The following is a 72,089-nucleotide window of genomic DNA, read 5'->3' on the forward strand; positions in this document are numbered from 1 at the left end:
AGAAGGTTAAACTAGAGCCCCTTTAATCCGCTTTTAAGCCTTCTGCAAAATTGAGAAGGAAAGCTTAACTCTGCCAAGAGAGAACTAGCTCCACTTTAGTGGCTTTTGGAGATACGTGGGCGAAGAAATGTTTCTAAGTTTCCTCCAAGTTTTCAAACTCAGAGGATGGAATGCAGCTGGTAAAACAGTCTCTAGCGTGTAAGTTTAATGGTTGGGCTTTTTAAGAGCAATAAAGCGGAAAATCTGATTCTACTTCCAGATGAAGTAGGAAGAATGCTTGTGGTGTCTTGCTCTGACCACAAGACAGGAGCAACACAGGACGGCTGCTTGCCTCATTTCATCTAAGGCTCACTCCCAGTTTTCAAAATGGCGCCTCTCACTGTCGCCTGGCTCACAGTGGCTCTTTTCCTTCACAGCTCCTTACTATTGAGGAGAAAAGGGAGTCGCAGCAGGGCAAGGCTTCAACATCCCCTACTAGTTTCTCAGCCCTCACTGCCTCGATGCGGGGGGTGAGGGGGGGAGTGGAGGGCCTGCGTGTTTCTGCAATGCCAAGGTCAGCTCCTGGGGCTTAGCCAGATGGCTCTCCTTTCCCCTTCTGGTTACAACTGGACAGATGCATCCTGGATCTTTTAAAGAATTCATTATTTTGTTGAGAGTTTTTCTGGTGACTCCGTTTCACTCTGAAGTTTTGTTTTGGTTTGGTCTAAAGATGTATCTTTGTCCAGAGTTTAAAAAAAGGACTCTGGCAATTGATATTTGAAATATATTTATTTTTATCGTATCTCTAAAGTCAGCTTTTTTTTTTTCTTGCTACTATAGTTCTCTTTCTTTCTCAAGTTTGATTTTGTTATACTGATCATTTCTCTCCCCATCCCACCTACTTCCAGACTTTTCTGAGGCTTGAGCTACTTCATGGTTTCCCTCTTATGGAGTCTGTATTTTGGGTATTTGATAGAAGGTATTTGACTCACCTCCTTCCTCACACTGTGAGCCTCCATCTTTTGAACATATGACTTTTATTCCCAGAATGCCAGTCCTGTTTGTAAGTTTTCATCAGAGCTGCGTGTGAGCACAGGTCTGCTGGCATGGTGTGCCCCGAAAGGGTTCAAGGCACATGGTGACCACTGTGTGTTTTTAGATTTCCTGCCTCAAGTTCACATTTCTGAGACCAATTTTGCTCTTGTTGCCAGGCTAACCACAGGAGTTAGAAAGGGGAAATGTATTTTCATTGGAGAATGTTACGTGGAAGAAGAGAACATTCTTTCAGCAAAAACAAACTACAACCACAACTATTTTTCAAAGGACTGAGAGAAAATTCCAAGGGATGCTTTTGCAACATTTAAAGGCAAGAGCAAGCTCTACAAAATTGCCATTACAACCAGCCTGGGTGGAACATCAGTGGTGAGGTCTTTCCCTGTGGCTCCAGGCTAAAGGATAGACAGGAATGTGCTAGGGAGGGTTATTCTCTTCAAGGACACCTGCAGCCCATAATTTAGTGTCAAGATCCTTCCTGGTAAAAGAATGAAACCATAGGGGCGCCTGGGTGGCTCAGTAGGTTAAAGCCTCTGCCTTCGGCTCAGGTCATGGTCCCAGGGTCCTGGGATCGAGCCCCACATCAGGTTCTCTGCCCAGCAGGGAGCCTGCTTCCTTCTCTCTCTCTCTCCCTGCCTCTCTGCCTACTTGTGATCTCTGTCAAATAAATAAATAAAATCTTTAATATTTACAGACATTAAAAAAAAAAAGAATGAAACCATATATTTGTACAGGTTTCTATTCTTTCAGTGAGAAAGGCTCTAGAACAGGCTTTCCTTTAGACTTCTTAATGTATCAACCTTCCCATGTGATGTTGGCTCATTACCCTGTAAATGAGGTCAGGGCCATTAGTTCAGCATCCTGGGGACCCATTCTCTGCTCTGTTCCACATCCACAGACCACAGCTCTAACCTCAGTCAGCAATAGTATGCCATATTTAGGATGTGAGGAGTCACAAGAAAAACCATGTTTAAGGAAATATTTGTGTTTCAACTGGGAAAAAACATGTGCAATACTGAAGAGAATGTGATGCTTACCCCAGACCTCACTTTTTTTCTTCAGAAGCTCTTTTAAAATTTTAAGGCTATTTTTGCAATTATTTGTTAATACACTTTCATCTTTGGGGGCGCCTGACTGTCTCAGCAGGTTGAACATCAGACTCCTGATTTTGGCTTGGGTCATGATCTTGGGTTGTAGGATCAAGCTGAGCTTGGAGCCAGCTTGGGATTCTCTCTCTCCCTCTCCCTTCTTTTCCTGCCCCGCCGCCCCCATTTGCATGTACATGTGCACATATGCCCTCTCCCTCTCTAAAAAGAAAAATGCATTTCCCTCTTTTAAGAACAGTGAGTCAAATGTAGACAGGAGTAACGCCACCTCACTTGCCTTATATGCCCAGGGTCAACCCTCCCTGCAGGAATCTACAATTCTTGATTTCTTAAGAATATTCAGGAATCTTTGCAAAACTTCTTTACATGTATGTAAGAGATATGCATATAGATACTTATTGTCTCATTTTTTTACACCTGAAAAATTCTAGGTTCTAATCTTTTTTTTTTTCATTGAACAATGATTTGAGAAGAGACTTCTAAAAGAATACATAGTTTCATTCTTTTTCATGGCCTTATAGTATTTCATTTGTTTCACAATTTATTTAACAGCCTGTATTGGTAGACATTTGGGTTTTTTGAAATGCTTTGCAATGAAAAAAATGGTTAATGAATAACCAGAAACATCCTTAGCCTGTTTCTGTAGAAGTAGAATTGGGAGGGATTTACATTTGTAATAGCAGTAACCAAATTACCTCTCATAGGGATTGCTTACTTCTTTAATATGTAGCATGTAATTTTATTTTAGTTATTTATTTTTAAAGTTTTCATTTATTTATTGAAGAGAGAGAGAGAGAGCACATGTGCAAGTGGGGAGGAGGGGCTAAGGGAGAGGAAAAAGAGACTCTCAAGGAGACTCCATGCTGAGGGCAGAGCCCGAGTGGGCTCTATCTTACCACCCTGAAACCATGACCTAAGCCTAAATCAAGAGTTTATGCTTAACCAACTGAGCCACCCACGTGCCTAAACATATAACATGCAATTTTAAAAACAACGTACCTTGACGTCATAACACATAAAAATTAATTTGTGGGGCAGGTGTCTGGCTTAGTCCAGACAGCATGCAACTCTTGATCTTGGGGTCATGAATTCAAGCCTCATATTGGGTGTAGAGATTACATGCGCATGGATATATATCCATAGTCAGTCAATCAATTTGAGGAACCAAATAAACCCCAAACTTCTTTTAAAAGATTAACTGGGAATGGAACAAAGATTTAAATGTAGGATTGAAACTATGAAAACCTTAGAACGTATGGATAAATCCTCATGATTTCAATTTTGGCAGTAAATTTTTAGATATGATACCAAACACAAGCAAGCAATTTCCAGAATAAATACAGAACTGTTACAATTCAGCAACAAAGAGACAAATAGCCCAATTAAAACTTGAGTAAAGAGGGGCACCTGGGTGGCTCAGTGGGTTAAAGCCTCTGCCTTCAGCTCAGGTCATGATCCCAAGGTCCTGAGATTGAGCCCCACATCGGGCTCTCTGCTCAGCAGGGAGCCTGCTTCTTCCTCTCTCTCTGCCTGTCTCTCTGCCTACTTGTGATCTCTGTTTGTCAAATAAATAAATAAAATCTTTAAAACAAGCAAACAAACAAACACTTGAGTAAAGAACTTGTAAGGACATTTCTCCAGAAAAGATATACAAATGGCCAACAAGCAAAAAAAAAAAAGATGCTTAACATCATTAAGTCACCAGGGAAATGCAAATCAAAGCCACAGTAATGCACATTAATGTGAATATACTTAATGACAGTGAACTATCCACTTAGAATGGCTACAGTGATAAATTTTATGTTATGCATATTTTACTACAATAAAAAATACTAAAGCATAGACACCAAAAACAAAAACAAAAACAGAAAGCCACAATGAGATATAATTTCAACCTGCTCAGGTGGCTATAACAGAAAAAGAAAAAATTAAAAACAGAACAGAGCAAGTGTTGGTGAAAAACTGGAACACTTGTACATTTATGGTCAAAATGTAAAATGGTGTAGCCACTGTAGGAAACAGTTACGCAGGTCTCAAAATATTAAACATAGAGCTACCATTTGACGCAACACTCTTCTTAAATGAAAATATATGTCCACACCAAAACATATACACAAATATTCATAGCACCATCATTTATAAGGGACAAGAGATGGAAACAACACAAATGTCCATCAACTGGTTGATGGATAAACAAAATGTAGCATATCTATACATGAAATGTTATTTGACAAAGAAAGGAAAGAAGTACAGACACACACTATAATGTGGATGAAACTTGGAAACATATTAAGTGAAAGAAGCCAGTCATAACCTACCACATACAATATGGTTCCATTTCTGTGAAGTATCTTGAATAGGCAAATACAGAGACAGGAAGTAGATTAGCTGTTGCCTCGGGCTGTGTAGGTTGGGAGCATGGAGGCAACAGCGAAGGGATGAATGAAGAATGGGAGCGATGAGGGAGTCCTCAGACTGCTGAGAGGGCTGTTGCTCGACTCTGTGAATGCAAACCGGTGAAGTGGGTACCCTCATAGGTGTGTTGTGTGGTAAATGAATTCTATCTCAAGCTGTCACAAAGCAAAGGTAATCTAACGACTAAGGAATGAACACCCAGTAGGGGTGGGGATATCAGTGGTCAAGCTCATGATTACCCTCACTTGAGAACCAACTGACTCTTGACATTTAGCCCAGTCCAGCACGTCCAGGACATTCTCTAAAAATGCTCCCACTTGGGACGCCTGGAAGGCTCAGTGGGTTAAGCCTCTGCTTTCGGCTCAGGTCATGATCTCAAGGTCCTGGGACTGAGCCCCGCATCCGGCTCTCTGCTCAGCAGGGAGCCTGCTTCCGACCCCCGCCCCCCGCCCCGTCTCTCTGCCTACTTGTGATCTCTCTCTCTCTCTTTCTCTCTGTCAAATAAATAAATAAAATCTTAACCAAAAACAAACAAACAAACAAAACTCCCACTTGAAGCAACTGGGGATCTGAGAGCATTTCAAACCGCTGAAAATGTGCCAACCACCACATTCACCCGATTTGTCAACATGTAACCCTTGGCTTTTCTGCATATCGAAGTGAACTATAACATGAAAGAAATCTGGCATTCTTGAGGCAAACTATTCCACAGAGCAGGCTGCCCAAAGATGATTTGAAACAGTACTTTTAGACATGAGCCAACAAGTCATGGAATTAGTGGGTCAAGGGAGCAGGTGGGCAAGGGAATGCTTGGGAGGCTGCTTATCACTCATCTGTGGAAAAGCACACTTATTCATTCTATGGCTAACTCTTTTGATTGACCTCATAAAAAGAGCACCTACAAAAATCAGTAAGTAAAAGACCAGTCACCCATTAGGAAAAGAACATGACGATACAGTTCCCAGGGAAAAAAAATAAATAAAAAAGAATAAGATTTAAATGTGAGAAAGGGCCTGTCCTCTCCCAAGAGAAAAATGTAAACTAAAATAAGTATCCCCAAATTCCATATTTCTGTCGGAGTGGCAAATACTAAAACTTTTACTTATGTGGTGGGCTTTCAGAGGAGTTAAGAAATTAGGACCTGGTGTATCATTGGTGCGGAAGGAAACTGGCACAGTGTCTCTGGGAGACAATCGGACAGCATCTAACACAGCGTACACGACCCGTGTCCTGTGACCCGGCGGTTCCCCTTCTAGGACTCATGCTCCTTTCCATTTGTTCCTCAGTCTTTTCTGCTTTCCTAATCTCTTAGGCTCGCTTCCGCAATTGAAGTCAATAAATGGGTAATAATTCCCTTAAATTTTGGAATTAATTTCTTTCTGACTATAGGAATTGGCAGTTCAGAAAAAAACCGAGATGCCTTAATAATTGAAGAGAAACCTTAGAAGTTCCTTCTATGAAGGTTCACAGCTATAAATGTAATAAATGAAGCTTCCCCAATACTGCACTGTGGATCGGGTTGATAATCCCATTCAGGGAGAGCTGGCAGCGCCAATTATCAGCATGAGTGCTACCATAGCGCCCCCTGCTGACCTAACGCAAAAACAAATTTCTGTGGTCGGTTTTAGCCAACTTTTTTTTCTTTTTGTTTTTTCAAAAGCTGTTCTAAATGCACTGCATTTCCTGCCAGTTGGGCAGGTCTTCAAAAAAATTAAATATAGAGTTACCTGATTATTACCTCTTCTCTGCTCAAGCAAAGAGATTGGCTGCTTTCACTCTTCTCTCCTGGCTGCTTGTCCCTTCCTTTCTTTCTTCAGCAATTCTAGTTCTGCCTGTTTTCCTCTTTCAGTCTATCTGTTGGCTTCTTCACTGGCCACCTGTGTGCCCACAATGCACCTGAGCCCGGCACCCACAAACAGCCTGCCATTCCCTCACTGACTGTACTGGCTTTCTCCTCACTCATTCCTTCATCCGAGGTTTCTTTAAAATGAGGTCTGTGGGGGCGCCTGGGTTGCTCAGTAGGTTAAGCCTCTGCCTTCAGCTCAGGTCACGATTCCAGGGTCCTGGAATCGAGCCCCACATCGGGCTCTCTGCTCCGCGGGGAGCCTGCTTCCTCCTCTCTCTCTCTCTGCCTGCCTCTCTGCCTACTTTGATCTCTGTCAAATAAATAAATAAAATCTAAAAAGAAAATTGTTAAAATGAGGTCTGTGGACCATCTTTGCATTATTCACCAGGCTGCTTGCCTAAAATGTGGATTCCTGCCCACCCCCAAATCAGACTTCCTGGAATCCTGGAATCTACTTTAAAACAAGAGAATCTGCAATCTACTTTAAAACTGGAGAATTGGAATTCTTATGTGTACATGCACACACACACACACACACACACACACAAACTATAAAAACCTCCCTGATTGTTTTGCTCTGATCCAGAAACTTGCCATACCCCTTAACCTTCAAAGCCCATCTCAAATGCCACTTCTAGTGTAAAGCCTTTCCTCATTCCTACATGGGCTAGAAATAACCCTTCCTTTCAACTCTCCATAATGGTAACCATTGTAACCTGTTGATTTTCATTGTTTTTTTTTTTTCTTTTTACTTTTCTTATATCCCCCCAAAAGATCAAAAACTCCTTGAGATGAGAGACTATTTTATTCATCAATGTATTCACTGAAGGTTTGTAAACAGTAGCTATCCACACAAGTACTTGTTGAATTAAATTAGCATTCTCAATTAGAAAATGGCTGTTTAATATATCTGTGATGTTTTTAAAGGTAGACTTTAAAAAAAGCACACACCATACTCATTGATGAAGGAAAATGAACATGCAACTTGAATTATTTCTATTAGCAAAGGTTCCTGCTGGATGAAATACAGTTCACAGTTTAGTGGACCTCTGTGTGTGTGTGTGTATCATGTAATCACATCTGGAATATAACCAGGTCTTGACCTTCATCCCTTTCTATCCCTTGCTAAGCCCAACAGGTCTCGAAGCGACAATTCCAAAGAAAAACAACGGATCACAAAATTAAATTTCCCCTGTTGCATTCCATATACTAAGGACGATTTTTACAATTGTGGCCCAAGTTAGCTAATGTATATTCTTATATTAAGGAAAATGTACTTGCCTATGATTAAAATTCAACAAAATAGAATTCCAATTTCAGAACAAATGCGCTTACCAAATCCCAGTAACAAGGTGCTGCTGCTGCAAATCCTCAGAGTAAACAGGGTCCTTATTCTTGATAACGAGCACCAGCCTCCCTTCCCGCCTCTCTCTGGCTCCTGCTAACGTAACACCCTCTGAAACATTTTAGCAGTAATTGCAAATCTTCTTTAGGTTTTTCTGAACCTAAATTTATTTATTTATTTATTTTTAAAAAGATTATTTATTTATTTATTTGACATAGAGAGAGATCACAAGTAGACAGAGAGGCAGGCAGGGTGGGGGGGAGTAGGGAGCCTGACTCAGGGCTCCATCCCAGGACCCTGAGATCATGACCTGAGCCAAAGGCAGAGGCTTTAACCCACTGAGCCACAGAGGCACCATTGAACCTAATTTTAAAAGGATAGGAGACATTATTTTTTAACTGCTTATCAATCTCATTCTTTGTGGTGTTTTAATATAAACTGAAGGTAAAAATACTTTGTATTTATTAGGGACACAAAGTTGCTTGCCAGAGCACCTCAAATCGGCTATGTTGGGAAAAGATGTCATCCATTCAGCGTCCTCATTATCTCAGGAGGGGAAACATTTCTTTCACCAAAAACTCAAAGCCAGCAAAAAAACCAGAAGGATTCCTGACCTTTTGTCAGCCATTTGCTGTCTTCAACATTAGCACTTTCCAAACCATATTCTGTGGCATGGAAGGCTCTCCACATATATGGATAGAGATTTAATTTAAAAAGCAAGAGTTTATGGGAGGGTGGTGGGAATCAGGGATCAGCTAAGTTTGAAAAAAACCTGGAAGTTGAAACTCGTCCCCTCATACAGGATATTAAATAGTTCACATGGTCCTGCAGTGAAGCGGGAATGTGTACACATTTCCCTGCTTTATTCAAACACAGAATCAGCCTTTAAAAATTTGGTGGGGGGACATCTCTTAAGTTAAATCTTGTGGGGTGCTAATAATATTCAGCAGGACTTGAAGTGAGAAATAGTGTCATGCAGGTATGCTCAAAGAATCCATCTAAAATAAATGCCAAGAAAAAAATGGTCGGAGTTGAGAATTCAGTATCACACAAGTACATTCAAGACGAGTGGCTTCTCAACAAAAGTAGGCTTAACGATTCTGAATTAAGTGCACCTACAAGAAAAGGTGGCAGAGTTCTCACCTTATTTTGGTGGCTGAGGGGCTTCCAAGCACTCTCCCTTGAACTTCAGGGACTGCTTCCGACTGGGCTCAGTATGGAGGCCAACCTCTTCTTTTTCCCTCCCTCAGATTTATAGAATTTCATAATTGTTTATTAAAGCACCTGATCCCATTCTCCACACTGTTCACTGAGTACGTTCCATGTCAGGCTCTTTACCTGTGTCTAATTTGTCACTCTCTACATAGGCCTACCTATTTTCATTATTTGGGGGTACACACCAGACATGTTTTCTGGACCAGGAAGTGATTACTGCTCTTGCATTAAAATGATTTTCAAATGCATCTACCGAAGTCACTTTAAGGACTTGTCACTTTGATTACATCTCAGGTCATTCTGGAATAATGCAAGACACTTTTGAGATGGTGCTCTAGTGGGTCATTTGATGAAATCATGTGGTTCCCTGCTATTTTCTGTTCAAAGGTACAGTGTTAAGGTACCTGTTAGGACTTTCTCCTTTTCCTATATGAAAGCAGTATCCATTGTGTAATTTGGATTCTCTTAGCTCTTGGGGTGATTTGTGTCTATGTGGCTAGATTTGATTCTAGTTGTTTCTCCTCAATATAAATTTAACACCAAGCATTTGTGGTGTCCGGAAGATTCACATAGGCAGACTGCACCGCCCAAAAGAAGAGATATTTGCCACTTTAGAAGACATCGCCAAGGCGGCTAGAAAGGAGACTCCTCATTTTCCCTCCTCCCATCATGCACCAAATATACAGCTACACAAAGATCAATTCCCTCGGAAAGAGATCCATAAACTAATTAATTGAGTAGCCCCCACACACTTGGTGACTGAGAAAATCCCTACACTGAAATCAGTAGGAGGGGCACCTGGGTGGCTCAGTGGGTTAAGCCTCTGCCATCGGCTCAGGTCATGATCTCAAGGTCCTGGGTTGAGCCCCACATCATGTTCTCTGCTCAGCAGGGAGCCTGCTTCCCCCTCTCTCTGCCTGCTGCTCTGCCTACTTCTGATCTCTCTCTGTCAAACAAATAAGATCTTTAAAAAAAAGAAAATGAGCAGGAAAGGCTGATACACACTCTTGCCATAAACCCCTGGTACGCTGCTTACAATCAGACCTGTTAGAAAGGTTATTCTCAAAAAGACTAAACAAAAGCTGGTACGTGCTAAGCTGGTACAAGAGAACCCTTGTAACACTGTTGGTTGGAATGCAAACTCACACAGACACTACAGAAAACAGTAAGGAGGTTCCTCAAGAAATTAAAAATAGAACTACCATATGACCCAGTAATCCTGCTTCTGGGTGTACATGGTAAGGAAAAGAAATCTGCCTCAAAGAGGTATCTGTACTCCCATGTCCACTGGAGCTTTATTTATAATAGATAAGGTGTGGAAACATCATAAATGTCAACATATGAATCGATAAAGAAGTTGTGATATATGTGTGTATATATATACACACACATACATATGATGGAATATTATTCAGACATTTTACAAAAGAAAATCCTATCATTTGTGACAACCCGGATGAAGCTGCAGGACATTATGCTAAGTGCAATAAACCAGACAGAACATGAATACCGCATGGTATCACTTATATGTGGAACCTTTAAAAAAGAAAAAAAAAAAAAAGTCAAACTTACAGAAATAGAGAGTAGAGTGGTAATTTCCAAGGGCTGAGGGACCAGGTAAACAGGGAAGGGTAAAAGGGCATAAGCTTTCAGTTATAAGAATAAGCTTTAATGATCTAATGTATAGCATAGTGACTGTAGTTAATGTTTCATTATATAATTCAAATTTGGTGAGAGAATAAATCTTAAGCATTTGCATGAAAAAAAAAGTATGTGAAGTGTTTGGATGTGTTAATTCACTTGATGGTGGAAATCCTTTTACCACGTACATATATATCAAGTCATCATATTCTACACTTTACATATATTAACATTTATTTTGTCAATTATACTAGAAAAATAAAAAATAATTTGCCTGTTAACTTTGTTTCCTGAAAATAACAACTGGTGTATGGCCTTCTTTAGGAGGGAAAGCTCAGGCCAATACAGCAAGCTGGAAAATCTGGTTCTTCACTTACATCCATGAAGTACCCTCAAAACCCACTCCAGGAGAAAAATGGATTCAAGGTAGGACTCAACATCCTGAGCCAAGGACCCAAGATTGTTGGCCAATACAAATTCCATTATACAAGCACACAAATCTAATATAAAGAACACCAGATCAGGAGTCAGAAAATGTAAAATTTGTCAGCAGCCTGGTAGTTGGAAACGTAAGGTATATTAGGGTGGTCACATAATTATCTAAACTGTGACACTTGAGTGATAGGAGACACTGTTAATGACTATACCAGGGGACAGCAGCTGTAAACTGGGACTGTCCTTAGCAAATTGGGACACATGGTCATCCAAATTCTGCCCCTAGATACTCTCTAGAGACCCTTTCAGTTGTAAAACAATGATCCCATGTTAACAAACTAGTTTTAAATTTTTATCTCAAAAGGTTAGGGTTGGCAGATAATTAAGTGACATTTCAAAATTAGGTTGATTTAAAACAGAAGTTTTAAAAAACTAAGAACAAGGTTTAGAACACCATCTCCCTAAGATTCCATTTTTCAGTATTTCATGAATCTTCTGATAAATTATTGTTCTTCTTTCCCAACACTTTCATGAATACACTATTTTGAGAGCTTTAGCTTTTCTCCTCAAGCACCAAAAAAAAAAAAAAATGTATTCTATTTTTGTATTTGGTTTTTAAATATTTTTATTTATTTATTTTCTTGACAGAGAGAGAGGAATTACAAGTAGGCAGAGAGGCAGGCAGAGAGGGGGAAGCAGGCTCCCCGCCAAGCAGAGCCCCCCGACGTGGTGCTTGATCCCAGGACTCTGAGATCATGACCTGAGCTGAAGGCAGAGGCTTAACCGTTGAGCCACCCAGGCACCCCTGCATTTGATTTTTTAAAAACAATCCTATTGCTCACCTCTCCCTTTAGCCCAGTCTGAGGGGAGGAGGAAAAGGAAAGGGTGGGAGGTGGAAAGTGGAAGAAGAGGGACGGGAATGAGAAATGCAAGTCCAGGGCAGGTATCTTCCCTCAGTTTCTCTTTGCGGAGTGGGCTTGAGATGCACAAAACCAACAGTAGCTCCTGGGTATTTCCTGCACTACGCTGTCTTTACACATACACACACTATGATGCTATTGCTTGAAGACAGGCGTTTTACATAAAATCTGGCCTCCAAATGCAAGCTAGCCACTCAGTGCTTACACCAATCCTCTCCCAACTCTGAGGAGTTGATACCTGAAGGCTCTGTTTTCCAACTTCTTTGGTTGCTGGCTTCCAGTCAGGTCCTGCCAATGGCAGTGAATGGCAAAGAAAAACCAGAGAATTGTTTTCTTTTGTTTTTCCTTCTTTGCCTCCAGCTGCTCCCGTTCTTTGCAGTGATTCAGCTTCCTCTGGGTGATCCTGGCCTTGGGCTTTGCTCCATACTTCCTCCCTTTGCCCCATCAGCCTAGGGACAGCACTGGCATACTGCTCTTGCTGAGTTCTGAGTTGCCTCAGTCTTTCGCTCGTCCTCACAGCTCTTTTAATACCTGAGCTATCAATTCTGTTTTACGTTGTTTAAAATACTCCAGGGTAGTTTTTGCTTTATTGGTGGAACCCGGACTGCTATTACAGTCAATAAAATAGTAAGCTGTTCCAAGTCTGGAGGAAGAACTCACTCTGGAAGGGCTTTATGGATGGAATGTAGATCTCCTACATGGAACCTTCCCTAGGGTAATGTCATTATTCAAAAATTTCACCTTTGATGTTGGATTTAGACCTGACCATGCATAAGATGCAACTTACTCTACTTAATGTGTAGAGCTGAACCATGTTTTTCCACAGTAAGATCTACTTTATCAAACACCTGAGATACAGGTAGAGATTTAGGTATGAAAGAATCAGTAGAAACGTTCTAATAAAAGGAAGCTTTAGAAATCAAGTATTTGTTTGTATAAAGATAGATCCCAACGCTTTATGTATTTTTATTGAAATAGAAAATGCATACTGTAAGTGGAGTACACAAATGATTTTACACAAAAAATGCCTTGAAAGAAATCACATATATTTTCCACTAGGCTATTCGGAGTTTGTAATCTCTCCCAAATAATACAGTATAAAAATAAAAGCAATGTTGCAAATGGCCTTCAAAGGCAGGATAATTTGGGCCCCAAATTATATCAGAATTAGTAAGTAGTAATTTGAATTGATTTTATAATTATGCTTAAATTTCAAATACTCCAGGATCTTAAAATATTCATTTTATTAATGAATATATATATATTCATTATATATATAAATATTATATATATTATATATTAAATATTATATATAAATAAATATTATATATATAAATATATATATTATATATAAATATATATAATGGGATAAAATTATCAAGTTTATAATAACAAATCTCAGGTAAAAACTCTGCATTAAATTATCCACACCAAGAAAAATACATCTAAGAAAGTGTTTCCTTAGTTTATTATAAACATTTCATCTTTCTAAAGTTCTCTTTCATTATAACTGGCCTTCTGGGTCTGGTAAGTGAAGCTGACTTTTATAGAAAATTACTGCTATACCAACTACTATTTTCCCCTGGGAGTGTCCACACACAGCTCCTGATTGCTCAATACAGACCTATCATATAAAACTAAAATGCTGCAACTTGATCAGAATGATGCACTCTTCCCTTACATAAAAATACAAATCACAGTATGCTGACACTCAGTAACTTCAGCTTTAATTTACTAGCCTAAGGGGATTAAGAAGATACTATAAAATTTTAGTATGGGAAATATCGTAGATGTAAAACAAACCTGCTTAAGAACTTACCAGAATGACTATAAAAAAATGAAAACTAAATAAATATACATACCTAGCCCCACACAAGTATCTGGATATTAATACTAATCTGAATATTAAGACTCACTTTAGTGTCTACCAGTTGAACTTTACTCTGCACTATCTTGATGGACTTTTGCCATTATCACATACTTCAAGTTATACTAAGTAAAGGAATTAGCATATTTTCTTGTTTAAAAGACTTTTATTTATTTGAAAGAGAGAGCACAAGCTGGGGGCAGGTGGTAGAGGGAGAAGCAGACTCTCTGCTGAGCAGGGAGCCAGATGGGGGATTCCCAGGACCCTGAGATCATGACCTGAGCTGAAGACAGAGGCTTATCCAGACTGAGCCAAAGAGGCGGCCAGCATCTTCAATGTCCTTACTGCATTCTTCCTGGCCTCTTAAGCTCCATTTTCAAGAACAGGAATTTCACATGCAGTTGCAATATTCATTGTGTTGGGAAAGCCTTCCCAACCCTTGCCCCTGGGGCTCATCCTGCAGATACCCAGCAGTCCATAGTTTAAGACCATCCTGGATGGATGCAAATGCTGTATTCAAGTTCCACCTATCTCCAAACCCCAACCAATTACACAAGCTTTTTATTATATGGGCTCTTCTCCTGCTATTTATGGTATAGCAGATTAAGATGGTGGAGGAAAGGCAAAAGGCAAAAGGATCCTAGTTGTGATTATTTTCTTTAACAAGATGGAAATAAAAGATGAGAAAATCTAATAGTATTTTAGCCAGGTACTATTAAGCGTCCCAGTTTTTAAGATTATAGATTCACAATAGTGAATACACTAGTGACTACTTTTAAATAAAATACTGAATAATTATGTGCTATAAAAATCATATGCTCACAATTTCAGCTTGGATTTGTTTCGTAGCTTATTTAATGCTGTCTAAAAATCAAGCAGGGAATGAAAACTACGTATTTTGAACATGCATTATAGGAGGCAATGTAGTGAGACTCTAATAAGGCCAGTCACTTAGAAAAGTTAGCGCATTTATCTGGTATATTCAGGCTCCATAAAACGGTCACAGATGCAGGCTGTGCTGGAATTTAACTTCTGCAATGCTGCTTTATAAATCGGACTGAAAGCTTTTTGGAGTCCAGATGCTAAGCCCTAACAAAAGCAAAATGGAACTACGGTCTACGTAGAATCACTGTTATTATTATTCTATTAAGCACCACACATATACATGGTGTTTGGCATTCTCTCTTGAACTAGAAAACTTGTAGAATCACAGGATTTGAGAGCTGGGAGAAAATTAGAAGGCACTGATAGAACTCTTCACTTTCTGCTTGAGAATAGTGATGGGGCACTCATCAAGGAAGTCAGCATTTATAAAGCACCCAGGTACAAGGGGGCTGGGCACTTCTGATTTCACTATTTTATTTCAGATTAAATAATTCCCCTCAATCAGTTTTGTTAAAGGGTAAAAGGGGGAATCCAGCATCAAAGTTAGTCCTCTCTCCTCAGGATAAGTATTCACAAAGTGTGGCCATGGGACCACCATCAGGGGCATTCCTAAGAAACTTGTTAGAAATGCAAATTCCCAGGCCTCCCTCTAGACCTACTAACTGGGGGGTCAGAGGGACAGCAAGCCCTGCCAGACCTACTAACTGGGGGTTGGGGGTAGGACAGCAAGCCCTGCAGGTGATGCTGACACATGAGCTTCAGCTGACACTGCTCTTCAGCAGCGGCTAAAGTTAATTTGGAGAATATATATTAAAGTATAATCTTATACTAAGCTACTACAAATGGATTATTATACTTTATACCAGAATAATTAAGACAAAGATAGCCTTCAACAGAATTTTGTTTTGATGTTACATGGTTTAACGGACACTGAATTTTTTCCCAAGAAAAGCAAATACTGGTAATAAAGATTAAATATTGGTAATAAGATTCTAAAGAACGGTTTTCACCTTGTATCAAAAGATTCTTGAAACAGAAATCTGTCTGCCTTTCAAGGACCCACCAAAATTAATAAATACTTCTGCCTGCCTGACTGACTTTATTACTTGCTATAATTAAAACTAGGTATAGAAAAACCAAGTAGAGAAATACTGAAGGCTTAGTATGTAAGGATCTAAGTTATAGTTAATAAAAGAAGCTATGAAGAATGAAACCATATATAAAATTAAAAACTAAAAATTTCATGAAGTGCCTTGTTAAAGTTTCAATTTTAAAAAGTTTCACTTTAGAACTTCCAAGTTGGAAATTTTTCTTTTCTTTTCTTTTGAAGTATCATGAAGGAAATGTTGTCTTTATCTGAGTACTTCTCCACTGCAAATTCCCAACTCAAAAACAAATTCCCATTCATCTTACCAAAAACTCAAAATGTTCTTAATTAGGGGTGCCTGGGTGGCTCAGTGGGTTAAAGCCTCTGCCTTCGGCTCAGGTCATGATCTCAGGGTCCTGGGATCGAGCCCCACATCGGGCTCTCTGCTCAGCAGAGAGCCTGCTTCCTCCCTCTCTCTCTGCTTGCCTCTCTGCCTACTTGTGATCTCTGTCTGTCAAATAAATAAATAAAATCTTTAAAAAAAAAAAAGTTCTCAATTAGATATTTTTAGCATTTCAACATATACCCCTAACCAGAGAGTACTATTACTTTCTGTAAGTAATTTTTCCTTAACTCTACACCAATGATTTCGTTGTTTGACACTCACTCTAGTAGTTAATGTATACTGCACATGAGAAATTTTATAGGAAAGCATTGTTTTAAATGCAATGACATGGAGCGCCTGGGTGGCACAACTGGTTAAGAGACTGAGGGTGTGTGGTGATCTCAGATCTTCAGATTAAGCCCCACCTCAGGCTCTGCACTTGTCAAGGGAGTCTGCTTGAGACACTCCTTCTCCCTCTGCCCACACCCCCCTCCCCTGCATCCCCCTCGTCGGGCTCTCTCTCAAATGAATAGATCTTTAAAAATACATAAATAAAATACAATGACATTAATATGATGCTTAGTTCTTAAAATATATAAATCACAATTTTTCTAGATAACCAAAAATCAGGATGAAAATAAGGTGATCTACTTAAAGTTAATAAACATTTCCATCATCATGCAATCTTTATGCCTGGAGGCAAAACAGTAAAGCTTCATGTAAATGTAACAGTAAATTCCCAAGTCATTATTTGCTTCTAATTTGTAATGAACTCCTCGTCTATCCTGGTTATTAAAGGCTCTTAAGATTTAAAGGAAAATTTCCTGTGTACATACAGTACTTGAACTACAAAACAAAAGTTTTGTAGAGACAGATGAGGCTGGTACTATTTAAAAAAGGAAATGGGGGGCAGTCTAAAAATTGCAAGTCTATGACAAGATGTACCTCAATTTGTCTAAATGAAATTTTGGTACACAACGTACATACTAGAACAGAAACCTAACTTCAAATTCTGTATACTGAAAATCTTCTGTTAGCCATGTCACCATTTAAAAAAAAAAAAAAATCACACAAACTTAGCTACATAAATTAAATCTGCAGATATCTCAAATACTATTTATGTATTTCTGTGAATTCTTCCTAAAATATTATTTAGTAATAGAGAATACTTCAAAAGGAAAGGAGGGAGACATGAAGAGGATTATGACAGCTAGAACTGCTTAAAATAAAAATAATGTTTCATTTATTTGCAAATACTATTCTGGAAAAAATATCTTCTAATTAATTCCTACTTTATCCTTCTTTAAAGATATTTTGTTTCTTCAACCAGCACACTGAGGATTAGTGCTACATACCTTAGTATCCTGACTTACGAAAACCTTTGGCTTTCAGAGAAGTCATACCTTGCAACCCCAAACTGGCTCTGCATGACTGACTGTGATGGGGATATTAGCATTCTTCCTGAAACTTGGCTGAATACCTTTGAGAACATTCACATTTAACCTTGTGAGCTTCCTCCTACAAAAACAGTAAACTTTATTTATCAGCTACTCGGGAAAAATCAGTTTAATGTAAGGAATAAATTACACCAGGCAGATAGACCATATGTTAATTTCTTACAAACTTAAAATTTATTTAAAGGAGTAAGTACAGGTGCACTGCATACACCTAAGGGCTTTTCTGAACTCCAAAAAGCATTCATCTAAGTACCTATAAGGCGGCTTCATTTCTCAGTTTTGTTTCAGTAGAGTCTGATGTTCATCAAACATCAAGTCTGACAAAACAGCAAACTCCCTTCAATTAAGGTCATAATTTGAAGCATTATTCAACAGTGGGATTTAAATTACATATATAGAAAGAAAAGTAGAAGACTGCAAAAAGGTATCAGAAATCACTATTTGGTCTTTAGATTCGGAAAATATGACTGTAGGTCAACACTTGCTTGAACAGAGGAAGGCTATGAGCAGTCACCGGAATGTAACCCTCCCTCCCAACATTTCCAAAGGTCAGCAATGTGGTTGCTGTGATCTGAGGGCCCTGACACCTACATTTCTGGGAAATCACAGAATGGAAGTAATCCACAACTTCATTTCTTGACAAGATGAACCCTTAATTACAAAGGTGCAAAAAGGAAGTCCTCAACTGCTTACTCTCACTGCTGCAGTATTCAAATAAAAAAAAAAAAATCATTCAGACAAATAAAACCTGGGAGAAAAGATAATAGGTAGGCAAGCAAAGCAGCAATAATTCATATTTGCAGTTAACCGATTTAATGATGCTTTCTTCTACAGAGGTTGTTCTTAAACACACACATACACACAAACACAGAAACAAACCAACAAAAAGTCCCAGCAGCCTAGTGGAGGAAGCCCTCTGCATGATCCATCCAGCATGTTAACTAAGCTGAATGAGTCCTGAGTGACAACACCTGATCTGTAGGACACGTGAACACAGAGCACATGACCAACCAAAAGTCTCTAAGTTCAACCTCATCTCCTACCATTTTTACAGAATAATTTAAAAGTTGAATTCTGCCTTTACTGTTTCAGCTATCTTAGCTTGTAACTTGCTGAAGGTATTGGTGAGCTGTCGAACAGCACAAACAAGAAGTAAAGGTATCTAGATAATAAACCGCAAACTGAAATTAGCCTTTGAGCAATTGAAATGTTACTTAAGTTCTTTTTAAGAAAAAAATTCATTAGAATTGCACTTTTTACATGCCTTTTCCGAGTCAAGTTAACAAAATCAGTATTACTTTCAGCTTAATAAGAATTACTGCTGGCACCAAATAGGAGAAGAGCTGTTTGTTTTTTAAACAGAGTATCATAAACAATCTTTTAACACAAAAGTTCTCAGGACAAGCAAAAAGATGGCTAAATTTCATTTTCAACTCATGGTAACACCAAAGCAACTTTAAGATTGTGAATAAGATGAACTGAAGCTAAATACTGTAGGGGGAATTTTAAAAGTCAGAACTGTTAAGAAACTTTGAAGAGAAATGAATTATTCTCACATGACTTGAAAAGGAAATGGGTCTAGATGAATCCTGAGACATGTTCATCCACTGATGTTCTACAGTGAACAGGGGCAGTTGCACAAGAAGTACACCATAAAACCTAAGTTTAAGAGTTGTAATTAAGAGTATTTAAGCTTGGTAGAGGAAAAATTCAAATGAAATTTTTAAAGTAGAACCTCTTTTTGCCTTCTTTGGTATTTTAGTCATTAAATATTTATTTAGGAAAAGTAGAGGCATCCAGTTCTGGAGTAATTGGGCACATTTATATATGAAAAAAAATCAGAAACCAATTAATAGATCTGTCATACACAAATACATATATATAAACATTTTATTTTAATAATACTCTTTATCACTTCAATTTAAATCATTCCATTATGAAAATGTCTTAATTGAAGACAGAATATTTCTTCAAAACTCTAAATTAAGCAGAGCTTTAACCATTAAATTTACAGCAATAGAGCCTTTAGAAATACATAACTCTTCATTTTACAATAATATTTCCCCTTTAAAAATTTGTCATAGTTTGTCACAGATTTAAAATACAAGGCACCTAATGCTAGGAAAGGATAATACAGTTAATGTAGTGTGATCTTTAAAGTCCCACTAAATTTACATGGACACACTTGCATAAAATTAAGCATTTTTCCTGTGTTGTTAATTTTCAATATTCTACTAAACTCAAAAATATAATCCGTACCTATTATAGGCAGCTTACTTCATCACTTTATCTGTTAAGAAATACTGATCTATATACTTAAATGATTTCTTGAAAACATTTTCATAATATAGGCCAGCATTTAACAAATAATATGTGAAAATAAAGTGTCCAGAACATTAGAATTCTATTCCTTGATTAGTTCAAATCATTTCATCAGCTGAATTCCTTGAGATGTGTAAGGCAGGTTGGTCCTTTAGAGGGACTGTGGATTGGAACTTCCTATAACTGTAGTGATATGTACACAGCTACATAGCAAAGTACTTCATTATGAAATGAAGAAAACAGATATGAGGAAAATATATTTTAGAGTTCCAAACAACTGAAACTGTTATTTTTCAGACTAGGCACTGAAACATTTTCTAAAAAAACTTGCCAGAGATTGTCTCTTCGCTGCATAATGTTCCATTATCAAGCTAAAAATAAAAACAAACACAAAATCGTCATTAGTTTATAACCGTCATAGCTTTGATTTTCTACAGTTCATATTGCAAAAAGCAAATTATCTTAACATTGAAATATATATCAAACACAGTTTATGTACTTAATAACTGGATACTGGAACCAGAGGTGAGTACTAAGAACTCACAGAAGGAAGTTCCATACTACTGTCAAAGGCTGACAGCCAACACTGCTTAGTAAGACAGCATAGTAACAGTTTTGTTCATGGCATACCCCATCATTACCCCATGGAGACAAAGACTCCTACCACACCTGTCCTTTAAACACTACTGCAGTCCATCTTCACAATCTCCCCTTTATCCAGTTCTCACTTCCAAAAATACTGAATCCTTGCCTGGGTGGGGGTGGGCATGAGTGTGAACAAGGGAATAATGAACAGCATACTAGAGAGAGTGTGCATAAATTATAGTACTAAAAAGCTTTAAAGAATAACTGTATGGATTTTTTTTTAGCTTGAAGATGGCAAGTAAACATATTTAGTTCCACTCTGTCCCCAAAAGCTCAGGAGAAGAACAATAAATGGATTTTTTTTTTTAAAGGAATAAATCACATGAACAAAGAGAAGAGCAGAGACAAGAAAACAACAGCCAGCCAGATCTCTCTAAAAAGAGGGGTAAAGAAACACCAAAGAACAAGAAAATTAGCATGGTTTTTAGAAAAAGCAGTTACACATTCAGATACCCTGCCTTACTTTTCACAGCTTGTCAAGTGCCTCTTCTCTATCCCAGGAGAAGATGTGAGGTGTATTCTCTATAAGGAGTAAATAGAGGGTCTCTGGACTGGGGAAATGCCAGGCACAATCCAACATGACTCAGTTACCCGAGTAACACTTACATAATCCTAACATTGTAAACACTGCTTATAGATCTATCCAGAATTACACAATTACTACACTGAGATCAGGAGGTGAGAAGGCAGGTAAACTGGGTGGAGGCAAAGGAGGGGGAAACTTGAAAGTAATCTATCTTCATCTACCAAAGTGGGAAAATAGACTGATGATGCCTAAAATGGAGAAATCAAGAAATAAAAGTAAAAGCAGGGTACTTAGAGAGACTGTGTGTGGCATGGGTGGGGAAGCAGGAAGCAGGGAACAAAACAAGAGACTACGAGTTTAAAGTGATTCTTCAGAGTAGGACAAGAGCGAAAGCAGAACAGGCAGTGCAGGGTGGGTGGCAGCTGCTTTGTACAAGAAATCTTATAGAATTCTAACTCTATGAACTATGTGCATGTATAACCATCATAACAATAAAAGCTAGAATAAAAAATTGGTTGACCAAAGAAACCCAGAACCAAGACAATTAGCCCCAGGTTAGAGGTAAATTTACCATGAAGAGAGTAACAATTAAGCTTCAAAGTCCAATTTGAGTGCAGGGAGTTGACAGTAGCTGTTTAGTGTTCTAGGTGAGCCAGGGAAGCTCAGTGCAATCAGGAAACATTTCAATATAAAAGGGACCTGAAGCTCTCAAATTTCAATAATTTACTGTGATCTCTCACTCTAAGTGAATATATAACCACTTTTATACATGCCAAAAATATATGTTGGATGTATTTCAGGCATTCATTCAGTGAAAGATAAAATATCGTGTACTCATTTGTCATGTCATAAATGCAAGAAAAGATAGTATTTCTTAAAATTTTTTAGGAATGGGGAAATGTTCTTGAAACAGTAAGTGAAAAATCATAGTCAATCAGGATATACACTATGCTAGTTAGGGAAAACACACACACATGTATAGAGAAAAGACTGGATATACACCAAAATAATACTTTTTCTTTACTTTTATACTACAGGAAAAATATTTTTCTAAAGTGTACTATTACATAAAATAATGATTCTTAGTATGAATAAAAGTAATAGTTAAACGTGGGATCACTTCATTTGCACACAGTTTCAACTTACCAAATATTTAATACTTGCAATAATCTAACGAGAGAGGGACTACTGTAACCCCATTTCACAAATAAGAAAACTGAGGCACAGACAGGTTAATAACCTTGCATAAGATCACATAGCTAAGTACATGGAGAAGCTAGAATTGGAACCCAGGAAGTGTGACTCTAGAGCTCGTCTTTTATCTTCTAGACTATGCTGCCCTGAAAAAGCTAATTACGGAAAACCAATTGTGTATTTGAGCATTACAGGAATAAAGAAGCTTATACAAACCTGGACTACAGACAACAGCTAACTAGCTCCATCCTCCTGAGAAACACCGTGCATAGGAATGAGACTCTCACACTGTTCACTGTCTTCAGGAACCCTTAAAAAAATTATGATAATAGTTAAAGAAAGCTTTAAAACTGAAAAGAGCTCTTAAAAATGATCTATTCCATTGTCTGATGCTGTGAGGTCAGAACTAAAATTAGGGCAAGATTTCTCAACAACTTGCCCCAAGTTCTTAGTATAGTACGATTCAAAAATAAAAATCTTTTAAAAAAGAAAAAAACTGAAAAAATTTGAGGCAGTGTTATCATTTTTTATTATAAATCTTATTCACACCAGTGAACATTTTTTCTATGTTTAAATTCATCACACCAAAACAATAAGCACTTTGTTTTTACCTGTAAATCAAAACATTTTTTTAAAAGTAGTTCTGAAGAAACTATCTTACCACCCAAAGATCTCAACAACTTATTTTACCTGGCATAATACATATATAAACAATAATCTTTCAATAATTCTTCATACTAGGCCAGCATATGATTTCCAGTTTATTTAGCAAGGAATATATTTTTTTAAAAACTTATATTGGAACCAAACCTACCTCTGAATTCGATGTTTTCTGCATATAAAGGCAAAAATTCTTCTGATTCCCACCATCACAGGATCCCAATTATTATAATGGCATAAGAGAGTCACAATAAAAAATGAGAAAAATACAGGGATAGCGCCTGCAAAAAATAACCAAGAAAACTGCACCTAAAAATAAAAATAAGAAAACCCCATAATTATCATTAAGACAATTTTCTCCTTTAACATAAGTTTTCCATTTATGAAAATTTGCAGGAATAAGTTAAAACACCGAGAATACTAAGCACTGACAGTATGTTATTAAGTATGTTATTATCAAATATGAGGATTTAGAAATCAACATATGATTCCACTTGCTTAAATTACCAACAAAATTATGTCCTGCTTGGGAAAGGGTCTAAAGTAAAGCCAGAAGGCACACTTTTCATTTATTAGGTGTAATACATCCGGGAGCAGAATTACAAAACATTAAACTTTGTCTTCTACATCATGATGCCCTTTTTCTTTTTTTTTTTTTTTAACTGATTACTGCTGACTTTCAAGTAGATCCTCCCCTTCAGTGTCTAAAGTCACCTTCAAAAACTCACATTTTTAAAAACTATGTTACAGTATGCTGGGATATGTTGTGCTATGTGACAGTTTCTTAAAGATGGCACCAAAAACAAACACTTAAGTGCAACTTTTGCGAACCTTTTATTAACAATTTGCAAAAAATTCTAATCCTGACTCTTAAAACTAGTTTATTTCTGTAGTAACAAATGAAAAGTTTCAAAAGGAAATCACGGCTAAGTAAAATAAAGATGACAAATAGGCATACTTTTACTAAAATGTGAGCCAGAAAAGACAAGCAGCAAGCAGAGCCCCAGTGATGAAAAGTCCCTCGGATATCATCAAAGCTGAGCCCCCAGTACATCATCTTATCAGGGTTCTCAAGAAAATTAAAAATAATGAGATGCCATGAAGTGAAGAAACGCCATCTAGATACAACAAAGATCAAAAACAATTGTCAAAGAAGGCTGCACTGACTGAGACTTACTGCAACCCACTGGTGTGATCTCCTTCAAATAATGATGAAAATAGTAACTCCTATCTTTAGATCAGAATAACTATGTTTGCCCTCTTTAAGTGTTAAAAAAATAAGTGAGGTTTAGGATCACAGGCAAGACTCCCTCTTGTGAGTACTACTCCATTTCATAGCACCATTAGTTAGAGTAATGGGGTTTTATGAGAATATTTTTTATGAGGGACTCACAATGAATAACACAAGAATAATCACTGACAACTTTTAACATGCATGTCCTGCTTGTATGATACACACATGGGCTGTCAGTCCAAGACCCAGGAAAGAGCATTCAGTAAGAGAAACTAAAAAGCCTTCACACTGTTATCAAATTACCGTTATAACATATTCCAGGAATATTTGCAAGAATATATATAATCAAGAAAAACCATGATACACTTATATGACCCAAGACCAGAAAAAGTATGAAAACTGAAGACTAATGAGTTAAAAATGTAGACAGAATTGATAAGAGTGGCTTCATGAATATTCAACTTATTTTATAACTGAGTAAAAGCAAACTTTATAAGGTAGGTAAAACCCTAGTTTACTTTTAAAGACAAAGTTCCCTTGTAACAATGCAAGTTATTTATGTCACCACATAATAAAAAACTTCTAATTTGATTTCCAACAAGCTATGAAGACAATTTTTCAAATGAAGACATTTATTACAACAAAATATTGTCTACATTACAAAAAATATCTAAAAACCTGAATATATGTGAATACAAATCTGAATACAATCAGAGATGCTTCCTATTACACAAAATATCAATTATATTAAATAGGTAACAATTTACTTTAGGCATGATAAAAGATATTGATAACTGCTAATTTCAGAAACTATATATAAATACAGTTGGCTATTAGAATCAAAAACCCCATGAAAGTAGATTTTCCTGGTTTTTTTTTCCTCCTGGTTTACATAAGAGAGAGACAGAGAGCATGAGCAGGGGGAGGAGCAGAGGGAGAGGTAGCTAAGCAGGGTCCCTGAGACCAGGTTGGATCTCAGGACCTGGATCACGACCTGAACCTAAGGCAGCTAAAATGTAAACTGACTGAGCCATCCAGATGCCCCTCCTGTTTCTACAGCTCTGGGGCACACCCTGCCACTTTTTCTAGAAGGTATCTTCTTACCCTCAATTTCCACCCACCAAAAGGCCCACCCCCTACCATTTAACTGGCTAATTGTAGATGTGAAGACAATCAAGAAAGGACTGGTTATGTTTTTCTAATTATTCAATTATTTATTTATTTTCATTTTCCCTTTTCTTCTGTTGTGTCCTATCTTAAAGTATTTGATTAAACAAATTACATAATCATTTAATAAAATTAGGTCCCCTGTACAGTTCTTTTTTAATCCTAATATTAACCTTCAATTTTTATTTTTCAAATCTGCAAAAGCTGATGTTTTCAAAATATAGTACAGAAAAATTCATTTACACAGTAGTCTACCAAAATCCTCTAATAACAATACTTCCCCAGTTTCACTAGAGCAAGTTCGGTTGATATTCAAGATCCTGAGATGTGGAAGGACCTGGCTATTATTCAAATCTGTAAAGAATCTAATGATGTGTAACTTTAGTGTTATGTATATTTTATAATATTCACATTCTTTGAAAATGCATGGTCCATAAGATAATTCTCAATTAAGGAGAAGCTGTTTTTTAACCATGACAAATAAATAAGAATTCACTGAGCCATGAAACAAAGTAAATATCAGCACAGAATTGTTTAGAATATGTATCACTTGGAGTATTTTGTCTTTATCCTATGAACTGCACAAAGATCTAAAGAAAAATCACTTTGAAAATCTGATTCTAACTTCTATATATTATAAGCCTTTGGGCTTTTAAGTATTTCCTCTTCAAATTTTATTAAACCAAAGCGCGCGCACGCACACACACACACACACACACCATTTTGTTACTTAATACTTGGGAGTTCAGGGGAGCCTGGGTGGGTCAGTCAGTTAAGCATCCAACTCTTGATTTTGGCTCAGATCATGATCTCAGGGGTGTCACTGAGCCCTATGTTGAGATCAAGCCCTGTGTTGGGCTCCAGTTGGACGTGGAGCCTACTTAAGATTCTCTCTCTCTGCCTCTCCCTGCTCGTACTCTTTCTCTCTTAAAAAAACAAAACAATGGGCGCCTGAGTGGCTCAGTGGGTTAAAGCTAAAGCCTCTGCCTTTGGCTCAGGTCATGATCTCAGCGTCCTGGGATCGAGCCCCACATCAGGCTCTCTGCTCATTGGGGAGCCTGCTTCCCCTTCTCTGCAGGCCTCTCTGCCTACTTGTGATCTCTGTCAAATAAATAAAATCTTTAAAAAACAACAACAACAAAACAAAAAACAAAAAAAAACCTTCAAAAAAAAAAAGTTTGTAAACTTTGAACTGAGTGATAAATGACTACACTACATCTTTTAGTACTATATATATAGTATGCCTCTTTTCTCCTTGTTACTCCTAGAAGCAGTAAAGAAACTCCTTGCTTCATGCTGCCGGGAGAGATTCTCTTTTCTGTGATGTTATCATTGCCAATGTTTGCCATAAAAATTCCTGCATCCAGACCAGGACATCACAGAAGAGGGACAGAGCACCTGCCCTCCTGAGTCCTGACAGAAATGAGCATTTCCTGAGAAACATAATTCCTATGTTGCTCATATTTTTATATTACTGCAGTATTAAGGAATCTTTGGAATTTATCTTAGGAATCAAAACACCACTACTTATATAATAAAATATATCCCATCCCCTATTCTATACCACTGACTTACCAACGAAATGTGGAATAACCAGCTCCCAAACTGGAGAACTACATTTAATACTGTCCTTAACTTAGAAATTAAGAAAAAAAAAAAGTTAAAAATGTATGAAATTATCCATTTCTTTGGTACTTTTTATATCTCTATATAGTAAAGCACCTTAGAGAGGCAGAGCAGGCATCAACTATTAATCATGGTTGTACGGCTTATAATTTAATCATATGCCCTAACTTTCACTACTCCGTTTTAAAAATCCATCTAAAATAGTCACCCACCTGGGTGACTCAGTTGGTTAAGTGTCAGATTTTTTATTTCAGCTCAGGTCACGATGTCAGTGTCATGAGATCGAGTCCCACATGGGGCTCCACTCTCAGCAGGGAGTCTGCTTGAGATTCTCTCTCCTCTGCCTCTCCTCCCCACTCATGCTCTCTTGTGCACGTTCTCTCAAAAAAAATTCATCTAAAATATTTAATGAACAGTTTGCCTTACCTTTTGCATACACATGTCAGCTATTATGGACAGAGGTATTGTAAGGCTTAATGCAAGTGTGCCTATCAAAGATGAGGTAAGAAAGCAGCCCCTAAAAAGGAAAAAAAAGAAAATAAACATTTCCATACGAAAAAAGTAAAACCACCAAAGAAAATACAGGCATGAACTATCAGGAGTAAAGACAAAAGCTTAGGGCAGATTGAGAAGCAATAAAGCAACTAGGATGATTTTTTAAAGTTTACATTTAAATATTAAAAAATCCAAATATATAAGAATAAAATTTTCAAGTATTTCATACTATTTTCAAAATTTGCTTACACATATTATTCAACATTGGATGTACAGCTTCTATTTCACTAACATTTTTTATACAACTGTCAAAAGAGCTCTTATAGTTTTGTGATACCTAGCTAACAAAGAAAATAGCTTAATTAAACTTCAGGACAATACTTCACAACACAGACTTTTAAGAAAGTGATAAATAAGCCAACTTACGAGTCTGTCAGCAAAGCAAAAATATCTCACCCTCATGAAAACTTAAATAGTCTTCAGATCTGTGTTGCTCTTTTGGTTTGGGTTAGCAATGAAAAGAGCTGACAATTTTTTAAGGATACATCCTTCTTGTTTTCCTTTTTTGTGGTAATTGTTCTAACCAAAATATAAGTTCTTCATTTTCTTTTCACCTTGAAACTTTCAATGTTGGCATCAAATTTTGAATTACCACTCTGGAAATAGTTTTATTTAGTTGAAGGGAAAAAATGAAAGGAAGCATTATACCAAATAGGTAAGCCATTTATACAGACTAATAATGTGGGTGTATAAAAAGAAAATAGGGGTGCCTGGCTGGCTCAGTAGGTAAAGCAAGACACTCCTCCTGCTCTCAGGGTCATGAGTTTGAGCCCCACATTGCAGGCAGAGGTTACTTAAGGAAAGAAAGAAAGAAAGATAGATAGATTAATTAATTATAAGCCAAGATAAAACCATAATGTATATAATTAAGAGACTCACAGAAATTCTAAACTTCTAAATTCTAGCTCAGTATATGACAGAATTAATACTGTCCTGCAAAAAAAGAGCCTATCTCTTGAAAAAGTGTCTCTCAACATTTCAACAGAGGCTGTACCATCAGTTCTTATCACTGCAGTAAAGAGAACTCAAGCACTAGTAGTTCCTACCACACATGAGCTGCTCTGTGAAAAGACAGTCCAAGAGGTCAAAAAAATTTTTAATGTGGCATGTTTTTTAGAGATTTATAACACAAAGTACAATCATGAAGAATCTGAAACAAAGTATTAACAAGAAAACTGTTTGACTTACACCAGCTTTTCCCAATTAGCTGATGGGTGAATCCTTTTGTCATCTATTATCTCAGGGACTCACTTCAGGAAATGCTGAGACAAAGAACTAGGTACTATCATTCAACATCTATACAAATGGTACAGGATATGGGCTTAACAATGCACCTCAGTTTGTTTGTTTTTTTTAAATAAAAAAATCAGTGACAAGTCCGTATCTTTAATTTACAAAAAAACAGCTCACAACCACACTTTGAAATCTGTAGTTTACTACTCAGCACTTGGATTATGTAAGGGGAAGTTTACTGCTCTTTTTATAGTTAAACATACAATAACCCTGATCCCCCCAAAAAAGAAGGGAATCATCCTACATGCAGATTATGAGTTCTGATTTAAATGTGTATTTTCTTATGATTTAAAAAGATGTAAAACATATAGAGATATGCTTCTTAAACTTGTTTTGTTGCCAAGAACATCCAGAATTTAAGGGATGTGTTTGTTTCATTACTGATTGGTTTTGGTTTCCTGCTACTGAACCGTTACCATTAGTACTCATAATCACTCGAGTGTCAAAGTATATCTGAAAAATAAACCTTCTTGAGATCCTGAAAAATCCATTCTAGGTAAGGATAAACATAGCTTTTATCATAATATAAGATTATGAATGTCCAGTTTATCTATTCAACAATACATACTCATATACACATTTGGGAAAATAAATAGTGTTCCCTCCATGGGGACTGATACTGCAATTCTCTATCAAAATCTAAAATCCATATGATTGACTCAGTCTTTTCCACTTACAGGCATTTAATGTGCAGCTTAATTAAGTATACATGCAAAGATAAATAGGAGGATATTCAATGCTACTTTTTTACAAAGCAAAGCACTGGGAACTTAAAATGTCTACCAATAAGGAACAGGTAAAACACATTATATTCTACCTGGTATGTAACATAATGGATTGGAACATAATATACTAGAACACTACATAGGCTTTAAAAAATGAATTGAACCTAACTGCTGATATGTAAAGATTTACAAAACAATCAGGGGAAAAAAAGCAAGTACAAAACAATATCCATAAAAAGTCCCCATTTGCGTATTAAAAGTAAGACAAATTGGGGGTAGATAAGGAGAGTGATACACACTTCTAGATGGGTAGAAAATTTTGTAGAAGGTTTAGAAGTTAATAATGGTTGCCTCTGGGAAAAAGGAATGAAGATTTAAAGTAAAAGAGAGAAAACATTTCCTTTTCTTTGTATATCCTTTTGTAAACTTTTGTATGTACTATTCTTTTCATTCTAAAAAGTTAAATTAAAAAAATTCTAAAACATTTATTATTATTTTTAAGAGTTTATTTATTTATTTGACAGACAGAGATCACAAGTAGGCAGAGAGACAGGCAGAAAGAGAGAGGGGGGAAGCAGGCTCCTTGCTAAGCAGAGAGCCTGATATGGGGCTCGATCCCAGAACCCTAGGATCATGACCTGAGCCGAAGGCAGAGGCTCCAACCCACTGAGCCACCCAGGGGCCCCATAAAACATGTTATTTATTTAAATGTAAAGTTTTCTAAGGGAGCAAAAAAAAGCTCACATAGAGAGATTACATGTCACAACTCCTACTTGATCATCCCCTAAAGCCTATATTAAATTCTGCTAAACATAATAAAACTCTCTACTGTATGTTTAATTAAAACTGGAGCTCTCAATAAAGAATGAGCATTTTGATATTTGTAGTGACATAGTCTGTGTTTATTATGAGTCTTAATGTAATAATGTAATAAGCATCATACTAAACCCTTCTCTAGTCTAACATCCAAAGAAAAATTTAATAATTGCTTTCAAATATATTACTTTGCCTTGAAATTATCTAATTTAAACTAAAATTCCTAGAAAACATGAGCCTGTATTAAAATACAGTGAGTACATAATTAAACTGTAGTAAAAAATGGTTGAATATCAATAATCCCTCATGATTCAACGGAGTTCAATCAAAAAACTACCAGTAAGTAGTTCTCTGTTCAGAATCAAGATTAGAGAGAAGCAAGAGAAACCAGAGAACAAAAGAAATACCAGAATTGATAGAAAAGAAGCAATAGGATGAGAGAGTATACAATATATATTAATACAGAAAATAAAATATGTAAATCTCTTCGCTTAAAAAAACTTCGCACATAAAATACACATAATGAAAGATGAAAGATTGAATGAATAAATGGATTCTGATATCAAAATGTTTTAGATCAGTAAAGAAACTTCAGGACATAAATTAACTATAAAATAAAGTTTATCTTTAAGTGCTACATGAAAGGGAAAAGTGTGGAAGAATATCAAGAAAACCAAAATTTCCCTAATTGAGGAGAGGGAAAAGTACAGGTAGAGCATTAAGGAAGTCTTTATGGAAAAGGCTATTTTGTCTCAGTCTTTTGCAAGGGAAAACTAGTCAGTGGTCTTAATTGGTATATCGTAAAATCCATTTAGGAGCTTAAATACAATTTGTGGGGTTTTTTCAGTTCCTATTAGATGGTAACATGACTAACTTTAAAGCTCTGTATTTGAAAGGTTTCTTAAATTCCATACATGATATTGTCTTCAAACTACTTTAGGGTCATTATCACATATCATATATTTGATACAACATTTCAAAACATGTTAACATCTCAAATTAATCAGGGTTACATATCTAGCTCACTTATATGAAAAGTGCTAAGAATAAAACAAAAAAAGTCCCTGAACAACTATTCCAAAGTCTCTTAAGTTCCCTAGATTCTCACTCAGAACTCATGTTATTCATATTTAGAATATAAACCTCCATTAGATAATGACACCTTTCATTTATATTAACATTCTACTTTTAAAACACTTCTATAAATTTAGATCATTTATATGCATCCATTCATTCAAATATGTATTCAACAAATATATATTGAGCTCCTTCTACGTATAAGGTATTACTCTATACAGTCAGTGCACAGAAGTTAAAAAACAAAGTTCCTGCTCTAGTGGAGTTACTTTATTAAAGTGTGAAGTGTGTAGGGGGAGAAGGTGCACAGAAGAAGCCATCAGAAGACAAAAGAAATACAAATGCTTAAACTATCCAAAAGTCCATGAGCTGGTATCTAATAAATCATAGGGTAATAAATAGTACATACCACAACCACAGGAACTCTGAGAGAACTGTTCCAATAAGGCCGTTAATGATAATGCACATTAATACTACTTTATTGGGGAACTCAAAGTCCTCAAATCCAGTATAATGAAGTAAAAAGAAACCTGGCCATAAGAGCAGCAGATTAAACAGACCTACAAAACCTAAATATGTATAAAAGAGACAACAGTTAGTAACTGAGATTCATTTAAGTTTTTCAAACTTATAACTCTGTAATTAGAAGACATTAGATTTTGCACAAAGAGCTCCAACAGGTTTCCTTAACTGGAACTTCTCTTTCTTTCAGGCAGACATATGGGCAGCTCAACGTCGGAAAAAACTGTACTAGCAACTGGTGGTCACTGAGTCTTCAAGATTCCACTATTCACGCTGCACAGAGCAACTACTACAGAATAAACCACTAATTCAAAAAGAAAGGTTGTTAACCTTAGCTACTAATAAGTTAATGACTTCAAACTTAATGAAATAACTGGTATATCTATGTGTATGGATATGCAGCCCAAATTAATTATGGGGAAGTAGACAGTCTGCTCTCCGATTTAACACATATTTATGTTTAAAGCACCTGTGGTATTGCTGGGAATAATGGAGAAGTTTCCAAACCAGATATATTCTTGGTCCTTGCCTTCCAGGGAGCTCATAAGCTAACTGGTGAGATAACATATATATACAAACAGCTCCTCAACTTATGAACTACGTGCAGACTATCTGTAAAGGAAGGCTGTAACATTTAGTGGTCGAAAGTGTGTGCTCTGCAGTCTGTCTGCCCTGAGTTCCAATCCCAGTTCCACCATTCACCAGTACTGTAAACCTTATACAAGATGCAAACCCTCTCTTAAGCCTCAGTTTTCCAACCCATAACCATAAAATCACATTTAATTCGGTTACTGGGAAAATTAGATGAAACACTTATACAATATAACACAGTCCCTGGCATAAAAAGTTAGTAAAGGTAAACTGCTATTATTATTAAAGAAATGTAAGTTTAATGTTACTACATGTGAATACAAAGACTATAAAGGAAAAATTTACAATTCTGTAGTAATTTTTATTGCACTTCCTCTACAGTTGAACATCATAGATCCATTAGGTAACTATAGAGCTTACTTAAAAGAAAGTTAAATCACAGTAAATATGTATTTTATATTTGTTCCTAAATAATAAACTAGAATTTAGGATGGCTAGTTAAATCTAAACAGGACTGGAGCGTCCATTCTCTATCTGCTGCTAGGACTTACAGCCACCCACCATCTCTGAAGAACTGTCTTGGAGAGCAAACAGGCTTGCCTTTCCCATGAAGTTCCCGCCCTGATCAGCCCACCCCCTCCACAGCCCACAACTAACTCACGAAGGATGCACAAGGCCATGCTTCATGGCTGAAATCCTAATGGCTCAAGCCCAGAAGGTCTCTGAGGAGTATCTTCTTCACCCTCCTGAAGTGTTACCTGCTCCTTCACCCTCCCCTCTTCCTCTTGCTCCCGACATGCCACGAACTGGGCCAAACCTCAATTACACATGAGCCCACATGGCTCTTTCTCCTTCTCTATCCTGCTTTTCTTACTTCCTTGTCCATTTTCCCTGCAAAGTGCCCCTCAATAAATCACCCACAAGAAATTCCTGTGATTAACATAATAAATAAATAAATGTAAAAGGGGGGATCCCTGTCTCTTATCTTGCTTCTAAGATACCCAATTTAAGACATCTAGTGATAAAAATAAAAACAATTCAAATGACACATACAAAAGGGACCCATGACCTGAAAAGCTTACACAACATTAAAAAGCTGTAATTAAAACACCAAAATTTGGCATTACCAAAAACCAAATCTAGTTTGGGGTCCCTGAACTAAATTAAGTCCACAGAATCCCACATAAATTAACAACCTTTAGACCTAAAGACAAAGGTCCCAATTGCTTCTACGTATTCTCCAGATTCTTCAGAATCTGGTCTGCATATCCTCCTATTCTTCCCTAAAGTGAGCCTCTTGTCCAATCACATAGATCTACACATCGTTCCCTGTTATGCTCTGCTCTATCCCCATGCCTAAAGAACCCTCCACAACCCAATCCTAATGTCTTTTCTGTCCTGCCTATTGTAAGGTCCAGGTCAAAATAATACTGTGTTACATCATATATGAAGAAGACCAATCAAGTTACATGACTGTGTGTACTGCAGTACGAATAAATTGAACAATTTTTCCTGAAAACTGCCAGTCTTAAAAAAAAAAAAAAAACCTCAAAAAATATTAGCATTTTGTTCCATTCCAAGTGGAATTTTCTATGACTCTGAAATAAGACGTCACTAAAGTTACCTTCATATTTAAGGTATATTAATTGAATTCCATATTTAAACTTGAATGATCACTTGGTCTGGTAGCTTTCCAAATGTTTTGTTTCTGTTAATCATCAAGTGAAGATATTCAAACATTTTTTAGGAGAAAAATATTTTCTACAAATTAAATTATAATGCAAAAGCCCACCAAAACAGAACTGTTTCAGCTGAAGCAGCAAAAGACTCTAAGAACCAGAACCACGCATGCAACTCCACTTCCTCTCACCCTTCTCAGGATCCTCTGCAAATCGGTTTGAAAGCTACTTATCCAGTCCAATTTCCTCATTTTGCAGATGAGTATGAAATAAATGAAATTAGAACAGCCATATTCCTGGTCTCCTGATTCCCTATTAGCTGTACTTTGAAGTTTCATCACCAGGCTTTTTTATCTAGTGATACTCAGATATCTTTTGGAAGACATCCACAGATATCCAACAGAGAGCACAAGTTTTTTACTGAGCTGATACAAGGCAAGGAAGAGCTTATAAATCATATTAGGTATTTTATTTACCAAAATTAAGAATTGACACCAGAAACTACAATTGGGTAATTTGAAAATCTTTATCATAAAAGAATCTATATCTTAAAGTGCAATGGAAAGCCTTTAAATGGCCCTTGACTTTTAATGAACAGTACATAGACTAGAATGGTATTATATATATCACTGGGAGCAGTTTCTCCAATCTGAAGCTTCTAACAATTCAAAAATAGCAAAAGGTGTAATACAACAAGTATATTCTCACATGCCTAAAACAGTGTAATTCTATCATAGCAATGAAGAAAATATCTGATTCAAAGGCTAAAGACACGAAAGCAAAAAAGGCATCAGGAGGAATTTCTTTACCTCACACTGAGGAAACGAGCATTCCATCACAGGTGCAAAATCATGCAGGCCAAGGTATGAAAAAAACACTGAGACCGGACTTCATAATCTTTAACATCTAATGGTTTTAAAGAATCATATGGAGAAGAAGAGAAAGGCTTCTTCATTCCCTCCAAAAACAAAACCCTAAGTTAATCATTCAAAGAAAGTAGCCTCACAGGTAGACATATTCTTACCAAAGAACATTGGAATATCCAATTTATCTTCTCTGTCTACTTTTCTCTTAATCATAACAATATAGACAGCATAGAGCATAGCTCCAACAAGAGACCAAATGGAACCTGTAAAAATCAACATAATGAATTAATACATTTGTTCATTAACTCATTCAACACACACTTATTTAAAACCTATGTGTCAGATGTGATTTCAAGAAGTACACAAATATGAAAAAATAAAAGTAATCCCACCTCCCTCATGCCCTTCAAGAGTAGCGGAAGAAGTTTAAACAGTGAACAAACACATGCAAAAACATCCAATGATCTAGCCAAACAGTGCATGTTATAATATTAAAACTCATATAAGTAACACTTTGTTTTTAAATTCTGAAATGCAACTTCATATTTTCCCCTACATAAACAATTTCACCTGACACTGTCTGGCATAACAATGTTTCTTTCCATCTCTAAGCCACTGCTTATACAGTCCTCCCCACAGTCACCTATCATCTTTATTACATATCCCACTACCATCTTCAAGGCCCAGTTAAAATTCCCACTTCTGCCACAAAGCATCCCCTTCTTCTCCACTGAATTTCCATCCTCCTTGTCTTCTATTTTAGACCATTTAATACTTACATGGTTAAATATAGTATTATTTATTCTCTAGTGGTTTCATTTTCTAAATCTAATGATTAAAATCAAGAACTCCTTGAAAACTGCAAACACATTACTTATACTTTTTATTGTTCTAAAATATCTAACATAATAGAAGGTTTGTAGTATAGGCATAATAAATATTGGTTCTCTTAAGTATTAACTCATTCTCAAAAACATTCTGGTAAGCCCTTAAAAATAGCTAAATTAATGTGCTGTCTGGCAAGTGACCACATTTAATACTTTAATTATCCAAAAGTCCAATGTTTTATTAAATCTATTTTTAAAAATTATTCTAAAGCATTTTTAAAAAGCAAAAAGAAAGCCTATCAATAAAATCTCACACATACACAACAAATACGTGTATTGTTTTACATATACGAAGTCGCTCTGGCCGAGAAAGAGGTGATACAGTTCAAGGCATGGCTCACTGGGCAGTGACCAGGGATGGTTTAGAAAGCACCATTCCATTCAATGAACTTCAAATGTCTAACCAAAGTATCCAGAGGGAAACCATTAAGATGGATTCTGATTATCTTTGCTTTTGCTTAACCTAAACAATGGATCAAAACTGAGTGTTCACCATAGAAGTAAATGTTTTAGACAAGAAACATGAGTGAATCACAAAATTAGTGAGTGTAAGTGTAACAGAAACAGAGTATTTGCATAGTCCCAATGTATCTCCCCACAAGATGCTTATTACTTACAGAGAAAAAAATGTGTAACTTTACACTGGAGCAACCTAGCAGACACTACCTTAAAATTAACTAGTCACTAGTAACAGGACAACACCATGTGCCTTCTGATATGGTATGTGGATCAGGACAATTCTAATATTACCTCCATGGCATTCTTACAAAAAAAAAAAACAACATAAATTTAACCATAAAGAAGTATCACACAAACCAAAAGTGAGGAACATTCCACAAAACAACTAGACAGTATCCTTCAAAAGTGTTAAGGTTATAAAAGACCACCACCACCACCAACAAAAAAGACTGAGGGGCAGTTCCAGGTTAAAGGAAACTAAGGAGACAAGAAAACTAAATGCAACAAGTGATACTGTACCAGACATTAGTGGGAAAAATGCTGAGATTTAAAAAGGATATACATACAAATCAGATAATTTAATTATAATCAATTTTGGGGTGCCTGGATAGCTCAGTTGGTTAAACAGCAACTCTGGGCTCAGGTCAGGATCTTACGCTTGTGAAATTGAGCCCACATCAGACTCAGCATTGGGCATGGAGCCTGACTAAGATTCCCTTCCTTCCTCTCCCTCTGTCCCTCCCCAGGCCCCATCTCTCTCCAATCTTAAAAAAAAAAAAAAAAAAAAATATATATATATATATATATATATATATACACACACACACACACACACACACATATATATACACACACACACATATATATATGTATGATAATCAATGTTAACTCCTGACTTTTATAACTATACTGCAGTTATGTACATAGAGAATGTGAGTGAAGGCTATATGAAAATTCTGTAAACTATTTTTGAAATTTTTTACTTTATTTCCAAAGGAAAAGTTAAAAAAAGACCATGTTAGTGCCTGACCTCTGTGTGTGTGTCTGCACACACATGCACATAAAGACATAATGACATGCACAAAACTTTCTTGTATACTCTTAACAGAAAGAATGCAGAGTCACATACTTACCTATTGTATCTCTTCCAGCAGATTTTTCAGACCCTGACAAGTTTACCAGCACAACACCTCCAATGCTATGGGAATAATAGGATTACTGATGAGCAAAACAGTAAACTCCTTAAAAAGGGATAATAATAAAGATAAAAATTATTTACAAGTGATCTAGACTACTCTCAAAACTGGGCAAAACTACAAATGCCAAAGAATTTAGTGATTTAATTAATATTGAACAATATGAACAGGACAGAATAAGTGCTATACTTATATTCATTTAATTCTCACGAAATGTACAAATTACTTTATAATAAAGGTATTATTGCTACTACCATACCATTTTACACTTCAGAAAACTAATGCACAAATATACAAAGTAACCTGACCAAAATCACATAGCTGGGACTGAAACTCAGCCAGTCTGGTTCTAGGTAAGTATTTTTACATCCTATGCTACCTGCTCTTTTCAGTTAACCAACTTGTCTACCCTCTTCCAAACTTTTTTTTGAAGATGTACACATAGTATATCCATACACATCTTCCAATAGCACTAACTCTTGCCTATTGATAAAACCTAAATTAGCAATAAAACTCTCCTTAAATGTTTAAATGATTAATTAATTAATGGATGAAAAAAGGCTGAATTAAAGATGTAGAGAAATCAGAGATCATTCATTCACTCAGTTGTTATTTACTGAAAAAAATTTTTAAGTTATTATTTACTGAGCTAATCACTGTGTTATAGAAGCAAACAGAACAGATGTAGTTCCTGTTCTCAGGGAGCTTATAACTACTGTCTTTCTATGTCTATGGCTCTTGTAATTGTACATATTTTTACAGCAGATAAAATAGTGTTAACTTTTTAAAAAGCCATTCTAATTCTTTTACCTACTGATGCAAAAAACATTTTGCACAGGAAAGGAATATTAAAAACATTTTTTTTTTACCTTATGGAATTATATCATCCTAAGTCAAATCTAGTGCTTACATTAAGTATTCATGTCTCTCAATTAAATATTTTAATTTTCTGTTAAACAATCATTGTTTAAATTCAACTATTATTTATTGAGCACCCACAACATCCTAGAAACTAGAGGTTTCAATTCCATTTAGATAATAATAATCACAATGACTAACTATATTGAGCACCTACTATACATCAGACACTGTTCCTAGCACTTTTAAAGTTTTAACTCATTTAACACTCGTAAGAATCCTCTGAGACAACTCACTAGTATCCCAACTTACAGGTGAGGAAACTGTGCACAGTGAGGCAAGAAACTTGCCCCAAACCACAAAACTAGTAATGATGGAGACAGGATTGAATTCCAGAGAGCTTAGGTGGAGAATACCCGCTTTTTTGTCTCTTGACTGATAATGTGAGACTTTTTAGCTTATCAGATTTCCTTCAAAATTGCTGCTATGTCAAATTCTTTTTATAACCTCAGAAACTGAATCTCATTGCACAAGACTACTTCAAAACAAAGTATAATCAATGTTCAATATAGTATTAAGAAGATATAATAAATATATTAAATATTCTAAGTAATTATTTTTCTAGACCACAGGTCAAGCAAACTTCCTCAAAGGAACAAATAGTAAATATTTTAGGCTTGCAGACCATATAGTCTCTGTTGCAACGGAACTGTCATTATGGTGCTTAAGGAGCCATAAATAATATGCCAACAAATGAGAACGGCTATTCCAATAAAACTTAAAAAAAATAGGAATCAAGCTAGCCTTACTCTGCTGACCCCAGTTCTAGATCTACTTTAATGAACTCTGTCAAAATTTACAAGTTCAACATTTTAAAACTATTTCCTTCTTTTTCAAAACTTTATATTAATACAGTAAAAAGAAAAGTTAAAAATTAGCATGAATTTTGAATAAAGATGAATAAAACCTCATTTACTTCCCCAATATAAATCGATTACATTTCCCTAATACACAAATACGTTTGACTAAAACAATTAGTCAATCATGCAATATAATAAACTTCTATTGGTCATAAAATCTAAATAATAAATTAGTTATAGTAAATTAGTCAACCAGTCTAACCTTGGAAACTACCATGGTTATATCAATGAAGGAGAAACACATGAAAATAAGAGGACCTCAGTCCCCATTATAATAATTTTTTACATACATTCCCTCTGAACTTTAAAACAAGTCTGGAAAGTAGATACTATCATCATTTTCTCACCTAAGGAAACTTCTCGGAGAATTTAAGGGAACTGACAGAAACAAAGAACAAAGCTCTGATTCAAACCCTGCTCTGACAGCTAAGAAACATTACTTTCTCCATTAAATCATTCTACTACCTTCTCTGATTCCTGATTTTTTTCTCAGTAAAACAACAGCTTTACCAAACTGACACATCTTTTTTGAGTACTGCTGGTAAGCAAAGCCCTAGGCTAAACTGTTGGTGGCAAAAATAAGTATAAAACAAGGCAGTGGCCTTTAAAGGTTTATAATCCACAGAAAAGTAAGACAAACACAAAGTTACATAAAAATAAAAGACTTAAATACAGTTATTGATGGGATACTGATGATATACAGTAATGCAAAGTTGCCAAATGATTTATATAGAAAATAACTGAAAGATCACTTGAGGCTGAGCCAATCAGGAAAGACTGCATATTTGACTTCCAGAAGTAGAAGTAAAACCCAAAACAAAAACAAAAAGGTAACTTGTTTTAGGAAAAGGAAAAAGGAACTTGGAGGTAATTAGGATCAAGCTGCCACATTAAATTAAATGTAAGCACCAGTACAATACATAGTATTATACCATCTGTCCTCCCATGAATGGGAGCGCCTTGGGATCCCTCCCTCCAGTTACTCTCCCCAGGAACATCTAGAAAACTAGTCAAGGATGTGACACAGGCTGAGTAGCATGATCTCCATATAAAACCTTCTTTTATTCTTATCTTTCTCTGCCTATACAGTACACTATAATACAAACTATCTTATGTCACGATCAGAAATTTTTTTAAACAGAATTAACTAGCTATTATGCTATATTCTTACCTTAAAATTACAGCTAATAGTTTAGAAAGAGTAAATCTATCTCCACTGTTACTTGGAAACATTGCAGCAAGAATTAAGGTAAAAAGTCCTACAAGGAAAAAAGATACATCAGTTTAAATACTGTCAAAAACAGCCTTTAAACTAAACCATGCTTATTTTAACAATACAGATTAAGTATAGCCCCGTTTACTTTAAACTAGTAAGACAGTGAAATTGAGCACTCAGAGTAACATTACGACCTCATCATAGTCAAGCATATGTGCTCAGGTTAGTTTTATAGCTTCAAAAATACTTTTCCTCTCCCAGATTTGGAAGGTAATTCAATTTTTTAAAATAAAACATCTTTCATAAGGTAAATTATGGCTCTGAAATAAGCAATTACATTTAGTCAAAGGGTCTAGAAAAAGATCTTCAGAAAGAATGTGAAAGGAATGACTATAATATAAAGAACTAGCCTATAAAAACTTAATATGTTTTTATATTAAAAAAAACATAAAATAACCAAAGGAATATAAATAGCACAAAGCTGCAGCATAAAACCACCAATATTATATAGTTACAATACACTAATGTACATCAGAATGAATGTAATAATTTATAAAATAAAAATGTGTATATGCGTTTATGTGTATATATATATATTAAAAACAGAGCATATATATAATATATATAGTCGAATATATATATATATAGATAGATAGATAGATATAACAGAAATAGATTTCAATTTATAACGTAGATTTTAAAGACAAATTTCTTACCAGAAGTTGAGGACAAAATATTAACTATAGCAACTTGTGTGTCTGAAAGTGCTTCCTGATATGACAGATTTGCCAGAAACCACTAAAGAAAAAGAAAACAAAGTGAAACCTAATGAATGACATGCTTGTATCTGTCATAATTTATAGGTCCCTCTTTTACCCCCCTAAATATTTTATCATAAGAGCTTCTAGAAGTCGCCTTCTATTGAAAAGTCACTGACTTAAAAAGAGGGCATTTATAATTAGATTTAAGATCTTTGCTATTCAGTGTCCCTTAAGAAATTAACAAGTTTGTTAAAATTAGCATTCAGTTTTTTAAAAAATAAGGGTAAAACTGAATCAACTCAACTTTAAAATTTGCTTTATCCAAGCATTTCTAGCATTCTACTAAAGTTTATCTAAACAAAATTTAAATTTGGAGAAATTCTCAAATATTAAAATATGTACAGACACTTCAGCAAAGCAACAAAGAAATACGATCTTAGAGCACTACTAAAAGGTAGCAGATAGCTGAGTTTAATAGACTCTATTTAGTCTACACAGTACTCAAGGCAAAAGCCAGAGTAAAACTATAGCAAAGTGATTTTGATGGCGCCTGTAGTCCTCTGACTTCCTAGATAACTTCACTGGACTTTCTAAATAAGAAAATGAGGTAGCAATTGCTAAGATGAGCAATATCGAACACATATGAAGTGCTAGAAAAAAGAAGATTCTGCTTCTAATTATCTTTTGGAGATCTATCTACAAGAACAGACAATAGTTACAGGGTGATCATTAGCTTTCTTGACTCACTTTCCTTACCACTTTAACACATAAATACTGTGCTCATTTTCAAAACAATCTCACTGGTCTCAGCTAATGCACGATAAAGAAATAAAGACAGATCATTCAGGTAGCAGTCATTCAAAAATCATAAGAAAACATCATTATTTAGAAACTCTTCCTAGAAAGACCTTCCTATCCTACACTTCTCCCCATTCTCTGGTTCTCAAACCCAAGGCACTCTCATTACAAAATTAGACCCATCCCAATTACCTTCCAATAAAAATTAACCTTACAATGTTTCCCTTCACTATTCCACACTTGAGGACAACCACTTATTAATAAATAATATATCACAAATAATTTATATATTTCATTATTTCATGAGTGGTAAGTTATTTTAAAATTATCATAAAAAATATTCTAGGTAAACATTCTATGACCTAAATTATATTCTACAGAGAAAAATTAAAACATCATAAGCCCTCCTGAGACAAAAGATATTCAAGGAGTACTGGCAAATACAGGAAGTATTAACTCCTGCCCTGCACTGCACAATACACTAGCCATTAGCTACATGTAGCTACTAAAGAACTGAAATGTGGCTAGTCTGAATTGAAACGTTTAGCGACTAAAATTGAAATAAGAACTGAAACTGAAATGAAATGGAAACTAAAGTAGAAAATGAAATGCTTAGAATATTTAGTACTAAAAAAATAAAAACTATCTCATCAATAATTTTTATATTGATAACATACTGAAGTATTTTACATACAGTGGGTTAAATAAAAACATAGTACTAAAATTAACTTCACTTGTTTCTCTTGATTTCTCTTTTAAACATTTTTAAAATGTAATTAATGTTTTTCTAATTGTAGAAAATTAAAAAAATACCTATGACCCCTGCATTTGAGGCTTATATTTCTGTTGAACAGCACTGTTCTAAACTTTATCAAAGCTTATCACTCTTAAGTTAGGTTTCCAAAAAGCTATATACCTGGACCATATTACTCTTTTTACAGAAATGACTTTACTAAAGACTAACATCATTTCCTACTCTTGTAACTTACTAAATTTTTTTTTTAAAGACTACTGAAGGTGGAAGCATCCAAGTGCACACCAACAATGAATAAACAAAATGTGGCATATCCATATAGTGAAATGGTATTCACCCTTTGAAAGAGAAGAAAATTCTGACACATGCTACAAGGATGAACCTTGAAGACTTTATGCTGAGATAAATGAAAAACAGTGGGGCGTGGGGGTGGCTCAGTCAGTTAAGCTGAGATCCTGCTTCTCCCTCTGCCTGTTCTGACAAATAAATAAATAAAATCTAAAAAACAACAAAAAAAGAAAAAACAATGTATGAGTCCATGCACACGAGGTACTTAAGAGTAATCAAATTCATAGAGAAAAAAAGTAGAATGGTGGTTGTCAGAGGCTGGGAGACGTAAGAAAGGGGAGTTATTTAATGGATATAGAATTTCAGTTTTGCAGGATGAAAAAATGTTCTGTTGATAGGTGGTTGTGATCTTACCTAATGCTACTGAACTATACACTTAAAAATGGTTAAAATTAAAAAACGGTTAAAATGGCAAATTTTATATCATGTATATTTTACCACAATTTTTAAAAAGGCTTTTTATATGCACATATGTATCTGTAAATCAGCATGCTATATGGAATAGTACCTATGTATTTATGTAACATTCTCTCAGAGTTGTGAGTTGGAAAAAAGTTTGCTTTATACAATGAAGGGAAGCATTTCCTTTTAAATAGGCAATAAGCTGTTTAATTCAGGAGGTTTTCCTTTTTGCCTTTCCTTTTACCAATTTGCCTAGAGATGAATTGTGTGCTCATTCAAAGTAGCTTTCTTCCTCTTAATCCGAGTTCCTGATATAATCATCCCATTCCACACCCGGGTTCTTTCAAACACACACACACTACCCATTTAATCTCTTATCTTTCCCCCTTTGTCTTTAACTTTTACTATATAGATGCTTTCACTATTCTTCACCTCAAGTGTCATTCAAAAATTAGGTAACAAATGATAAGTCTTAGTCTTGCCTCACATTCATTTAAAACAAGCAAACAAAAAAAATAATTAACAGCATAATCCAAATCTATGAGCCTTTAAATTAATTTTAGTATATATATCATTCTAACTCATAATGATTTTTTATTTGTACTGGTGAATATATTAATCAAGGTAACACTCAACTAGATGTTACTCAGGAAGAGGATGGAGAAAAATGGGCTCAGCAATGAGACAAAACTGTGAAGTAAAAAAATCTTATAATCAGGCTAATGATATTGACATTAGTACTGCATTATCTGGTGTTTAAATAAGCTCAGTACAAATTTAAATCTTAAAGGCTCATACTAAACAACCTTGGATTAGACTGCTCCCAATGACATATATAGAAGAGAGCCCTGAAATCCATTATCAAATTCTAAACTTCAGTTTTCACAAACTCAGACAAGTCTAATCCCAGCTTATTCCAAAATAATATTTCCTGTATGATTACTCTATGTGAAATCTTCAGCACATTTTCAGTTTATCAATATAATAGGAAAGCTATTAACAATATAAGGAATTCTGTAGAAATGTTTACTATGAATACTTGCTAAAATATTTGACCACCTTTATCCAAATTTAATCACAATTAAATTAATTTATTAATTAAACTGACCACAAATTACAAATTAGTTAATTACAATTAAAGTAATTAATTAAATTAATTATAAATCTTGGGATTTATACAATTACAAAACCACTTATTTGACAAAATCAATGCATACAGTAAACTCTTAACTGGATATTTACTAGCCTTTGTATATATCATAGTGTAAAACAACTATTAGTTATCCTGACCATGAAGCAATGCCAAATTCTGAATATACATAAGTAGTTGTTGTGTTAAGAGTACTGGTTGACTTCTTTGAGGTATGATAAGCAGATACTGACTTTGATACACAAAGTCCACAGTGTTTTTTAAAGTCACAATTAAGCAACCTAACAGTGTTACATTTTAATAGCATACTGCTGGCACATATATTGTCTTAAAATTCAAGTTCTAAACATATAATAAAGAGAAGACCTACCACAAAGCAAAAAAAAAAGCTAATTTTTGCTACTTGAGTTGCAGTAAGTTTTCCCACAGTTTTGAATAAGGATTCTTGTTCTTTCACAGTAGGATGTGACATGCGAGACAACTTAGCTTCCAATGCATGGCTTGATGGAAGCTGCCGAATCTCCATGATATTACTGAACCTTACACGAGACTTTTTGGGAGCTTAAAAGGAAAAGTATAGTACAAAATCATTAACATCTCCCCTCACGTCCAATGAAAGTCACAAGTTTTAATTTACTGATAAATGCATATTCTTTAAACCACATATGATCAGACTTGCACAGCAAAGAAAACCAGAGTTATATTATTACCTGAGGCAGTTCTGCTCAAAGAGTTAACGGGAAGAACATTTTCATCTATAAAAAGGCTTTAAAGGTTTTAAAATGTGACCAGTATTCAAACAAGGGTTCTGCAACTGTGTACATACACAACTGCCTAGATCAGAATTATAGTATGGTTATTATTGTAGCATTTATGGTAAAACTTTATTTGGATTTTTCTTCATAGGAAGCCAACTTATGAGAATTATGTTCCTGGTCAAGCACGCAGAACATTCCTCTAGAGGTCTACTCTTTGCAGGAGAGTATTACAGATGAATACTGCACTTATGCTGGAGCTGATACTCTTTACTCAATTCACAGAACCAACAAAACTCATATAATTTGCTATTAGGAGTCTCAAATGGCATGGTTGAAGAGGATCTTACTCATTTTAATATATATATTTTATATATTTATATGTATATATATGTATGATGAAACCATAGAGATTTCTAATATTTGGAAATTATTTCCAGTTTAAATAAAAACTTCCAGTCAAACTCTGGAAGATTAGAGGCCAAGCCAATACCGGAAGAAATGCCAGTTGATCCGAGTCCACCCCACAAAATCACTAAGTCTGGGGATGGCTTAAATGAAGCTAAAATCTCCTCCCATTTCTAAGTTATAAAATTCTAAGTTTTGCTTACTTTCTTCAGTATCAATGTTTGTGTTCTCAGGTTTTTCACTTGGAATATCATGAAATTTCACAGGAACATAAAGAGGTTCACTCTAGAATGTAACAAAAACGGAAATAAATATAAACAGCAAGTAAAATGGCTAATACATCGGCTAAAATTTAAGTTGATGGAATGTAGACATAAATACCACTCAAAACACAGCTGTTCACCACCATATTCTGCTGTTCACCACAGCAGAATATTCTTGAAACGTTTTGGAAGAGCACTGGTACGTTATATTTAACAATTAAATGTCATAAAAACAGATCTCCTTCTCAAGCTAACAGATTAGCTCTAATTCCTTTTCATTTATTCTTTTAACAAATACATGGTGAGCTTCTACTACGTCAGAAACTGTTCTGGATCCTGGGAATATAAGACTGAAAAAAGACAAAGTCTCTGTCCTCAATGATCATACAGTTTAAAGGGGAAGGTAGACAATGAAGAGATAAGCAAGATCTAATATGTATGTGTATTTGCCAAATGTTTTCTCTTATTCAACTAAATATTCAACTAAAAATTAAGATTCCTGAAAACCATTAGAGGATTAACAGACAAGAAAAAAACAGCTACCACTTATCAGTTCTTACAATGTACTAGTTACGAAGTCCAGAGCAGTTAAACATGTCTTTCTCATTAGTCCTCATAACAACCTCATAAAATGGCATTTTTAAAAAACTTTCCTAGAAACACAGATATAAAATAATCAAGTGGTAGACAACAGAACTGCTAGGTTTATCTAACCATGCTCTAAAGGTCTATGTTTTTAAGTGGTTCTGAATTCCTCCACTGTTTTTACATATGTTCTTTAAATGATCTATATTTAAGGCATGATTGTCCAACTAAGCTGTTTCTTAAATTAACAGATAATGTTTTCTATTTAATTCTCTTTTAGCTCTTGGTATAGAACTCTGCCAATAAAAACTATGCAGTTAAGTGAAGAGGCAATAGGATCTGAAAACTGACAGTCTCTTTGTTACACTGAACTTTTCATTATAGCATTTGGCCCAGAAAGATGTGACATACCCATATTACTGATAACAGCAAAAATTAGTATTAGAGTAGGTAGAAGAATAGTCTATCACCTCAACTCTGCCTTCTACCCTGATAGAAACAACTGATATTAATTTTTCTGATTCTTAAGATCCCAGAGAAATGGAATGATATTTTCTCTAAGCTTCATAAACTCTTTACAATACCTGGTAACCTACCTTGCATTCAACTATAGTTCTAAAAGCCAGACAAACAAGCAAAAAATTGCACTGACAATAAGGCCACAAAGCTAATGGTTTAATAAACTGATGTTAAACTTTAGAGTAACTTTAAAATTTTTCTCAGATGGAATGCCACATTTGGAACAACACATCTTAAAAGAGAAGCCTTAAGTATGGTCTAAAAAAAAAAAAATGTCTAAATACTTTCTCTCAAACTGGATTATAAATGCTTAAAATAAGTAAATATGTTAATTACTTTACTTGCTCACTACTTATTATCTGTCTCTTCTGCCCTCCGTGAACACACACACACTCTCAAATACTAGGGCATAAGCTGCATATTTCTAGAGCCTAGAACAAGTGTGTAACACTTGGGAACACCACGAAGGTGCAGTTGGTTGAATATCCAACTCTTGCTTTAGGCTCAGGTCATGATCTCAAGGTCATGAGCCAGGGCCCTGCTGGAGATTCTTTCTCCCTCTCCCTTGGCTCCTCCTCCTCGTGCTCTCCCTCTTCCTCTAAAATAAATAATTCTTAAAAAAAAAAAAAAAAAGTGCTCTTAAAATTTTGTGGAAAAAATCTATGGAACAAATGAACAACCGGCTTATATATTCTCAGTGTCAAACAAATGTATTTGCTCCTAAGTGATGATAAAAATGAACACAAAGAGATGAACCTAGTAAGAAACAAAGGACAAAGGACTGTCCCTTAGGATTTTCACTCCTTAATCAATGTCCCCTTCCCCTCTCTCCTACAGGGCTGAATTGCTTACTTCTGGGTCCCGAGAAATAAAGTACCATATTAAAATTCTTATGGCGGGCACTCAATATTAGGATATATCTACATCCTAATACAGTGGTGTTATAAAGCTATTTCAGTCCTTCCTATCATGGTTCAACTCCACCCGTTCCACTCCTGATGAGAAAAAAAGCACTTACCAAAGAACTATTCATAGTTGTATCTGTTGTGCAAGCAGCAAAGTAACCCTCAGCATCTGCAAACTACAGATAACAGGACATAAAATTCAATTAAATCCATGGTATAAAGTAAGGCTGTTGTCAATCACACTCAAAGGAACAGAATAAAAAATCCAGAGTATTATAAGGAAATAATTATATTAATCGTAATAGCAGCTAAGGCCAAGTATTCAATTACGCAAAGTAGGTATTATCATCTTCATTTTACTGATGAAGAAATAGGCTGAGAGATCTCATCTAAGTAACAGAGCCAGGATTAAAACCAAAGTCAATCTAAACACAAAATTTATGACCTCTGCACAATACCATTTATTGTAACATTTCAGATGAGAAGGTAAAGGATGGGTGGGTTTGTGAAAAAGAGAAATAACTTCTTAGTGTTATCATGATAATAGTATTAACATCAAGAACTCCCTAAATGGATTAATGGACTGGATTGCACTTGGAGAACCCTACACTAGTGCTGTACAAGCATGTTTTTATTCACCCACAGCTACCCTATTATTATCATCCTTGTTTAAAGTCTGAAAAGGTTAAATAACTTGCTCAAGGTCATACAATCAGCAAATGAAAGAACAAAACTCAAACACCAGAGTCCATGCTCTTAAAAGAATTCCTATAAGTCAATAAAGAGTCAATGTAGAAAAATGAACAAGATATAGACAACTCCAAAAAGAATTCTACTGTGCAACAAATGTATTAAAAAACAATAAGCAGTCAATGTAGAAAAATGAACAAGATATAGACAACTCCAAAAAGAATTCTACTGTGCAATAAATATATTAAAAAACACCAAAAGCATGCAGAGTAAACAAAATATCATTATTCACCTATCAAACTGGTAAACATAGGGATTGTGATAAGGATTCGATCTCATGAACTGCTAACAGAGATATGAATTACAGACTATAATTTAGCAATAGGAAGCAAAAGCCCGAAAAATGGCATTACTGTTTATCCAGCAATTACACTTTGGAGATTTATCCTAAGTAAATAACTATAGATGTGTATAAAGATATTCCTATTTACTTATATCAAAAGAAAAAGTGGAAATAATCTAACTATCAAGGAACAGTTAAATAAAATAGAAAACATAGTAGCAGATGTTTATTTATTAGCCTGGAGACGTATTAATGATACACTGTTAAGTAGAAAGTAAAATCAAGTTAGACAATGATATAGACTAAATTGACTTCTACTATAAATTTTAAATATATGCATGTAAACACATAGCTACAGAAGTGTCATATATATACAGTGGTTGCAGAATGGTGAGATTACGGACAGACTATTCTTAATCTTCATGTTACCATAAATTTCTCTTCAACAATGAACATGCATCACTATTACAATTTAAAAAAACTTAATATTAAAAAATGTTCTAGGAATACTAAATTACACTAAATTACAAGTTGTTCATGATATACCACTAAAACCAGAAAGCCAACTGTAAAACAGGACATAATAGTATAGTTTTACTTTTGTAAAAAATAAAATAAAAATACACACATGAAAAAGAATGACAGGATATAGGTCAAAATACTCTGGAGTTATTCCTTGAGAATGGTAGAATTACTATTTTCTTCTTTTTGTTCCTCTGTATTTTCTAAATGTTCAGTAATGTACATGCATTTCTATAATGTGTATGTATTACTTTTGCAAAGTAAAAAACAAAAGTGTTCATTAGAAAAGACGAGAAATACTACTAGTTTAATGCACAAAAAAGTACACATAAAAGAAAATAATTAATAGAGAAAGAACGCATTTAGGAGGAGTGGGGAATGGTAGTTATTACTTAATGGGTACAGAGTTTCTGTTTGGGATTATGAAGAGTTCTGGAGATGGACAGTGGTGATGGCTGCATAGCAAAATGAATGTAGTTAATGCCAATAAACATTTAAAATGTTCACTATCTGCCACTATACATTTAAAAATGGTTAAAGTTGTAAATTTTATGTCATATATACTTTACTACAATAAAAAAAGAGGGGCAAGAAAAAAAGGGCTAAAATGGTAACGTATATCCTATCACAATTTTTTTTAAAAAAGGGAAAAGAATTGAAAAAGAAAATAATTTTTCACTCTCAAAAATTTAGTTTCTACTTCTAGAAGATATATCACTATATAAACTGCCATTTCTGTCAACAGTGTCAATCAGCATGTTATGTTACATCAAGGAAAGAATATAATTTGGTTAGCCAAACATCTGAAAGATGGCCTGAAATAGCCTGTCTTCATTCTAATAAATAAAACCTTGCTTTACTTTACTTCTAACCAGCAACTTTACAACTATTTAGATGCTACTCATCTAGTATGCAAATGACCAAAGACTCCAGACGGTCGTCATCCTCTTCACTTTTATCTTCATCTCCACATTAATGACTTGGGCTAGTTCAATATTTTTAACAATCCAGAGGACATTGGGATAAGGGTAAGAAAATGATTATGTATCTTTGATTTCTCACGAGATATTAATTATGATACCAAGTTGATTAAAAGAATAAATTTAAAGCTTTGGACAAAAGTAGGTTTTTCTTATATCATGCTATCCTCAATTAACTGAACCACTCAGAATCTGACTGTCCTTCAAGAAACTAGTAACTTTAAACTTTGAAAAACTAAATCCCCTCTCCAACAAATACTTAAAATTTAAAACTTACAAAAGCAGCATGCTTTCCTCGAAATCCTCTTGTACACTGTTGTCTCCATGGCTTCCAAATAATAAAGCCCAAAAGGTATAAAACAAACATAGATGTTTTTGCAAAGGTGCTGAAGAATGGCTTGTTGTACTGAGTAAAAACATACTGGAGAGGAAAAATGTACATAAACTATGAGATGACCTTAAATCTTATTACTTATCTCTAACAAAATAAGGCTATTACATGATTTTTGACTCTAGAAGTTCATGTGGAAGGGAAGATCAGAAGAGATTACAAAAATACTTTATACTCATTTCTAAATATTATATTTGCTTGTATACAAAGGATAATATTCCCAAACAAAGCAGCATCAACTTCCAAAAAAAATTTTGTTCCACCTTCATTAAAAACCTACTATGCAAGAGTACTTGTGCTAGGAGCTAAGGAAAAATAAGACAGCCTTTCCTTTCATTATATATGAAAAGTACACAGCATAATATGCTAAGTACCACAACAAGGGTGTACCGGTACCATGGGATTTCCAAAGGGAGACAGACCATTTTGAGGACTGTGGAAGATTCCTAAGAGAAGCTATTTTTGAGCTGCATGTGTAGGGCTGAATAATAGCCCAGAGGAAACAGCATGAAGAAAGGCAATGAAGCAGAATGGCATATGAATAAAACTGCGTGAAGGTTAACGTTACTAGGAAGTTATATAAAACCTATAATCTTCATTTAGCTTAGAATTCATGATTTTTTTGTTTCTTTAAAAAAAAAATTTCCTAGTTATGTACACTGAAAGGCCTAAAAAAATAACCCAGGAGGAATGAGCACCTATAGAATCCAGAAGGTGTTCTGTATCATCTTGTAATAAAAGAAACCATGAGTTCTTAAAGAAATGATCAAGTCCAAATATGGGGAAGAAAATTATCAGATGAACCTGGGGCATCTTGCACCAGAAAGCAAGTAAGGATGTTAAAGATTAATAGGGTCATATTGAAAGGACAATTTGAAGAGGCTCCTACTGGTCAAAGATAGTACAGTTTAAGTACCAAAAGGAGTAACTACAATTGTCTGAAACATATGAAATACACAAAAATCCATGAATGTATGAGGATACTCTACAGGATCCAGTACCATCAAGGTTTTTTTTTTTAATGACCAAGGTATTTTTTCCTAAAAACTGAACCTGAATCAAATCAGGACTTTACACTTAACTACTATTTTACAGGAAATAAGGGAAAAGGAGGAGCAAGTTAAGTGATACCCCAAAGAAATAATCAGCCAAATTTGAAATGTGTATTATGCAGTGAGTATGTGTGTCCTCCCAAAATTAATATGTTAAAATTCTAACTCCCAATGGGATGATATTAGGAGGTGGGGCCTTTGGGAAGTGATTAGGTCTAGTGCAGAGCCCTCATGAAAGGAATTAGTGCCTTGTAAAGACACCACAGAGAGCTTTCCTGACCTTCTGGACTTTTGAGGACATAGTTACAAAGACTGCCACCCAAGAACCAGGAAGTGGATCCTCAGCAGACACCTAATCTGTCAGTGCCTTGATCTTGAACTCTCCAGATCCCAGAACTGTAAGAAATAAATGTTTGTTGTCTGAGCCAAACAGGCTAACGGCAGTTTTATTGTGGCACCCCAAATGGACTAAGACAGTGTGATATATCCTATAGGAAAAATGATCCAGTTTTTCCAACAAATCTTTAGCATGGTTTAAAAAAAAAAAAAAAAAAAGGTGGGGTTGGGGGAATATACTTGAGGAATGAAAGCGACTTAAATTTGAATATGGACCAAGTACCAGATGATCTTAAAAATTATAATTAATTTTATTAGACATATAATTTTGTTAATGGCATGGTCATTCTATTTTTAAAAATTAGGACCTTTTCAGTCTGAGATGAGTATGAAAGAATTTACAGGTGAACTGACAAGGGCTAGAATAGACTTTAAAATACTTCAGGAAAACATATCTGGAGAAGGGTTAATAAGAGAAGTTGGGCAAAATTTAATAGTTGTTAGGTATATGAAGATCCATTATACCATTCTTTCTACTTCGTATATGTTAGAAAATTTCTATAATGAAAAGGTTGATCTACTTGTTGAAATACACAATGTATCTCAAAAGTTTAATGTGCATATTTGGCTGAAGAATTAGAAATATTACATACACTCTTGGATAACAAAATTATAAAATATCCTCTTACTAAGAGACACAGATTGCTAAATTATAATTTGACCAGATCCTCTCTGTCCTAAATTTTATTACCTGGCAAATAAAAAACAAAATATTCATTTAAAATTAAAATAAAGTTTTATAGATAAGCTTATTTCCCCTTCAACATTACAGAGATTTTTTTGTGGTTAAACTACAGAATGTTCATCTAAAGAAAAAAAAAGTTTACAGAAGATTGAAAAATAATAAATGGCCTGTTGTATTCCAGAGCCTACTTCCAAAACGGTGAAAAAAGTATTTACTCATTGGCTACAATAACATAGTTAAGTCAACTATTTACTTAACTATGATGTGAAATGACCAGCAGTAGCAAACTGCTTCTTTTGACATTTAAATTCATTTTATAAATACTATTTCCTTTTGTATATTAGCCTTAAGACTATAACATGTAAGTTGAAAAGCAGTAACTTCTGAAAATAAAATTTCACATCTTTTTATAGAGATTAGCCAAACAGAATAAAATATCTACATATATAATTAGAAAGAAAAACTACTTTGTGCACTCAAAGTAACACATTACTATCAAGAGGACACTGATAAAAGTAAAATTTAACTGAATGCAATCACCGTATACCATGTATTTCACAATGTTTGAATCAGCAGATGTATAAATGTGTATGCACCCATGCATTATAGTGACCTGTACATGAAACCTCTGATCACTTTCACCCATCTGTTAAAAGCATTCTTACTTTCCACTAAATGGTGACAAAAGGCTTTGCATCCTAGATACTTGTTCACCTAGAAAATATTACTTATAAACAAAGAAATTGAATTTAGAAAGAAAATAAGATACATAATCGAATTTTTAAAATAATACCTATTTTTAAAATAACCCTCCCTAAAAGACTTAAGAAACCTGAAACAAAAACAGTATCTTTTGTTTCAACTAGAACTGACATCAATTCACTTATCAAAGAAAATAATTCAACAACATTCAAATTATTGCTTTTAGTCAGCAGGAGAGAGAGAAATGATTATCAAGATACCACAGATTAGCAGCAGTAGGACTACAATGCAATATCATTCCTAGACAAAAATTACCTACCGAAGTAAGTTCTGAGGATGCGACCCATATCACATCAACAAGTAGGAGAATAACAATCCCAAGAGCCATTCGCCGGCGCTGAGTGAAACCACTGCTCTGGGAATTCACCCGGTTCATGATAAATACACACACCATTTGCAGTCTGTTTTTTAGAAAATACAAATCACATTAGAGAAGATTTTTGAAAAATAACCGTAGAAAATGAGAAAATTAGTATAAGAGAAACATTTGACATTTGTTAGCCAATGTTGTTGAAAAGTCACTCAGTAGATTAAAAGTGGGTCTTACCTCACTTTAAAGGCCTTTCTAAGATCTTCAAGGGCAATGCCTGAAAACTTGGCAGATCTGAGCCTATAAGGAGGTGAAGAACTCAGCGCACCTAAAAACAGCCATAAAATGAGGCTTATGAAAACATCAACCACTCAAAAAAAGGTTTATCACATCTTTTTTCTCTTAAAATTCAAAATGAACAAATGAAAGAAAAATACCAAATGCAAATATAATTGGCACTCTTCTCTAGCTTCCTTATTCTCTGTATATTTCAAATTATACTCCGAAAAGTACGTGGTACAATAAAAAAAAAAGCAATCTTTAATAAACGGCAATATTTAAGAGTAGTCAGCTACTGGTTTAAAAAAAAAAAAAAAAGCTCCTTCGAGTTTCGAGTTTCGTAAATTCAAGAAACTCCATTCGCCTCTCCCTACACAGGAATCCACCCCAAGACACACTGTCTAGACTCGCGCCTGCTTCTGTTTTTCCTGTCTTCCATCTCTTGGAGGGGAGTTTGATTGTTTGAAAGGAAGCGATTTGTTGTGAGTCTTGGGGGCGCGTTTCCAATCGCCTCACGTGGTCGAGTGAGGGAATATTTCATGCTTCCCCACCCACCCTTGCCTGTCACTGCATCTAGTCTCTTTAGATCGAAAGAGTCACTCCCCGGAGACCAGTGAGAAAACAGCTGTTAAAAGGAATCCTTCTCTTCTTTTGATGGGGGGGAAAAAAAAGTTAAACCGGTGACGCTCCCCCAGGGAGTGAGAAAAAGCGCGGAGGCGGCGCTCGAGCAGCTCCCACTTGCGTCGGGAGTCCAGACCAGGCTCACACGCCCCTGTTAGCCTTGCCCTCACGCCTCCCCTCGGAGACCAATACCACTTCGGCCAGGGAGCTTCCACCGAATCCAAAGCTGGGGGTGGGGCCATTCATGGGCACTCGGTCCCAGTGAGGGTTCCGGGGAATTTCGGGGCCCTCCCCTGCCTGCCTACCTGGCCTTCCTGCCCCGCGATGGTGTCGTGGCGGCACCATGAGCGGCCTCGGCCCGGACCCGCCGCCGCCCAGCGCCACGGCCGCGGCCTCGAACTCACAGAGCTGTCGCGGTGCCTGACATTGCGCTGGAGGGAGGTCCAGCCCCTGAAGCCGCGGTGTCCCTCGGGTTGAGGCTTCGGACGCCACCCGGCCCCGCTCGACCCGGGAGGGCGGGGAGCCGGCGAGTGGAAGGGACCGCGCAGGCAGCGATGGCCGCGGAGGCCCGGAGCTGGACCCCGGACCCGCCCCCAGCCGGCCAGTCCGCCCCGCGGCCCCGCCCCCTAGCCCGACGCCGGCCGCGCTGGGGTTACGTCACCGCGGCGCGACGGCGGACTGCGCGTGTGCGCGTCTCCAGGGTGACTCGGCGGCGTGGGGCGGAGTGCTGTCAGGCAGTGGGCGCGGAGCTCCCAGGCAAGGCAGTGACACTGGGAGGAGCGGAGATAGAAGTAAAGCAGGGCGTGGTGGAAGAAGAGGGAAGCGGGAGTGGGTGGCTGGGGCGAAATGAAGGACGAGGGAGGTGGCCGGGCCTGTAAAGGGCCCCGCCCTAGGAAGAAAGCTGACAACTACATTTCCTACAAAGTTCGGGCGCGAAACTCTCCATATCCCTTTCTCGAGGAGAGGACCGAAAACCAAAGTGGCATGGGAGATTTTTACTTTCTGGAACCTTTTGTTTGTAAACTAGATCCCAGCTCTCGGAGCTAGCCGTGTCCCTTGGGGAAAGCTGCTGCACCTCCCCAGCCCTCGGGTTCCTCATAGACGGAACTGATAGTACCTGCCTCATCTGTCTATTATATACCCTCATATGTATATACACCTATGTAAATATATGCCAGGATTACATTAGTTTACAAATGTGAAGGGCTTAGATCAATTCGTGGCACATAGAGAGAACGCAAATGAAAATAGTAAGCTGTATAGATATTTTCCTATCTTTTGAATATCCCGTAAGAAGAAATGCTTGGCCAAAGTCCTCACTGGTATTCAGAAGACAAAAACAAGACCAAAGGGTTCTGTAATTTAACTGGAGTTATCCACCACCATCGCATTTTTAACATCTTCAGATGGCACAAAGAAATTTTACTACTTTCATAGTGGCAATATAGTGCATTTCTTAATTCTCTTAAATCTTCTCTTGTTTGACTAAAATTAAATACATAAGTAATGAGACAATACCAATGCACATTTTTTTGTATCGATTCAGTCAGTTTCTAATAAATGATCAGCATCAAGCACCTCTAATGAATCATTCAGAAGCCTATCATTCAGAATTAGAAGTCTTAACGATGTACTTGAAATTACTACTCTGGGGAAATTTGGTTGCATACATTTACCAGCACCCTTTTTATTCTTTTTTTTTTTTTTTAACATTCTTTAGAGTGTTAAGCTCATAGTATGCTACATTTATGATCTATAGACTGAAAAAATAATAGCAGTATAAATACCTCTCAAGATCAAAGGGTCAGGAAAACTATGTTCGAATTCTTAATCTGACCACTATTTGTTATGTAATCTTGAAAATTATTCTACTCTCAATTTTGCCTCAATTCTCCATCTCTAATTATAGAGATACTGTTAGCTTTTTCTTAAATAATGTAAATGATAGTACTTTATAAATGTATGTAAATGCAAGTTACCATTATTACCACCTACTGCCAGAGCATCTGCTAAAGGACAAATGCTGTGATAGTCTTGTGACAATGAAGATAAGGTAATTTTAGACCAGCTTTCTTCAAGTAGTCTCCAACCCTAGGTTAATCTTCCATTTACATTTTTCCCCACTACCCTCAGAAGGAAATTCTACTGTACTGCTGTGTGACAACAGACTGTAGTGTGGTTTCTGTGCTGTGACACCATCCTCATCTCAGGCATTCCTTTCTTTGGACCCCAAGTGCATATCTTGCTTAAGGATAAGTCCTCTGTAACTTTAAGTCTTGCACCAGATGCCAGCTGTCTGCATTTTCAAGTATAAGTTCCACAAAAGCAAGGATTTTTGTCAATATCATTCTCCACTATATCCTCACCATCTAGAATAGTACCTAGCATGGTGCTGGCAGTCAATATTTGTTGAATGAGCTTGAACTTCCGGCTGTCTCTTGACCTTTATACCTAATTCCTTTCCCAAGTCTCCATTTCTGTTAGTTGGTACCACCTTTATTCTGGTATCACAGGCTTAAGTTTGATCTTTTATTTGTACTAATTCCCTTTTCAGTCTTCAAAGTTGATTACTCCTCACTGAGATCTCTAAATAGCAGACCCTTAAGATTCATCAGGTATTGAGTCTGACACAAAAACAAAACAAAACAAAAAAACAACAAACACCTGAAATATAGGGAATATAATTTCTCCTGTAAAGAACACATGCCACATTTGAATATGAAAGCAAAATTGTCTGTGTACAAAACAGTCACTACCTAACTCTCCTGTATACCAACCTCAAAATTCAATCTCTAGTAAAATTATGAATAATTATGTCATGAATGTCTGGGGCCTCTAGTTAAGAATTGAAACCACCTATAAATTCCAAAAAGGGAAATAATGAAGAATACCCAAATGAGAACAAGCAAAGGATATTTATTCAGAACTTGCCATAGCAAGTGGTCAGCCACCATCACTTGAATTGGGCCAAGACCCAGAAGCAGTCATGGAGGGTAAAGCTTTACAGTAGGAAAATGCTTCGGGTACATGCTGATAGGTTTTTGGCACAAGAAGGGCTAATGAGGGTGCCTGGGTGGCTTAGTGGGTTAAGCCTCTGGCTTCGGCTCAGGTCATGATTTCAGGGTCCTGGGATCAAGTCCCACATAGGGCTCTCTGCTCAGCAGGGAGCCTGCTTCCCCACCCCCCGCCCCCCGCCACCTGCCTCTCTGCCTCCTTATGATCTCTGTCTGTCAAATAAATAAATAAAATCTTAAAAACAACAACAAAAAAGCTAATGAGAAGCAAGATGTTCTTTGTGATTGTTTAGGAGTGAGTGAATGCCTTTCTCTAGTTGGCCCTAGATTGGAAAGGGCAAAAATATTGTAAGGAGCTCGAAGTTACTGATCTAAGTCCTGGCCATTTGGGCCAATTGCCACAGAGACTGTGGTTGCCTTTCTGGACAGACTACTGTAGAGGTTGTGGGCCAGAGTTCTATTTTTATATATGCTCTGGTCATTGTCCTTTTGTATTTTCAGTCTCTCACAAAAGTCTATTACCTATCCTATTCTCTGCAGTACCTACTGGAATGCTGGGCACATAGTTTAATAAATATTTGATTTTATTTGCTTCCAAGGTATAGTTTAATGGATTGAGGTTTGCAACTTAAAAAAAATTGTATACAAAAGACTGCTTTTGAATGTGTCCCTTCCTGCATTTTATGGGGTAAATCATATGCTACAGGGAGTCATAAACTTGAGAGGTTCTGAGATAGCTCAGGTCTGAAGGTTTATTGAACACAACAAAGTCTTAGATTTTAAAGCATTTCAAGACAGGTTAGAGGAGCAAGATATCAACAGAAATTTGAGTAAAAGTTTTAAAGATCCATAGAATAGGCATGCCAAGACAGTGCTTGATTGATAATCATTTATTGCCATGTCCTTGAGGGCATGGACTAGAGCTCTGGAGGCATGATGGCCTCAAGCAGATCTAGATAGAGAAGGTGTTAGGAACAGGTAGAATCTGAACTTACACCTGTTCTGAACTTCCATCTTTTGATGAGGGAGTAGGAAGAGGAATGATTTCTAAGAGAGTAAAAGAATGTGAGTATAGGAGAGGAAAAATTATTTTTCCTTTTACCCTCCTAGATTCTCCTGCTGGGACCCTGTAAAATTAGACTGACAAAAGACAGATTGACAAAAGCAGTTTATTAACATGGATAGCACACGTCACTCAGGAGAAATCTCAGTGAAGAGGAACTCAAAGGAGTGCCTAGAACTTGGGCTAATATAGCATCTTAACAAAACAACCATTTTAAGGAGAAATAACAAAACAACAGAAAAAAGTTTTTTTCAAAAGCACTAGAAAATTGGAAAGTAAACATGTGAGGGGAACAAATGGAATAAATGTTTGTGCAGTTCCACTTTCACAGTGACCTGAAGATATTCTTCATGGCCGTGAAACTGCCCTGGGCAGGGGGATTTCTGGCAGCCCTCATTTTTCATAAGTTTCAGCTTTTAGTCAGATAAAGGAGACCTCAGGAAGGCTTCTTTCTGCATCTATTAACTCTCATTTGCTCAAAATAGTCCTTATGCCAAAGTAGCATATTTTGGGATGGCATATTCTGGTCCCCTACCTGAGCAACTGGAAAAGGTATGTCCAGAGGCAAGTTATAAAACTGAGCATATATGTAAAGAAGCAATGGGAAGGGAGACAGATTAGGTGAGTTCTGGAGTTGTACCATGCTCTGGAAACCAGGCCAGAGACTTGGGACTTTTATTTTGTTTAAGATGGAACCTAAGAATTATAAATAAGAAACACTTTTAGTAAATCAGAAATTACTGTCCATTAGACATTTACTAGTATGGTCATACTATGGAGACACTGCATAAGGCGAGGAGCCTGCCTTCAAGGAATTCATATTATAGGCAAAACTGATTATGTAATTAGAGCAGGTATTTGCTAGGCTAGAAGATACTGAATCTAAATGTACTTCTCCATTATCCCATTAGGAATGTGTACTGTGGTGGCCACCAAGCTGATGCTCATTTTGAAAAGGGCCTTACTTGAATATTACTTCCTTTAATATCTTCCCATAATTGACAAGGTATTAGACAAGAAACTCAAGACCATCTAACTAATCCTGACAACTTAAAATGGCACTGTCCATGCCCATCCTGTACCTTCAACCAGCTGACCAGGCCCTGGCCAGCTGAGTGACCCATGTCAACAGGCTAGAACATGGTAATGAGGAGCTCATGAGAGCTCACTTCCCAACATGATCTTGACCTCCTCAGCTTCTAACTTGTTCTTTTATCTCCCATCTTTGGCTTGTACTCTGTTCCTGATACTTAATATCTGACACCATTCATCCAGGACAGCCTTGGCTTTTTCTCTTATCATTTGCACCAACACCTGGGCTCCCATCTGCTGCTAGACATTAAGTGAACCACCCAACCTGAGCCTCGTAGTCCCTGGAACCCTTCCTCTGCCCATGTGGCCCATGTGCAGCCTGGGTTGCCTCAACTCCCCATGGAGAATATTTGAAAGAAAAAACAGACTGAAGCTAAGACCCATGTAACAGATGTGACTATTCTTGTTTTCTCTTGCTTTGAGCAGAGGCCCCCAAACACAGAATAAACAATAGGTAGCAAAAGAGAGTCAAGTTTGAAGGTGAGGTCTCAGACTGTCGGTCTATGGGGGACTGATAAAGAGGGTGTCCTATTCCAGTTTACCATCAGCACACCACTTGTAGCCAGGCTGTATATGTAGACTAAAAATCCATGAGAGGATTCAAAAGATGGGAAAATAATTGCTTGAAGAGAGGTGTCACGTGATCTCAACATCCCCATCAGCATCTCCACGGGAAATTGGGAGGTATGCTTCTCTCCTCTTCTAGCAAACCAAGGGAAGAGGGGAGGGCAGGCATTTCAAGGGATCATTCAAAGGTCCTCACACATGTTCACTGAAGTTTAAGGAACACAAAACACACGGACTGGTGTCAGAGTGACAGGAGGCACTAGAGCCTGCAGAAGTCTTGCTGCTCTGGCTGCAAGATAATGGGAACGTGGGAACAGCCTGTATTTTGAGGTGGGGCAAAAGAAAGTGAGTTTCTCCTGGGCCAGAAGGGAACCCCATAGGAAGGAGTAATTTGGGACTTTTAAGGATGACTATTTACTAGGGCTGCTTATAGGGATAAGGTATCCCTAACAGAGAACTGCTCAGGGGAAGATCACGAGTGGTCGGGTGGATGAGACAGGACCATGCCAAAGTAACTATAGGAAACATATTTCCCACCAGAGGCATTCCATGAGGATGAAGACCTGCATTTGGAATATACCACAGCAGTGATGTTCTGGCAAAGGTTTAACAAATAGATCTTCAGAAAAAGGGTCAAGATTTGTAGCATTTCTGACTTCCATGGTATGATTCCATGGCTCCAGACTCCCAGCACACCGAACAGGCTACCCATGTGACATCCATGTGATGTTAGGAAAGGATGCACTGTAGAACATCATTATAAAGTACTTCTACCAAACAGATGCAGTAGACATAAGTAAACTCAAGACAAGAACATAGATGATAGTAAAATGTAGTTAATTAACTAAGAGATGATGAGTATTTATCTTATTTTAAAACATTTATTTAATTATAGGTTAATATATAATTTAATTTTTAATGACAGCTAGGCTTAACATTGAACTTGCAAGCTCTTGCAAGTTGGCACAGGCAGACTCTACTATTGTACCATTCTCATATTACAGCCAAACCAATCAAGTAAGACCTTTTCTCTTCCTTACTGAGCTTCCTTCCTCTATCCCACCCCCTATCCACAGAGGCATCCTAGGGCCAGCCTAGGGAGTGGGGGAGAGGAAGTAGAACAAGATAGGAAATAAAAAAACCAGCCACACTTCCCTCCCAATGACAGGCTTTCAGGCTTGAAATATATCCCTGAGTTGGTAGCAGAGTGAAACTTAAATTGAATGTTAGCTCAAATTATACGATTATTAGACAAAAATGGTCTTTTTAATATCTAAAAGTATCCAGAAAAGCTAAGAAGCATGCCTATTATTTCATCGTGGGCAGCAAAGAACAAAGCAGGAAAGCATGTTTATTAGGGAAAAAGGCAAGAAAGAATAATGTTATTTTCTGTTCGTATCCTGCAAAGTCCAGCTCTTTCAATAAACATAGTAATTATATATTATTGTGTAACAAAACTTAATAGATTTAAAATTTACTTCACAATATCTCTGGGTCAGCAATTGGGAGTGGCTTGGCTCAGTGGTTCTGGCTCAAGGTTTCTTCGTACGTAAGGTTGCAGTCCAGAAGATGGAGGCTGGGCTGCCATCACCTGAAGGCTGTAATGGGGCTGGTGGCTATGTTTCTAAGAAAGCTAACTCACATGGCTTAGGGCAGGAGGCCCCAGTTCCTTGCTCATTAGTAGTAGGCCTCACTTCCTCCCTTGGTGAACCTCTCCACAGGCTACTTAAGTGTCCTTCTGACATGGTGCCTTGCTGGCTTCCCCCAGAGCAAGCAGTACGAGGGAGAGCAAGGAAGAAATCACAACATCTTCTATGCCCTAGTCTTGGAAGCCACATCATCATTTTACCATTGTCTATTCATTAGAAAAAAATCACCAAGTCCAGCTCATATACCAGAGGGGTGGGGAAGTGGAGAGGATAGAATGTATGGGAATTAGGCTCCACCTTTTATAAAACTGTCAAATTTGTGACCATGACCAGTAGACATATCTGAATAAACAGCCACGTGTTTGCTATAGTCAAGTTATCTCAGAACATTATGTACCTATTAATGAAGACTTAACTGTGAATCTTTTTATCTCTATGTAACAGGAGCTCAAGCTTGAGTCTAAGAGGCATTCGTGATTATCTGGGAATCAGTGACAGGTACATGAAGACTGAAGCTTTCCTGGAAAATGGTTCATCCTAAGAAACAAATAATCAGGGAACACGACTGTGGCCCTGTAAGAAAGACTTGGTCTGTAGAAAAGAGGAGCAATGTTAAGTAAAACTTTGTATTGGTCTCATTTCTAGCATCTCAGCCTCATTAAAGACTACTGGAGAGAAGTAACAAAGAAAGGGCTTCTACCTTTCAAAATTCTGTAAGAAACTGAGAAACAAGCAGCATTCGAAAAGGATATACCTCAAAAGAGAAAATGAGAGCCACACAAACTTGATGCCATCACGGTCATCGAAGTGGGTACAGAGCAGCACAACAATGATGTCGACAGGTGGAAGCCCTCTGCAGTGTGCCACATATAGTGGTTTCCCTGAGGAAGAGAAAGCTTGGGTATGGGTACACACATGTTCATGGTAGCACTACTCACAGTGGCCCAAAGGGAAAGCAACCTTAATCCCTTCAGGCTGTTATAGCAAAATACTACAAACTGAGTAGCTTTTAAATAACAGAAATTCATTTCTCATAGCTCTGGAGGCTGCAAAGTTCAAGATGAAGGCACTGACGTTGTTGTAATTTGGTGAGGGCCCTTTTCCTAGTTCACAGCCAGCACCTTCTCTCTGTGCCCTCACGTGGTAGGGAAGGGCAGGGGATCTCTCTGGAGCCTCTTTTGTAAGGCGTGATTCCCGTTCATGATGGTTTGTTTCATCCTCATGAATTAAGCATCATCCAAAGACCCCAAATACTAATACCACCACATTGGGTATTAGTGTTTCAACATATGAATGGGGGCAGGGACGCAAACATTCATTCTATAGCACAACCCAAATGTCCACAAATGAATGAATGGATAAACAAATTGAGGTCCATATGCATAATGGAATGTTGTTCAACCATACAAAGGAATAAAGCATGGATGTACCTTCGCAACATTGCACTAAGGTAAAAGTAGCCGAACACAAGAAGTCACATATTGTATGATTCCATTTATATAAAAATATCCAAAATAGGTAAATCCATAGAGAGACAGAGCATATAACGATGGTTGTCAGCGGCTTGGAGGAGGAAGAAGAGGGAGCAACTGCTTAATGGGTATAGGGTTTCCTTGGGGATGATGAAAATATTTTGGAAATAGATGTGAATGGTGGTTGCAAAACATGGTGGATGTAGTGAATGTTCAATTTAAAACAGTTCATTTTATAAGGAATGAATCTCACTTCTAACTAATTTTTAAAAAAAGAGAAAAACCTCATGCATGTGCATGTGTTTAGAGAATCTCGAACTACAGATATGACTAGAGGGGTACAGGAAAACTTTCAGGGCATGAGACACAGCATTATGTGTGTATGCAGATCAGCCAGTGAAACCAGGGGTCTAGCTGCTACTATGTACTTGTACCCATTTGAAAGCCTGGGTGAATTCAGGTTATAAGCTGAAGGCCCCAAGAATGGTGTCCTTCTGCAAGCTGTCCATGCTCGGTAGTTCGTGTCACAGAGGCTCAGTCTGCCCGGGCTCCATTTGGCTTTTGAGAGCCATCTGTCAGGTGGAGGCAGGCTTATGTTTTGGAAACATGAAAGAGTCCCTCTTTACTTTGGCTTAATTAATTCATAAAAATATTCAACCGACGAATATTAGAAGCTCCAAAAAAGGGAGACGTCTATGCTTAGCGGCCTAAAATGACTGAGTCCACTCCTTAACAGCAGCTCTTCTCCATCAGCCATGCTGCCCACCACTTTCGTTTCCCTGGCTAATTCGCAAGAGCGTTTTGGGGGGCACAGCATACAACCATCTCACCTCTCTAAGTTACCCCTTAGAGCAGATTTTCTAAGTAGTAGAGAGTGTTTTCTAGGTAGCAATTCTGTTGAAGGAGAATTGCTTTTGTGGCCAAAGTTACATTCCTGAGAAACCTTAAGATATCTCTGGGACTCTCGCTTCGGCCAAGCATTCACGGACCTGGTTTTGCTCCTGGACTTCACAAAAGGACACATTCATAAGTGAAGTCTATCCATGATGTTATAATTTTAAATATTTAAATGTGCCTTTTCATGCATAGAACATTCTCTTTTTAAAAAGATTTTATTTATTTGAAAAAGAGAGCATGAGCAGGGTGGGGCAGGGCTTAGGGCAGGGTGTTGGGGGTAAGTACAGAGGAAGAGAGAGAAGCAGACTCTCAGCTGAGCACATAACCTACTTGAGGCTCCATCCCAGGACCCAGAGATCATGACCTGAGCAGAAGGCAGATGCTTAACCAACTGAGCCATGCATGTGCGCATGTATAGGACATTCTTTTTTTTTTTTTAACTTTTTATTTATTTGACAGAGAGAGAGATCACAAGTAGGCAGATAGGCAGGGAGAGAGAAGAGGAACCAGGCTCCCTGCTAAGCAAAGAGCCCAACTGGGGGCTCGATCCCAGAACCCTGAGATCATGACCTGAGCCAAAGGCAGAGGCCCAACCCACTGAGGCACCCAGGCACCCCATGTATAGGACATTCTCTAGAAAGTATTGCAATACAGGTTTGTACAACTGTGTGTATGTATCTATTTTTACTTATACTAAATATTGTATATCATAGGTTTATGACATTGTAATTCCTAGTAACTCTGAAGAACAAGATATAGAACTCTAACTCAAAACATAGTATAATTTGGGGCACCTGGATGGCTCAGTCCCTTAAGCATCTGCCTTAGGTTCCCTGCTCATCAGGGAATCTGCTTTCCTTTTTCTCTGCCCCTCCCCCTGCTTGTGCTCTCTCTTTCTCAAATAAATAAATAAAATCTTTTAAAAAATTGCATAATTTTGCAAAGATGTTTTTCCTATCACAGACCCTCATAGGAAAATTGAGCAAAAGTATTAATTGATGCTCTCTTGTATGACCATTGCTAGACAATATGGGGGATATATCCATCAACTCCACAAATATTTACTGAGTGTCTACTCAATATTGAGTGTCTACTATTGAGTGTTCCGTGCTCTCTTCAAGATACTGGACCATCTAAGAATGACCTAAACCCCGGGGCGCCTGGGTGGCTCAATGGGTTAAAGCCTCTGCTTTCGGCTCAGGTCATGATCTCAGGGTCCTGGGATCGAGCCCCACGTTGGGCTCTCTGCCTGTCAGGGAGCCTGCTTCCTCCTCTCTCTCTCTCTCTCTCTGCCTGCCTCTCTGCCTACTTGTGATCTCTGTCAAATAAATGGATAAAATCTTTAAAAAAAATAAAAAACAAAACAAACAAACAAACAAACAAAAAGAATGACCTATTATAAAAAAAAAAAAAGGTAATCTGAGGGAGAAGCAATAAAATATTAGCATTTCTTTAAAAAAAAAAAAAAAAAAAGAAATGACCTAAACCCCAAGGCACCTAGAGATATAGCAATAAACAAAACAAATAAGGCCCTTATATTCTGAAGCGTATTTTCTAAAGGGGAGAAGTAGACAATAAATAAGCAAACAAATACCTAAAAAAGTTCATATGGATTGTAATAAATATTCTGAAGGAAGTAAACATGGAGATGTGTTAGTAAGTAGGATAGGCTGGTTTCCAACAGATGTATCAGGGAAGGGCATCCTTAAAGCAGGTGTCTTTGGTTCCAAAGACAGACCAACCCAGTGATGGAGAACTGTGGGCCGTGGCACAAGTAACCCCATGGAGGAAAAACAGGTGGGTTTAAGAAAGAAGACCAAGTGTTCCTAAGCCTTGCTGGACAAGAAAAGGTATGAGATGGGAATGGAGAGGCAGGTGGCAGCCAATGTGCAGGGTCCTGAGGCTCGTGGTAAAGTTAAGATTCCCTTTTTAGGGCAGTGGTAAGCCACTGATCAGTTTTAAGCAAGGAAGTGACAATATTTTAGGAGATGGTAAAAAAGAAATTGCTTTGGCTGCCATAGGAAGGGTGACTAGGGGTGGATCAAGAGCAAACGGAGAGATCAGAAGGTCACTGTGGGAATCCTGAGAGATGATGGTGTCTATGGCTTGATGAAAAGGCATGAAAATGTAGCTAAATGAACAGCCTCGGGATAGATTTTGAAAATAGAACTTGCCGATGAATTGGATGTGGGCTTGACATGAAGAGTATTAAGTGTTTTCCCAACAGCACTGACGATCTGCTTATCTTTAGTGGCTCAAAGAGTACCTGGAACATGCACCTATTTCTTGAGTGAATAAAACCGGTTGAGCGTGCAGAAAAATAGGAACTGAACAAGAACCACGGAACAGTTGTATCAAATCCGGTTCTGTGATATCTATGATAGCCACAGAAAAATCAAAGATAAAACTAGTGGTCAACTATTCCAGGCATGAAATGAAATAAATAGGGGCACCTTTGTGGCTCAGTCAGTTAAGTGTCTGCCTTCAGCTCAGGTCATGATCCTAGGGTCCTGGGATTGAGTCCCAGCCAGCTCCCTGCTCAGTGGGAACTCTGCCTCTCCCTCCCTCATCCCTCCCCCTGCTCATGCATGCATGCTCTTTCTCTCAAAAATAAATAAAATCAGAAGGAAGGAAGGAAGGGAGGGAGGGAGGGAGAGAAGGAGGGAGGGATAGGTGGCAAAGCAGACAGAGAGGTGCTCCAAGTTGGGAACCAGAGGAGTCAAGAACCAACTAATGATAGAGGGTAGTAACCAGAAAACTGTGTCGCAGGAGGTGGGGGAGTATAAATTCTGTTGTAAATACCCTGAATTTGGCTCCTAAAAGATGCATTTAAATCTTAGGTCTCATGTTGGTTTTTTTTTGTTTTTAAGTAGCAAACGATTGTGTATATGGTTCTTGTTAGGTTAGATTTTAAAAGCTGAACTTTGCAAAACCTAAAATACCTAGAGTACTGCTTCGCCTTCCAAAATCCTCTGTGTTGTGCTTTCAAGGGTTTTGAACTGCGGTGCAATTAAGATATAAAATAGGTGCTTTGAAATTCAGGAAGGTGTGGGAGGTGAGCAAACCAGGCAGCCAAAGCTGTAGGAAAAACCTCATCTTAGAATGACCTTCACTTCAGCTTCTCCCCCTGCCAGAAATAAGTATCGTTAAGCAGATGTTATCACTGAAATGGTATGATTTTTGAGGTCACTAAGTATGAGATAGGACACAGGAAATAGGAAAACAGGAAAAATGTCGTTAGAACCCACTAGATTTAGCATTAATGTCTTAGCAAAGGTCAGGATCTTTTTTTCCCAATGGACTTTATTTTTCTTAAAGCAGTTTTAGGTTCACAGCAAAACTGAGTGGGAGGTAGAGGGTTCTCATTTAAGCCCTTCCCCTACCCTCTATACCAGCATCCTGAATCAGATTAAGGTAGTATTTTAAATGTGGTGATTTTACATATACAAGCATTTCTTCTAGACACTCCCGGCTGACAAAAATAAACAAAAGGTTCTTTTCACAACGTGCATCCCCTTCAGCTAAAAGGGAGTTTCTGATGGTTTAGATAACTGACCTTTCAGTTTTCTTCATAGACCAAGTTGAATACCTCCCCCTGCCAAGGGCATGAAAAGCTATCCCTCCGTATATTCCACACAGGAATTTTCCGTGGGAGATATCAGCTGCCTTCATCCCACCACCTTCCCTGCCAGACTTAAACTGTCAATGGTCTTTTAAATAAATGAGATGAATAAATCTGAAACTACAGATGGTCCCCCACGTAACATGGTTGGGGTTTTTTGTACATCATTTTTAAATTTTTCTTATGTTAGGGCAAAATTAATAGGCATTCAGTTGAAACTGTACTTCGAATTTTGAATTTGGATCTTTTCCCAGGCTAGTGATAGGCGGTAGGCTTCTCTCGTCTGATGCCAGGCATTAGGCTTCAGCCCCTAGCCAGCCATGCAATCACAAGGGCAAATAACCAGTATCCTTAAAAGCAGTCCATACCCGTACAGCCATTCTGGTTTTCACTTTCAGTCAGTCAATTCCGTAAGATAGTCAACACTTCATTATATAACAAGCTTTGTGTTAAATGATATTGTTCACCCGTGGGCTAAGGCAAGTGTTCTGAGCACATTTAAGGTAAGCAAGCGTAAGCAACGATGTTTGGTAGGCTCGGTGTTTCACATGCATTTTCGACTTACTATAGTCTCAATGTATGGTGGACTTACCAGGCTATTACTCCATCATAAGTTCAGGAAGATCTGAAATTACATACTGAGCTCTATTTGCCTGTCTGTACTCTACAATGGGTCAACCAGGGCTTTGAATTTTAATTCAAATGTCCTTTCATCATAACAATTACATGGAGCCAACCCAACCCTTCCTTGTCCAATCCCTGAGCAAATCTGCAGTGGGACAATTGAGTACAAACACAATAGGGACACTGAGCAAATGAACACCTATCTAGTGCTTTAATTCCTTAACTTGCTCTTTATCACATACTTATTCTGAGCCAGATACAGTGCATGCCACACAATAATAAGTGAATCAGAAATGGCCCCTATCCCTGAGGAGTTCAGTCTAATGTGGTAGTTCTCAATTTTTTTTTAATCCCTGCAAAGGATATTTGGCAAATCTCTGGAGATTTTTTTCAGTTGTCCAATGGGGAGGTGCTACTGGTATTTAGTGGGTTGAGGCAAATAACATTGCTAAACCCCTTTAATACTTGGGATACTCCCTTAAAAAAGAATGTCAGTAGTACCACCAAGAGTCCTATCCCAATATGTCAATAGTGCTGAGGTTGAGCTATCTTGGTGTAATGAATGGAGTTGTTTTACTCACAGACTTACTGAAGAGTAAGCTCAATTTTCTTTGGAGGCGTCCCCCTACTGAGACTCCTTACTTAGAATGAAGTGTTTTGAAGTTAATATAGACATCCAAGACCTGAAACAAAGAGAAATAGGTCCAGCCAACATCAGAATAATGCACAGGACAAGCAGTTTGCTTTGCTCACTGTGATGTTTTCAGATTCTATTGCAATGACGCTCAACCTAAGGACCAAGGCAGAATTACATAAGGAGTCTGTAAAGACTTTGGTAATGGGTTACACTCCAACTTCACATCCAGGAGAAAAATGCCCACCCCAGCTCACAGAAGTGGAGGCTAACCTTGATCCTACACTCCCTCTCTTTTTCCTTCTTCCGTCCCTTCTTTTTTCCTTCTTCCCTTCTTCTCTAAATCCCTTCAGCTCTTGCATATACCTTATTTCACACTTGACTATGCATAGCTTTGAAGCTATAGTCTTGTCATTTCATGAATAGAAATATTGTCTTCTCAAGAAATGACATAATAGGAAATTTCTTCTCTACTTTTTTTTTGTCCTCCCCTGGCCTAATATAATGGTAACCATTTAACAGATGCCTAGTTACTTAAATAAGGGAAGGAAAGAAAGATATCTTAACATAAAGGCTCTGACTGTAGAGATAGGAAAAGAGGGAGGACATCAAATATGTTATAAGATGACACCTAAGTACAGTACAATTAATCAGAAGAAAAAAATGCTAGAACAGCTATTCCTGGGACACCCAGTACAATTTGGCTATATGGTGGACCATACCAATGGACCATCCATTAGATAGTAATGGATATTAAAGTTAAATTTGCTGAATTTGGTCATTGTTCTGTGGTTATAGAAGAGAGTATCAGGAAATACATCAGGAAAAGGTAAAGTGTTATGATATCTGGAATTTACTCCTAAATGGTTCCACAGCACAAAAAGTAAGAATAATAAATGCATGTGTGTGCATTTATATGAACATATATGTATAAAGAAATGGTGATTAAGAAGAAATTGGCAGAACGCCAACAATTAGAGAACAGAGGGGAAGAGTGTATGAGAGTTCATTGTACAATTCTTGGCCGTGTTCTGTAAGTTGAAAGTCTTCAAAATAAAGAATTTGAAAATTATATATGTATAACATTGGGAAGAAATAAAGCATACGCTTGGCCGTTGCTTGAAAGCATCCAGCAAAGAAGAGTGGAAGACAATTTCCTCAAATGGAAATTACACCTTTGCCATCTGCTATAAGCGTGATTTACTTACGAGGCTACAGCAAGGTTCGTGTGTGAGACGGGAGTTCAGCCAATCCAGGAAGTGTTGTGCTTTTCTTATTAGGCAGCATATGCCAAAACTACATTTGGATGAAAGCCTGTAAAACCTGGATGGAGAGATTCTTTAGCTCCCTGTTCCAGCTGAAGGGGCAGCATCCAATTGCTTATTCCTACACAGTCAAGAAAAAATTCATATTCTCATTCCCCCTTGAACTTCTCAAGTGGTAGATCAATGGTCAAGGTAAAAGTCAGAGGCCTTAGAGGGAAATGTCTCATTCTTTTTCTTCCATCCCTTACGTCAAGCCCTGAAAATGTTCTGAGCTTCAGTTCGGCGCTAGTTCTTGTAGACTATTGGCTGACTGGTTGGCACTCCTAAATACTCTGTGTGTTTTCAAAAGTTTCTATATCCCAATGCCTGAAATTCTATGATGATCTAGAACGATTCCCAGCTATTACATACACTTATCATCTCATCATAGTGAAGAAGGAAAATACTTATCATCCCCATCACCCTGATTTGGAGCGTCATTGATTGTTTGATTCATTGGATCACTCAACAAATATTTAATAAGTGTCAAACCTCCTCCTCTCCCAGTCTTTCACCATCTCAGTAAATGGGCATATCATTCACCCTGTGGTTGGGGAGTGTTAGCCTTTATTCACCTCTTTTCTCACACCCAAGTACATCAACAAGTTCTGCCAGTTCAACTTTCAAAATACGTCTAGGCACTTATCACAGCCTCCACCCCCACACCCTAGTCCAAACCACCATCACCTCTCACTCACCTTGACTAAGAAAAGTACTTCCTATAGATAGGCCTTTGCACTTACCCTAACAGCCTTTTCTCCAAGCTGCATTTAGAATGATCTTCTAAAAATGTAAATCAAAT

At 36.9% G+C, this 72,089-nt stretch overlaps 1 protein-coding gene across 1 annotated transcript; it reads right to left on the bottom strand.

Annotated features, from left to right (window-relative positions):
- Positions 1-19,508: 19,508 nt before the first annotated feature.
- Positions 19,509-55,951, bottom strand: SLC35F5 (solute carrier family 35 member F5). The gene is made up of 16 exons (XM_032856192.1): positions 55,655-55,951; positions 54,687-54,777; positions 54,399-54,540; positions 51,131-51,274; positions 48,432-48,494; positions 46,250-46,331; positions 45,254-45,444; positions 41,387-41,468; positions 40,626-40,713; positions 37,614-37,678; positions 35,293-35,397; positions 31,886-32,045; positions 27,437-27,527; positions 23,138-23,292; positions 22,540-22,633; positions 19,509-20,329 (listed from the first exon to the last, which is right to left on the bottom strand). Exons 1-15 carry the CDS (start codon positions 55,692-55,694, stop codon positions 22,558-22,560), a joined length of 1,575 nt encoding a protein of 524 aa, XP_032712083.1. The 5' UTR covers positions 55,695-55,951; the 3' UTR covers positions 19,509-20,329; positions 22,540-22,557.
- Positions 55,952-72,089: the final 16,138 nt, after the last annotated feature.

The sequence above is a fragment of the Lontra canadensis genome, unplaced genomic scaffold, assembly GCF_010015895.1.
Source record: "Lontra canadensis isolate GAN:19392208 unplaced genomic scaffold, GSC_riverotter_1.0 scaffold11, whole genome shotgun sequence".
In the NCBI taxonomy this organism is placed as follows: domain Eukaryota; kingdom Metazoa; phylum Chordata; class Mammalia; order Carnivora; family Mustelidae; genus Lontra; species Lontra canadensis.

What these genes read in the sequence shown, in the direction of transcription:
- SLC35F5 (XM_032856192.1), bottom strand. Translation starts at nt 55,694, where the DNA reads ATGGTGCCGCCACGACACCATCGCGGGGCAGGAAGGCCAG. An exon ending in CAACTATGAATAGTTCTTTG is followed by an intron (nt 46,332 to 48,431) that starts GTAAGTGCTTTT and finishes GTTACATTCTAG; the next exon opens with AGTGAACCTCTTTATGTTCC. An exon ending in AAACATTGATACTGAAGAAA is followed by an intron (nt 45,445 to 46,249) that starts GTAAGCAAAACT and finishes TTTCCTTTTAAG; the next exon opens with CTCCCAAAAAGTCTCGTGTA.